Source organism: Rana temporaria, chromosome 4 (genome assembly GCF_905171775.1).
Source record: "Rana temporaria chromosome 4, aRanTem1.1, whole genome shotgun sequence".
Lineage (NCBI taxonomy): Eukaryota > Metazoa > Chordata > Amphibia > Anura > Ranidae > Rana > Rana temporaria.
The window spans coordinates 6,212,719-6,273,666 of NC_053492.1; the positions used below are offsets into that span (position 1 = coordinate 6,212,719).

The window sequence follows — 60,948 nt, forward strand, 5'->3', positions numbered from 1 at the left end:
AGTGAATTCTCCCTGAAGAAGGAGTTTCGCCTCCGTAACGCGTAGAAATCCTTCATTGTATGATGTGTATACTCATGTGTGTCTTCACATATTGCATATTCCATTGTTATATGGCTGCACGTTTTATATGATCCATCAATTTATTCTGTGTCTTATTTTGTACAAATAAATATTACATTTTTTTACCTTTTTGTGGTTATACAATCTGTGCCAACAAAGTCCAGCCCTTGAGGGGAAACTTTTTATCTACAGTTGGCCAGTATCGCAATGGAACGTTTTTTTGTAAACCATCTCCTTCTATTTTGATATATATCTTACAGATGATATTCCCTCTCATTTTCTTTGTTTAGAGTGGAGATCCAATTGATATAGAATTTGAGGTCAAATCAGAAGAAGAAGTGAGGGATGATCAGCAGTCTATGGAGGAGGATGGAATAATGGGGACATTTATAGAGGAGGACACTCCTACAGAGATCAGCACAGGTGGGTCATTAACCCTCAATACATTCCTCCACCCATACTGCTCACTGATTGGTCCAGAGTAGGGCGGGGACTGGGTGATATCAGCCTGTAATCCCCTGGTCACTTTCCTGAGCTGTGTTCCCCGTCCTGTATTCCTCTATTTCTCTCGGGTAATCTTCCTTCTCTGTGCTGCAGACACAATGTAGACTGGATTTATAGAGATTCTGGGATTCAAGTGGAAGAAATTAGGATTTTTACCATAGGTGTTACAACCTAGGCACCTGGGGTATGTACTTTGAGTCCTCTGTCCCATACCTGGGTCTAGGAAGATCTCTGACAGAACAATTCTCCAAAGATTACTTGTTGGCTGTGCAGGGTGGAGGGATATGTCCAGGGCTGCTGATAAGCCAATACAACTGGCCTTGTTGTACAGTGCCTGGGAAATCTGGACAGAGAATGAAAGAATGCAGAATAAAAAAAAAGAAAGAGAAATAATAACCCAATGATGGTGGTCTTCAGGATCACTCCAGTCTTCATCTTGGTTGATCTTCCCTCATCCTCACTCTCTGACCTCTGGTGGGGCTCAGCCCCGCTGTTATTCATGACTAAATAATGGACTAAATAAGGAAGTGCATGACTTCTTGTGTTGGGAAGATGGCAATGAGTGATAGAAGGGGTGGGGACACTCGTCCTATAATTCCCTCATCAATGTCACTCCTATAAAAGACAGCTCCCGTTGTTTCCTCACTCTCTGACTAAGGTCCATGAATAAAGAAATTAACTGGTAGGAGATCAGAGGAACCAATTACTAGTTACCTTGAGGGGGGAATTGTAAGATCCTCAGAGACAAAGCTGCCTGATGTGGGTGGAGTCCTGGTTTAGGGGGAACCAATCTGCTCATGTCTAGTAATAATCTTTGTATTTCTATTTTAGTAGATGGACGGGAGATGAGGAAAACCTCAGAGGATTGTCTCACTTTGTCTCCAGACTGTAAAGTAGAAGATGAGGACATCACACAGTATAGTCCAGGAGAAAACCCGACTACCTCAAATATCCATCCGGCACCACACAGTGTAGATTGTCCATCGTATTCCTCTTATCCTGAGGAACTTCAGACCATGAGTGACAGTGATAAGAGGTTTTCCTGTATTGAGTGCGGGAAATGTTTCCGTTCTAAATTCAATCTTAATGTGCACAAAAGATCTCACACAGGTGAGAAGCCATATTCCTGCCCTGAGTGCAAGAAATGTTTTTCAGTAAAGTCCCATCTTTACACTCATCAGAGATCTCACACGGGGGAGAAGCCGTATTCCTGTCCTGAGTGCGGGAAATGTTTTTCATCTAAGTCCAATCTTTACAGACATCAGACATCTCACACAGGGGAAAGGCCGTATTCTTGTCCTGAGTGTGGGAAACGTTTTTCACAGATGTCTAGTCTTTCCGCACATCAGAGATGTCACACAGGGGAGCAGCCATATTCCTGTCCTGAGTGTGGGAAATGTTTTTCAGAGAAGAACAATCTATACAAACATCAGAGATCTCACACAGGAGAGAAGCCATATTCCTGTACTGAGTGTGGGAAATGTTTTTCAGTGAAGTCCAGTCTTTACATACATCAGAGATCTCACACAGGAGAGAAGCCGTATTCCTGTCCTGAGTGCGGGAAATGTTTTTCAGTAAAGTCCCATCTTTCCACACATCAGAGATCTCACACAGGGAAGAAGCCGTATTCCTGTTCTGAGTGCAGAAAATGTTTTTCACAGAAGTCTCATCTTTCCAGACATCGGAGATCTCACATGGGGAAAGAAGACACTTTCCTGTCCTGAGTGAGGGAATTGTTCCTCCCGAAAGTCCTGTCTTCCTGTACACACAGCCCTTGAGGTGTATCAGTGCCTTGAGTGTGGGAAATATCTTCTATATGAATGAAAAGGAGTGTGGGTAATGAGAAACAGAAGTGGGCACCACATCCCAAGGAAAGAAGGATTTTAAAGATAGCAAAAAAAGGGACTTTTTAGGTGCCAAATAACTAAACAGTTGGCTTAAAAAAATTATACATTTTATTGAATAGCAATATATTTAAAATGACAAAAAGTAGTCAAATACATAAATTTCATACACTATTGCAGTCACTTGTGCTCAACATGTTTCGCTCAAGAGAGCTTCTTCAGTAGACTTATAGTGTTGCATGAAGTTGATACCGAAAAAAGAATGTGTAATTGAAAATATTAAACAATATTAACAATAAATTATTTTTCAACAATGAAGTTATAATGAGTATATATTTGCATTATACATTTCACAAAATTGCATGTAATTGTTATCAGGCTGAGAGCGAAGAGACCTACTGAATGCTTCAAAGGGGTTGTAAACCTTCATGTTTTTTCACCTTAATGCATCCTATGCATTAAGGTGAAAAAATATTTGCTACTTACTGCCCCCCCCCAGCCCCCTGTTTACTTGAGCCCTTGAAAGTCCCATGTTCAGAATGTGATTGCTTCTCGGCCTGGTCTTCATTGGATTGATAGCAGCGCAATCAACTCCAATGACGCAAGGGTCGGGGGGTGGGGCAAGTCCTGTAGTCGGCGGCTATGGATGCCGGACACAAGCCTCAGGAGTGCACCTGCAAGCTAACCCCCTCAGGAATGAGTTTCCCAGAGGGGGTTAGCTTTAGCGGGGAGAAGCTGAGACAGCCTCCGTCGGACCCCAGAACAGCTGGATCAGGGCCACTCTGTGCAAAACTAACTGCACAGTGGAGGTAAGTATAACATGTTTGTTATTTAAAAAACAAAAACCATACAATCACTTTAAGGTCAAATCTCCAATCAATTGATTCTGACAATTCTAGATCCTGGGTCAAGGCGACATGTTGCAATCATAGGGGGAAGAAATTTTTCTAAAACTGTATAAGAAAGGTACTTTAATATGATTAAATAGGACAATATTGGTGTCTAGTAGAGAAAATTCTAGTTTAACAAAGGTTAAGGAAATTACCTTATTCACATAGATGTCTAAGTCTGACCGTTTAATTCCTGAGATTTAGTAAGGCCAAACCAGCAGATTAGTTTTCCTGATAAACGGGGGGCTCACAAAAAAGAGCATACAGCAGTGGAAATCCCCACTGCTATATAAAATCATCCAGAAAAGGTCCTAAAGAGGGGAAGAAAAAATATGTATAATATATAATGTATGATGCCTCATAAATAATTACCATTGCATGGGACGAGACAAGGCTACAGAGTCAACCAAAATGAAGAGCCAAACAATCAACCCTCCATAGGAGTAATCAAAACTTGTCTAGTGATGGTAAATTAACCTCTCCATAGAAAGTATGGTGACCTGTTGAGCCCACGTCTCATCCCTGATTAAAAGCAACAAATTGTTTAAAAAAGTATACTCACAAACAACAGAGTAGGTACAGAGGAGTATTTAGATGCCGTGAAGAGGGAGGGGAGAGGCACAAAACCTCTCTCTCACAGATCCTCCATCAGAAATGGTGGCCGAGCGCCACAATTTTAACTTCTCCCTGTCCTGGTGGCATCTGACATCACCGGCGAGGCGTGGACGTAAAAACGACGGGAAAAAATCACGCATGTTCAGAAGCAAGTTATGATGGGAGCGCTCGTTCTGGTAAAACTAGCGTTCGTAATGGATCGTTCAATGCAGCGCATTCTTTTCTTCTTTATAATGCTACAATAATTAAATGGGTTATGACAAACTTGTTTCTTTATTATTAATCATGATCTCGTGAATAATCTTTATTTTTTGTAAGCCAGATCTCCCTAAAAAAAAATTATTAATTTTTACAATCTTTTAATGAAGATCTTTTTTGGTTATTAATTGGATACAATTTTAGAATGAGTTCCATTTTTTTTTTTTAGTGTGTCAAGTTACCACAACAACAACATTATTATTTAGTATTATTTACCCTCAAGGACGTTAGTGTCCCTTGTTTTGATTTTTTTTTTTGAAAAGTCCCTGCCTACTCACTAGCAAACTCTCTATTTTGAATAAAAACACATGGTCAAGTTTTGACTGTAAACCAAAAAACATTAATGGTGAAGGCAAACCAAAAACACAGGTAATAAAAACAAAGAAGCCAGGAAGGCAGCACTGGAGACCCTGCTTGAATTTGTGCAGACACAGATCCCAACAGCAAACAACCAAGGATTTGAATAACAACATTGAGACCATGAGAAGCACATATCTGTAGGACCACAATTATTTTCTTGTCTTCTTTGTAGCCTTCCCTGCAGCCTTTGTTAACCGTGTCTTCTGAGGCTGTATCCCTGGAGGAGAGCTTTTAGCAGGAGGAGCGACCTCCACAAGATCCGCGTAATCAGTAAGCTTCCCCATCAAGCCCATGTTGACCACCTTCAAAATGAGGGCTTCGCTTCTGAGATGCTGGCACATGTCCATTCTGGGAAGTTTTTCACCAATAATGGCAGCAAATCCCTCTGCAGTGGTGGGGGGCTCTCCGCGGGCCGCAGTAGCCTCCCTAATTAGGGCATGTGTTTCCTCCTCCATCTGTCGAAGCCTCCTGGCCCTTTTTTGGGGGAATGCGGATAGGAGGTATCTGGGAACTGGTGTTGGGCCTACCTCCTCCTGTGTCCCACTGGGGCCTGCCTCCTCCTGGCTCACATTTTCTCCCCCCTCATCCTGGCTGTGCTCTGCCTGTGTTAAATTTTGGTCTTCATCTATCACACACATTTTTCACCTCATGACAGTTGCAAATTCAATGCTAATAAATATTATAGACAATCATTCTGAACCCTGCATTTTTCATTGTTGTCTCCATCATTTTGGCCACTACGGTCTATTGATATATAGATAAAGAAATTATAGAGCGAGCACCTAAAAATAGTGGATATATAGCACCTACATCCCTATAAAAAAAAATTGTATAGAAACCCCCAAAAAATAGGTAGATGCTTAGGAATTTAGCGGTGCTTATTAATATTGCTTTATGCAGTTATACAAGACAAAATTGAAATAAATTGTATAACATTTTTAAAAGTTTATTCATGAATTACAAAGCATTAAAAAAGGAAGAGGGGGAAAGAGAATACAACACTACCCACTCTCTCCTTAATGGTCACCACATTGCTGTCCTACATGTTTCGCCTGGTTAAGGCTTCTTCAGGGAAGAGTGGGGACTTTCAATGATCTTGTCAGAACCATTGACGTATCACGGCATAGTGCCTACATATACTGTCAGAATGTTTATACTGAAATATAAAATATTATTGTATTTATGGAAATATCTAAATCTGTGTTTTGGGAGAGTTACAATTTTCCTACAATATCAAAACAAGAAATCCAAAGTTCTTTTATCCGTGCTATTTTGAAGACAAGTAACACAAATGAATATTTAAAATATATATATTTATTAACTAAAGATATAGTGAAAAATTTAAATCGGGTACAATTCTTGATAAAACAAATAATTGATATACTTCTACAATCAGAGATACATGATGGTTAAATGTTCAGTTAATATTTACATTCATTATATGAGAAGGTATATTCACAGTTCTTACTTATCGTCCTGGCATCTTTAAAACCTGGTAACTTGTAAAATAACCTTCTGTGACTATACGGCTTAGTAAATAGCTTTTGTTTACATTGACACTATGTTATCTCTTCTCAACACAAACAGATCTCCTCTTTTACTTTGTATATGTGTAACGATCAAAGGATATTTTGTACACAAGCTTGACAAAACAGACAAGCTTATTTTAAATTTAGAGAGAATTTATTTTTACAAACATCACCCTAAAACCATTGTACAACTGTTGGCATTTAGGTTTTTAAAGGGGTTTTCCACCTTTTTTTTAAGTTTATTAAAAGTCAGCAGCTACAAAAAGTGTAGCTGCTGGCTTTTAATAAACAGACACTTACCTGCTCCAGCGACGCGCCGGCCGGGGCTCCGCTCCTCTCCCCCCCTCGCCGGCCGGCGTCTTTATTCTTAGTGTGGGCACCCGGCAGTGACAGCTTTCGGCTTCACGGCTGGGCACCCACTGCACGAGCGGCGCGGCGCCGTCCAATTGGACAGGCGCTCGCCTACAGGGAGGGGCTGTGAAAAGGCGATTAAGCTAATCGCCTTTCCAGCCCCTCGGCGGAAGGAGGAAGTGGGACAGGAAGTCCCCTTCTCCTGAAGCCCCCACTCCCCCCCCCAAAAAATTACATGCCAAATGTGGCATGTAAGGGGGCAAGGAGTGGGTTAAGCGGAAGTTCCATTTTTAGGTGGAACTCCGCTTTAAAGACAAACATAATTTGTGTATGTCTCCTAATATTTGGAATATAATTATTTCATACTGCAGTTAAAAATAATATACCTCCCAAATTATTTTTGTCAAATATATTTAAATGGTTTTAGTTATGTGTATGTAAAAACATTCCATTACCAAATGGTAAATAAACAAAATTATACATTACCAGTATTTAAAGCGGAGCTCCACCCTATAGTGGAACTCACGCTGATCGGCACCCGCCCCCCCTCCGGTGTCACATTTGACACCTTTCAGGGGGGAGGGGGGTGCAGATACCTGTCTAAAGACAGGTATTTACACCCACTTCCGGCCACACGCTATGGGTAAAAGACGGGTTTTTCTGACTTCCCGTCTGTCGCCCGTTGTGTGCTGGGAACACTCGGCTCCCAGCACACAGCGTGTGAGCCAATCGGCAGGCGCAGCGCGACTCGCGCATGCGCCGTAGGGAACCGGGTAGTGAAGCCGGAGCGCTTCACTTCCTGGTTCCCTCACTGAGGATGGCGGGGGGAGCAGCAGAGAGACGAGCGATCGCTCGTCCCCTGCTGCTGACGGCGCTGGACTCCAGGACAGGTAAGTGTCCTAATATTAAAAGTCAGCAGCTGCAGTATTTGTAGCTGCTGGCTTTTAATATTTTTTTATACTGGCACATCCGCTTTAAGAGTTATTTCTGTTTGAGAAGCGAAGTCCCATGAGGGACATCTTTCACCCCCCTACATCTTTGTGTTCAAGATCTCCTTCCAGCTTCCTACAGAGATCCTTTCAGAGAGACAGAGTTCCCCAGACATCTTTTCAGAGTCAGCTTCCTTCCAGAGATAGAGAGATAGCCTTCAGAGATAGAGTGAGAGCTCTCCCATCAGCGACCCTCAAAGATTCACCAGAGATAGAGTCAGATATCCCTCTTGTGTCCTCTGCAACTGTTTTTAACACCCCCAAGAAGTGGGTGTGTATCTCAAACTACTACGTCATTGATGATGTCAAATGATGCTATGTTAGGTAGGCTGCCATAGCAACCAAGGATGCGGCCATTTTGAGTAATGCCACTTTTAACCTGTAGGGGCTGTGGTGTATAAGGAATAATTCCTAATGCTAGGGTCATCCAGGGTTAATCATAATTTAATTTCAAAATGTTTATTTGGTTTTCAAAAGACATGACAGAGAAACTAAGATAAACAATGTAGTTAAACATTAAAATTACACAATGAATGATAGTAACAAAATGTAGAGGGCCAACAGCCCACCCAAAGCGGGTTAATCATAATTTATGACCCCCTTTGACCTAAGCTTTGAAAAACACAATAGATAGTCTGATGGTGCCAACAATTGTCAAGTTTCAGAAGACAACCCGGCTATTTCTCAATTTATGATTGAGATACATTTTATGATCAACACTAATGGTTTGGGAAGTTCCTTTTAACTAATACCGGAATTTAAGTTAAGCAGTCATTAATACTTTTAAGCCATTATAAGATCTTATACTTGGGACCCTAGTAATGTCTATGTATTAAACAAGTTTATATATGGATATATAATTAGTACATAGATATACTATGAAGATATTTAAAAGGAACATTATTTAAAATAGACAATACCACAGGAATTGAATCCTCCCCATGGCATCATTATACAAAGACAATACTATGTTTTGTGTTTGTCTGTACCAGTCCTCATCTTATTTATCTTACCAAGTGTCTAAAACCTTTGAGTTATAACCTGATAGATGGTACAGCCAGACATCCATAGTCTCTTGTAAAGACATAAAATCCTTGTCTATTCATGAGATCATAAACTCATGAACTTTAGAGACACAATGGTCTCTCATTTGTTCATAATATACATGAATAGAAACAAATGCAAAATATACAATATGCGACTTGATATGTATTCTTTTAACCCCAAATGTTCCGACAATCTAAAGAGAAGTATAAATAATTTATAAATACATATATTGCACAAAAAAGATTTTTTAGAAACAATAATATTCATACATTTTAACAGTCATATATTTCAAAAATAGTGTAAACCAATACCTCTGGACTCATTGGGGTCCTCCAAGTAAAAAGTGTACCCCAGTGATATATCAAATTAACTGGTAACACTTTAAAGAACAAAAAGGCATCCATATTGACACGTATCCAGATCCGATCCTGCCTGCATGGAGCAACAAAAGAATCCAAGCGGGAATACCAAAACAAGCACCATAGCTAGTGTAGCCTTAACCACTTCCGGACCGCCGCATGTACATTTACGTTTACATTTACATTCGGCAGAATGGCACGGACAGGCACATTGGCGTACCTGTACGTCCCTGCCTAGACGTGGGTCGGGGGTCCGATCGGGACCCCCCCCCCCCCGTACATGCGGCGGTTCCCGTGGCTTCAGAGCTGAAGAACGGGGAGAGCCGTATGTAAACACGGCTTCCCCGTGCTTCACTGTGGCGGCTGCATCGATCGAGTGATCCCTTTTATAGGGAGACTCGATCGATGACGTCAGACCTACAGCCACACCCCCCTACAGTTGTAAACACACACTAGGTGAACCCTAACTCCTACAGTGCCCCCTGTGGTTAACTCCCAAACTGCAACTGTCATTTTCACAATAAACAATGCAATTTAAATGCATTTTTTGCTGTGAAAATGACAATGGTCCCAAAAATGTGTCAAAATTGTCCGAAGTGTCCGCCATAATGTCGCAGTCACGAAAAAAAAATCGCTGATCGCCGCCATTAGTAGTAAAAAATAAAAATAAAATAAAACTATCCCCTATTTTGTAAACGCTATAAATTTTGCGCAAACCAATTGATAAACGCTTATTGCAATTTTTTTTTACCAATAATAGGTAGACGAATACATATCGGCCTAAACTGAGGAAAAAAAAAATGTATATATGTTTTTGGGGGATATTTATTATAGCAAAAAGTAAAAAATATTGCATTTTTTTCAAAATTGTCGCTCTATTTTTGTTTATAGCGCAAAAAAATAAAAACCGCAGAGGTGATCAAATACCACCAAAAGAACGCTCTATTTGTGGGGATAAAAGGACGCCAATTTTGTTTGGGAGCCACGTCGCACAACCGCGCAATTGTCTGTTAAAGCGACACAGTGCCGAATTGTAAAAACCCCTTGGGTCATTTAGCGGCATATTGGTCCGGTCCTTAAGTGGTTGATAAGAAAAACAAAAATTATTTTACACTGTTGAAAACGGTCAACAAAAAAAAATAAGCAAAGCTGATAATGCTCTCAAGTGATATATAATATGTAAATATATGGGCTTACATGATGATAAAGCAATAGCTGCGTGGTCTGGGAGCCTTGGAGCCTTGGAGTCACACACCAGCAAGCACTTAATGCATAGGGAAACCGTTAATATGCTCTATATCTGTCAATGAGAAGGAAAGGATACATTGTTTGTGAATGAAAATGTTGCTGGGTCTAACAAGAATATGGAAATCCCCCGCAACCCATTCTAACAGACATATACCTTGAAACAAAGTAGAAAGCCTTTAAATGCTCATGGTTGAAGTGAACTGAAAGGCTCATATAAAGCTATCCGGCCAGTGCAATCTATATGAACAGAAAGGTACCATCAGTTATAAAGGTAATATAAGCAGAGAGACAGATCAAGTCTTCAGGCTTGGAGCTGTTGTAATGGCATATACCTGTTTGCTGGGTGTGAGTAGCATGGATTCCCGAGCGGACCCAATGATGGCTGCATCGCCGTCAACGGTCCTATTTATATCCCCATTGTGTGATGTATAGGCCGTGACGCGTGTGACGTCACTGCGTCAGCAGCACACCTACGGGCGCATGGTGCCGACGTACATGGTGAAGTGATCACCAAGGGAGAGAGAGGGGATATGCGCAGTGGCTACCAAGATGGAATCAGACGCACAAGCGTCACAGGGTGAGCAGTGTGTGCACCGCTGCTGGTTACCCTGTGCGCATGACCATATGTTCAAGCATAGCATCCGTGCCTCCGCTCGGGTTCAGTAGCCATAAATGCTATTCTGATGGTTGCCCCCTAGCGCCCGTAGTGGATCTAAAGATGGACTACAGGCTGGTGGAAGGGATCATGTGTATACGGATGGCTTTTTGTAAGAAAGGAGACATATATATATTCAGAGACCAACCTAAATTAAGGCGGAATATATATAAGTGAGTAATAGGAGTAAGGATATTAGTTGACCAGAATATACCTATTGGCCCATGATATACATGGACCAAACATGGTACAGAGGAAGATCGAAACAGATATTACTTCAATGCCTCACTGTAATTAATACAATGAGGTTGTTTGATGTTATAGCCCCTCAAAATGCGGGGGCATATATGGAGGAAACCACACAGAGATTCCAGAGGCATCACCTACAATTCTCAAAAAATACAATAATCATCTGCACATAATAAAATATAACACAAAGAGGGAGTATATATAATCCCTATTCCTTTAGCATATATTTTTTCAGACTTGGTACACATATTGGTTACAGCAAAATTTCTGTTGTATAATCTGAGGGCAGATGGGACCACGATAACAAGAGAAAATTGTGAATCCCTTGTGGCAGATAGCACTCCCGTAGAGGGACTCATGAGAGTCCTTTTGGAGGGCAAGCCATATTGAGCTTAAAAATAAGCCCACGAGCATGTCCAGCAATGATTGAAATCAGGAGAGGCAAAAAAGGGGAATGTGGAGATATCGTCAAGAAGTGCAGATCCAGAACATTGCATAATGATCGCATAGTTGTTATAGAAAAGGCTTATAACTTATACCTTTGTTCAAGCCTGGGTATTTAGTAGCCTGGAGACGATAGATCCATTTGTCTTCAATTTGAAACAAACGTCGATCTATGTCCCCTCCTCTCTCATTCGTAGAAATGTGTTCCAAAGCGAAAAAGCCAGTCATTTTGAGATTGTGATTATGGAACTTCCCCTTTATAGTGCCATCATACGTGTTGTACGTTACTGCGCTTTGCTCGAGCATTTTTTTTTCATGATCGTGTGTATGCAAGGCAGGCTTGAGAGGAATCACGTTGAGAAAAACATTTGCCCGGATTCACAAAGCACTTGCGCCGACGTAAATCACTTTACGCCGACGTAGTGCAAATGTGCGTCCAGCGTATCTGTGCGCCGTACCCACAAACTAAGATACGCCTAAAAACAGGCTTAATCCCGCCAACGTAACTTGCCTATGCTGGCGTAGGGTGGGTGCACATTTACGCTGGCGGCATGGTGCCGCTGCCATTGATTAGCCATTCAAATTTGCAAATGAGGAAAATTCGGCGATTCACGAACCTGCGAGTGCCCTACGCAGGCTACGAGAGGTGCATGTAAGTTGTACGTCTGGCGTAAAGTTAAGCCCCATAAAGGAGGTGTAACTCAGCAGCAGACATGTAAAGGTCTGCATCAGGGAACACAAGCCGGCCAATTTTACGTTGGACGTGTGTTTGGATGGGCGTAGATTACGTTCATGGCATAGGCAGTGATCCGGCGTATCTTAGGCAGTTGTTCTGACGTGGTTGTGAGCATGCACACGGGGATGCGTCCACGATACGACGCATGCGCAGTTCGTTCAACGTACTTGTCTGGCTCTCAAACCATCATTTGCATGGGGTCACGCCTCATTTGCATGGCTTTGCATGGGGCAAGCCCACTTCCACCTACGCCGGCCTGCGCCTTCGAAATCTACGCCACGCCGACGCAGCTTTGGGAGCACTGGCTTCCTGAATTCCATGCTTGCCTATCTGCGCTGCGTCGGCATAGCGTACATTGATATGCGCTACGGCGGCATAATGTGCGCCTGCTCTCTGTGAATCCAGGCCATTGATTTTTCCATGACATGAATAATGGTTGTGTGTACTAAGTCTAATGCCGCGTACACACGATCATTTTTTGGCTTGAAAAAAAACTAAGTTTTTAAAAAAGTCATTTAAAATGATCGTGTGTGGGCTTCACATCGTTTTTTGGCTTCTGAAAAACTACCAAAAAAAATTTGAGCATGCTGCATTTTTTAACGTCGTTTTTAAAAATGTCGTTTTTCGGGTTATAAAAAATGATCGTGTGTGGGCAAAAACAACGTTTTAAACCGGCGCATGCTCAGAAGCAAGTTATGAGACGGGAGCGCTCGTTCTGGTAAAACTACCGTTCATAATGGAGTAAGCACATTCATCACGCTGTAACAGACAGAAAAGCGCAAATCGTCTTTTACTAACACGGAATCAGCTAAAGCAGCCCAAAGGCGAATAGAACTTCCCCTTTAGAGTGCCGTCGTACGTGTTGTACGTCATCACGCTTTTTTTCATAATTTTTTAAAAACGATGGTGTGTGGGCAACGTTGTTTTTAATGATGAAGTTGGAAAAGTGTTGTTTTTTGGACATTTTTAAAAATGAAGTTTTTTTCCATGCCGAAAAATGAACGTGTGTACGCGGCATAAGTCTAACCTCCTCCTTTGACCTGATGCAATGGATACAGGCTTCTACTCACTCTAATGGCAACACACTTGACCTTATATGCTCCATGCAACCTCTCCAACAGTCTTTTTCCTCTCTCTCTGAGAACCACCTTATTAGATTCTCTCATTTCCACTTCAACACTTCTCTATTTTGCCACTGACCACCTCTATGACAAATTCTCACCCCTGTCCTTCCCCAATCTAGCCACTTCTGTCTACAATAGATCCCTGTCTTCCACTCTGGAAGGGCTTACCCCTGGCAAACAGATGACACCAGAAGTCTCACAAAAGTTGCCACACTCTTTTTTTTTCATTGAACAAAGGTTTTTATTGAGTAAAAAAATGCATACAAAGTCAACATGACATTCACATATACATGGGTCACAAAAGTAGGTATCTGTAAATCAGGTAATACTTTTACAGTGGTCACAGCATACAATGGATAATCCCGCAAGCTTGAGCAAGTCCGTGAGAATACAAATTGGAGATCAGACAGAGGTATATTGCTCAAAAGGTCTTCACCCTAGTAACTCAGGACCTATCTACCGTTAACTACAGGTCTCTGCTTCCCACAACCAGCGGTCCCAAATTTTATTATACTTGGCTGGGCAGCCCCTATTTGTGTATAGGGGGTACAGACCTCATCCATCTCCTGGCAATAACTTTTCTAGCTGAGAAGAGAGTTTTGTGTAAGAATATCTTAGTATATTTGTCCGTACCTTTAGGAAATATCCATACATTGTTTTGGGTCAAGTGCAATAGGGGAGCCCATGACATCATGGAGAAAAGTTACAATTTGTCTCCAAAGGTCTTGAATTTTCAAACAAGCCCAAAGAAGATGAAAGAACGTGCCTGTCTCCTGGCTACACAACAAACACAGGGTAGATTGGTCGCGTTTGTATCTAGCCACACGGATAGGGGTGAGATATGCCCTGTGAGTTATATAGATCTGGGACAGTCTATCTGAAAGTCTGGGGGATACTGCCTTGCAAGTCTCCAGCGCCTCCTCCCACTCCTCATTCTCCAGGGGTCCCACCTCCCTCTCCCAGCGAGGTTTCAAGTTAAACACTAGTTTGGTGGAAGCAGGGGTAGAGAGCATGCAATAGAACTTGGATATCAATCCACGCGGATCTATACTTGGTTATTGCCATGATGGGGTGTGAGGTGGGTTGTTGTAGGGTATGTGGGAACTGTGCCTGGGCCGTGTAACTTACTTGCAAAAACCTGAAGAACATATGATTGTGCAGTGAGAATTCCTATTTAAGTATTTGGTAGGTTTTAAGATTTCCATCTGAGAATAAGTGATATAGGTAATAGACACGTGTGGCCCAGAGCTCAGGGCCCTGAACATAGAGGACATAGGAACATAGAGGAATTCAGGCAAATCTTTATTATGCCATAATGGCGTGTAATCCGTGGTCTGGGGTATTCCCAATCTAATAGAGTCAAGGTCCCAAATGCATCTATAATGATACAACAAGGACTTTCGTATCTACACCCGACTCAGCACTCCTGGAGCTCACCCATATAGCATAGAGCGGATGAGCTCCCTGAGGGCAAAGCAGGAGTCGAAAATGTGTGCCGTCTGTTTTGTCAATGTGAAAGATTTGGGATAGTTGGGATGCGATGTAATAGAGGTTAAAGTCTGGTAATGCTGTACCACCCAGATCAGTTGGATATTTGAGTGCTTGCCAGGCGAGTTTATGCCTGCTGGTGCCCCAGACAAAGGGCTTGAGAAGGGCTTCCAGTGACTTAAAGTACTTTAGGGGTAAGTATATCGGGGTGTGCCATAAAACATATAAGATCTTGGGGAAAAAGACCATTTTGACCAGGTTGATGCGACCCCACACCCCAAGGGGGAGACGTGCCCAAACCCGTATTTTGGCTCTAACCAATGAAAACAATGGTTCTATATTAAGGGCAATATAATCAGCTGGGCTCCTAGATGTGTATTCCTAAGTACCGAATAATATGAACTCTTTGAAGGGGCAGCTTAGGGACCAGGACCTCGCTATAGTGTGAGTAAAATTCTATTGGAAGGCCGTCAGAGTGCTGTTCAACCGTGTTGTTAGCTTAAGTTCCTGTCTGCAGTGTTCTACGATTACCTTCCTGTGTACCGTTTTTGGCTTGTCCCTGACTTCTCCTGTTTGCCTGTGACCCTGACCTTTTGCCTGTCCCTCGGTTACCCTTGTCTGCCTGTTGCCCCAACCTCGGCTTACCCATCACTATCGCTTGCAAAAGCTGATCTTAGGAGTAGGACGTGTGGCTCCTAGCGCCAGACAGGCAGGGCCCCCGCCCCCCCCCGCATCGGACCAGGTAAGTGCCCTTTTTTTACCCCTTTGGCCTCCCCCTTTCCTCCCGCAGGCATCATCAAGGTAAGGTCCATCCACCTCACCTGGGACAGGTCTGTGGCCGTCCTTTTCAGGATAAGCCGCGGCCCAACATAGTGGAGAAACGCCCAGGGGTCAGGAAGGAATTTATTTTCCCCTGGCAGATTGGCATTGCATGGCTAGCGGTATTTTCGCCTTCCTCTGGATCAAACGGGGAGGGTCGGTTTAGCGAGCAAGAGACTTGAAAATCTTCCTTCCCAGCATCATCAAATACCTTCCCCGAACGAAATCACTTTCCCCAGCGTTTTCTGCGATTATGGCTAATCTGAAATACTGTGCAGAAACCATCTGGGGTTTAAAGCCATTCGCCTCCATACTACCAGCCACCACCAAAAAAGCTCTAAGGAATGAGGAACTGTTAAGAATCGATCGACAGTTAAAAACTACACGCTTTTACGCCAGCCTAAGCGCATATCATGCGCTTTGGTCAACACAAGATCGGCAGTAAAACACCGACAAGAAATCCATGATTTCATCCTTCAACACGACTTAGACTGCCTCTTTATCACAAAAAGCTGGCTTACAGCCGACTGCAACACCATTCTAGGAGAACTGGTGCCAGCAAATTACCGCATTCAAATGCAAAATAGAGTGGGGCAAAGAGGGGGGGGCCTGGCGGTGATCCACAAGATTCACCTCTCGATCACCAAACCAGTCCTCCAAAACTCGCTTCAATTCATGGAAACCCTCACTCTGCAACTGCAAACAAATCCCCAAGACACTGTCCATATTCTACTTTGCTATAGACCACCAGGCCCAAAAACACACTTTCTTACGTCATTGACGGAGTTCATCTCCACCTATACCCTAAACATCAAACACCTTTTTGTGCTTGGGAATTTCAACCTCTGGGCCAACTCCTCGCTGGACCCAGTCGCCGACACCTGCATTGACCATCTGGAAGGACTAGGTCTGCAGCAACTAGTACACGGGCCCACCCATGCCTCAGGTCATACGCTCGATCTCGCAACCATGGACTGATCACCATGCCATTAAATTCACAATTACCAAAAACGCCCCTCCAAATAAAACGATAAAACCGGTGACAACTCACTGGACTAGATCGCAGAAGAAGCTCCACTCGGAACTCTTCAAAACAACACTAGGGAACAAAATAAAAAACAACTCAACAACAACAAACAGCCACAGAAACACTTTACGCCATCAACAAGGCGCTACTACAGTCAGCTGACATAGTAGCACCAAAACTTGCAGCCGGAAAAACAACTCCAGCTGGTTCAATGACCAGCTGGTGTTGCTAAAGCAAGAGCGTAGAAGAGCAGAAGCTGCTTGGAAAAGGAGCTCTACAGAGGAAAACCACACCATTTATAAGATAATAACCAAGAAATACCACAAATAAATATTTATGGCCAAAAAAATAATTTTTCCAACATCTTGGCAAATGCCCTAAACCTCCCCCGCAAACTCTTCAAGCTGGTTACTCAGACTATGAATCCTGCTTGTTTAGAAGCCCCCAATTCTGATTCACAAGAATTTTCAGATTATTTCATTAATAAAATTGAAAAAATCTGTGAAAGCATTCAGCAAAATAGAATCGTGACTAACCCATCCCCAAATCACAAACCTAATACCCACATAAAACCAAAATTCACTCTAAAACCCATTTCCATCGATGCCACAAAAAACATCATCGGGACGCTGCGAAACAGCACAGCGCCCAAATGACATCATCCCCACTAAACTGCTGAAAGAATGTGCCGATATATTGGCACCAGCTATCACGCAGCTCATAAACCAATCATTCAAGGAGGGCACGGTGCCCACCTTGCTGAAACAAGGTATAATAAAACCAATCCTAAAAAAAACTACCCTCGACCCCAAAGATCCAAACAACCGTAGACCTATAACAGGCCTAAATGTCTTCTCCAAGGTAATGGAGAAAGAAGTTGTACAACAGCTGCAACAGCATTTAGACACCCATAAATTACTCGATCTGTTTCAATTAGGTTTCCGTCCTGGTCACGGAACAGAAACAGCGCTGCTCAAAATATGGGATGACGCTCTAGAGGCCGCAGACGAAGGAGAATCTTGTCTCCTAATACTGTTGGACCTTAGCACGGCTTTTGACACTGTAGATCATGGACTACTACTGACTCGGTTAGCTGAAGTAGCCAGAGTCGCAGAAGGTGATTTACCCTGGTTCTCCTCCTTCTTGGAAAACCGATCACAAACAGTGAAACTGGGGTCTTTCATTTCTGAAAAACACACAGTATCATGCGGAGTCCCTCAGGGATCCCCCTTGTCGCCCGTACTGTTCAATATCTATCTCCGCCCTCTCTTTGAAATCATCAGCAACCAGAAATTACTTTACCACTCTTATGCAGATGACATACAACTGTATTTCCGCATCTGCAACACAAAGGATCATTCTCTTGGACTAGAGAAATGCCTTACTTTGATAGATAACTGGATGACAAACAGCTATCTTAAACCCAATGCTTCGAAAACAGAACTTCTCCTGTTTCATGCCAACCAAAAAAATCACCCATCGACAACATGGACACCCCTACCCATTCTGGGTAAAACTATCACCCCTAGCACCAAAGTCAAAAGTCTCTGAGTCACTTTCGACACCAACATGACAATGGATGCATAAATAGGGTCAGTAGTCAGCGGATCACACCATCTGCTGCGCCTACTACGCAGACTCACCCCCTTAATCCCGAAAGAGGACATTGCAGTTGTGGTGGGAACAATCATCAATTCCAGACTTGACTACGCAAATGCCCTCTATCTAGGACTCCCCAAATACCAAATTACTCGTCTGCAGGTCGTTCAAAATACGGCCGCTCGATTAGTGACTGGCAAAAAAACATGGGAATCCATCTCACCTTCACTGAGATCCCTTCATTGGTTGCCAGTAAAAGACAGAATCACTTTCAAGGCACTCTGCCTAATACATAAGTGCCCCCCAATATCTATGCGAAAAAATAAAAGCCCATAACCCCAATCGCATTCTGCGATCCACCAATCAAAACCTACTCCAGATACCCAAAGCCAGATACAAGTCCAAAGGAGATCGAAGATTCGCAGTCCAGGGACCTCGGCTGTGGAACGCTCGCCAACCACCATCCGATTGGAGTTGGACCACTTGGCCTTCAGGAGAAGGATTAAAACCCATCTCTTCTGAGGTCAAGGGGTTTCACTCACGGGACGGATACAGCGCCCAGAGGCAATTCAGTTCGCATGTGTTGCGCTATATAAGTTTTTCACTCACTCACTCAGAGCCTGGGAACTTGGATCTGGCAAACACGGCAACAGCATCTGCTATTTCCTCTGTGGTGAGAGGAGCCTCCAAAAGTTCGACTTGGTCATCGTTTAAATGAGGAAACACAAGGTCCTCCAGAAAATAATCCATTGGGCTCACATCTGGCGGGCTCGTGGACGAATACAGCTCAGCAAAAAAGTCCCTTAACATGGAGGACACCCTAAGCGGATCTGTAATTTGTAGGCCATCAGGGCCACATAGAGAAATGACCACCGGAGGTCGGTCTTCACTATGGACCAAGTAGGCCAAAACTTTACCAGCCTTCTCCTCATACTTGAACAGTTTATGCAGAGCAAAAAATTATTTCTGCCTGGCTTTTTCATATTGAAGTTGGGTGACCACTCTAGTTTGAGATTTAAGGGCGTTAGCTTTTGCTGGGGTGGGATCATCCGCGAACCCCTGTTCTGTGCAGGACAGCTCTACCATCGCCCTGTCGAAGGCGCTCGCCGAGTCCACTTTTATCCGATTTATGCGGGTAGTGTTCTTTTCTACAGTGGCTCCATGTGATAGAACTGTTTTCCCTAGTGCCAAGTGGGGGAAAGTCTCTCTGCACTTTGCAATTTGGTAGGTAGGCCTACTGAAAACCTGAGGCTCCAGCCTCTGTTACAACATATTGGTCACAGAAGACCCAGGAAAATTATAAAAAGAAAAAGAAGAGGGGGGGGGGGAACAAAAATGTGTCAGTAAACATACTCACGATGGTGTCAGTCTGCATTCTCGGTTATAGCACTCCGTTCTAGCCAAGTGATCACCTCTTCAGGATCCACAAAAAAGAATGCACGTCCCTCTTGTTCCACCCTAAGGCGTGCGGGGAATAGCATGGCGTACTTGAGTTGTTGGATGCGCAGCCTGCGCTTGGCCTCCATGAACCCCTGTCGATAGTGCTGGACCTCGGAAAGATGGCGACTTTAACGTTTCCAAACAGTATGTTGCCCTTTTCTCTAGCCAGCCTCAGGGCTGCGTCCCGATCTTTAAAAATTGAGGAGCCTGGCTATGAAGGTGCGAGGGGGTTTTGAAGACATGCGGTGGGCTCTCTCCACTGTCAGCAAGGGGGAAAAGGCCTCTTTGCCATAGGTATTGAGAAGCAGCTGCTCAAGGAACGTAGTGGGGTCCTTGCCCTTTGGGCAATGTTGCCATACTCTTGAGTGACTATGGCATAAGGCTAAGTCTCTCAAAGACTTCAACCAATATAAATCTGCCCTCCACACTGCCAAGCAGACTTATTTTATTACTCTCATTAACACCTTCTCATCCAGCCCCCATTAACTCTTCTCTACTTTTAACTCTCTTCTTCGTCCTCCACCCACTGCCCAGGAGATCACCAATCACTTGAAACATAAGATTGATGCAATTTGTGAGGAAATATCTGCTGTACAGATACTTTCTCCACTTAACACCCCATGTCCACGAGTAAAATCATTACTTCTCTCATTCAATCCCACCACTATAGACAAGGTTGCTAAACTTCTTGCTAACGTCCTGCTAACTACCTGTCCCCTGGACCCATGTTCTCTTGCAAATGCCATGGTCACCCTCTGACCCTATTCTACACTCTCTAACTCACACCTTCAATCCCTCCCTCTTTTCTGGCATCTTCCTCAACTCTCTAAAACATGCTCACCCCCATATTTAAAAAGCCCCCACTACACCCCACCATTCTTAACAACCTATGTCCCATATTTCTGCTCCCCTTTTTATCCAAATTCCTTGAAGATCTGGTCTACAACCAACTGAGCGACCACCTCGCCGAGAATAACCTTCTTGATCCCCTTCAGTCTGGATTTCGCCCTCAACACTCCACACCCTCCTAAAATTAACAAGCAATCTACTAACGGCCAAAACCAATGGACGCTATTCTGTACTTCTACTTCTGGAGTTTTCTGCTCCCTTTGATACGGCTGAACACCCCTCCTCCTCAAAAAACTCCATGCCTTTGGTCTCTGTGATTGTACTCTTCACTGGTTCTCTTCCTACTTATCTAACCGAACCTTTAGTGTTACTTACAATTCTACTTCCTCCTCTCCTCTTCCATTCTCTGTTGGGGTTGCCCCAAGGTTCTGTTCTTAGATCTCTCCTATTCTCGATCTACACCTCCTCCTTGAGGCAGCTGATAGTCTTCCATAGCTTTCAATATAATTTTTATGCTGATGACACCCAAATGTATCCCTATACCCCTCAGTTCATTAGTCACCTCGTGTATCACTAATAGACATATCAGCCGTAAGGTCACACAACTTCCTCAAACTCAATCTATCCAAAACCAAGCTGATAATATTTCATCCCCTGTGTGCTCCTTCCCCTGACGTCTCCATCAAAATCACTGGCTCAGCTATCAACCCATCCCTATATTTTTTTATTACAATTTTTTATTATAATTTTAACAAGAGTGTAGAAAAAAAATGAATAAAATATTAAAATGTAGAAATCCAATTGTTCAGGAAAATGATTTGTCTGGAATTTGGAGTAGTTATTGTGATGCATTTGCCTATATGTCTCAGTTTAATTCTCCCTGCTTGCCATGTGTGATTCAGTCCTCGGCTAACAGGTTATTGACGTGCTAATGTCCCCTCACTATTTCTAAAGGTTAATTGATCTATTGTGTTGTGTGAAGGAGATCTGTGTTTAAGTGGCTTGTGTTAATTATTCTGATTGCTCCATTGTGGTAATTATCTCTCTATATGCGGGGTCGAGCTGTCTAGTTAATGTATTCAGTACAACTAGTAATCAGCGTCACTGATCGGCTCCGTCGTGTCTGCCTAATCATCTGTATGGAAGCCCCAGTGTGAGGGGGCGGAGATTTGTCATTGTAACAGTTTTGGAAATTACATATAAGCTCTGTGTTATAACATTAAAGTCTGTCTTGTTCTAGCAGTAAGCCTGGACTCATGTGTGGCTTATTGGGCGATCCCAGGAATATTCCTCCTAGTGGAATATTGGGGTGATGTTCTTATGGAAGAAGGGAATCTTTGACGGGGATATCATACCAATACCGTCACAGTTATTAAAGGGGTTGTAAAGGCACAAGTTTTTTCACCTTAATGCATCCTATGCATTAAGGTGAAAAAACATCCAACAATACCAGCTGACCGTTTTACTTACCTGAGCCCTGGAAAGTGCTGTGCTCGCCCCCGAAATCCTCTCTGCCGCTCAGCCTGGCCGTTGATAGGCTACAGTGGATGGATTGAAAGCAGCGCAGCCATTGGCTTGCGCTGCTGTCAATCACATACAATGACGGAGTGCATCGGGGGCGGGGCCGAGTGATATGGGAGTGTGCCCGCAAGAACTCGTCACCATGCTCGCATGAAGGTGTAGAGTTCTCGAGGGGGGGGGTTGGGGCTTTGGGAAGCCGAGACAGCCGCCGAGGGACCCCAGAAGGAAGAACAGGTTTGGGGCCACTCTGTGCAAAACGAGCTGCACAGTGGAGGTAAGTAGAACATGTTTGTTATTTAAAAAAAATGTATCTTTAGTGATCCTTTAATTTGTGTACAATACAATACACAACTTGTTACATTATTATAACAAAGTATTGTAGAAAAGATCACACCATAGAAAATGGGGGAAAGGAGAAAATAAACCCGGATATGAAGGTGACATTTGTGTACGAGGAACACCTTAACAATTACCACCATTTTATTCTCCAGGGCCTCTGCTTTCAGAAAATATATGTTTGGGGGGTTTTATCTAATCTTCAGGCCCAAAATCTGCATTTTACCATGTGTGCAAAAATAATGGAAAACCAGCTCTGGCAGTGAAAGGGTTAATGTGAGCTAGATGGGATCACTCTGCTGTGGTCACACTCTAATCATTAGAGCTCCCCCTAGCTGCAGCCTGGTAATAACATTGCTAGGGCCCCATACACACGAGAGGATCCATCCGCTGGAATTGATCCGCGGACCGGCTCCATCGGATAGATCCCCTGGTGTGTACAACCCAGCGGATCTGTTTCCGCGGATTTTTATCCCCTGGGATGGATTTCAAGCGGATAAAAATTTGCATTTAAAATCAGACATGCTTTAAAATCTATCCGCTTGAATCCATCCCAACGGATTGATCCGCTGGTCTGTACAGACTCACCAGATCAATCCGTCCGAATGGATCCCCCGCATGCGTCGTAATGATTCGACGCATGCATGGAATTTATTATATGACAGCGTCGCGCACGTCATCATAGCGGCGACGGCGCGACACGTCAACGCGATGGAATTTCGGCGCGGATTTCGATCCTATGGTGAGTACACTCCATCGGATCCAAATCCGCGGATAAATCCTCTCGTGTGTACTAGGCCTAGGAGGTCTATTCATTTATCTGCTCCATACTTCCCATCTTTATATAAACTCTCCTGACATTTAGGGGTAAATATTAGAACATTTGCATAACAATTCGCTCAGTGACAATGCATGTACATTCCTTCTGTGTGAATGGGTAAACATTGAATGTTATTAGGCTGTTTTCTAAAGTGGTTGAATAGTTTTCATTGATTTAAAATAAAAAAGTTGCATTTAGACACTAGATGGTGCTAATTGCTATGCTACTTAGCGCCATCTAAATGGCCAAATTAGGTATTTTTGGTTTTAAATCAATGGTTGTTTTAAGCCTGTGGTTTAATGTCCTTCAAAGTCTACAGTACTCATAAATGTATTATCTCAGTTATTTGTATGCACCCCCCCCCCCCGACATAGTAAAGGGTCTATGCAATAAATATGCTGGGTGAGGGTAACAATCATGTGTCCAGCCATGAGAAATTCTGGTCGTATTTTAAGAAACACAGTGATTTCCGATAATCATCAGTGCCAACTAGTGGCCATAATGAGGTATTAGTTCCAAAATACCTCAATCAGGAAAAATAGTTCCATACCAAATTATGGCCACTAGATGGACCCAATGATCATAGGAAATCACTGCATAAGACCAACATGTGACATGGATCAACGAATGTTTGTCATATTTGTTCATCTATTATTTAACCACCACAATACAGGGCACCTAAATCCCCGTCCTGCCAGGCCGATTTTCAGCTTTCAGCGCGGTCACTTTGAATGACAATTGCTCGGTCATGCTACACTGTAACCATGTGAAATGTTTATCATTTTCTTCAAACAAATCGAGCTTTCTTTTGGTGGTATTTAATCACTCCTAGGTTTTTTTTCTCCCCCCCAAAAAAAGACCAAACATTTTGAAAAAAAAAGTTAGTTTCTGTCAGTAAATTTAGCAAATAAGTAATTTTTGTCCTTCACTGATGGGCGCTGATGAGGCGGCACAAATGGGCACTGATATGTGGCACTGATGAGCACTGATAGGTAGCACTGATATGTGGTACTAATAGGCGGCACTGGGCACAAATGGGCAGCACTGGTGGGCACAGAAAGGTGGCATGAATGGGCAGCACTAATAGCCAGCATTACTTGTGAGCACTGGTTGCTGGCACTTTTGGGCACAGATTGGTGGCATTTATGGGCACTGGTTGGCACCGATTGTTGGCAGTGGTGGGCAATCATTGCTGGCACTGGTGGGCACTTAATTGTAATCAGGGCACTGATGATCATACCTAGCTGTCCCCTGTGAGGAGATGCCACTGATCGTCTCTCATCTCCTCACACTCTGTCAGTGTGAGGCGAGGAGAGCCGATTACCGGCATCTCCATGTTTACCCGCTCTGATTGGTCACAGCTGATCACATGGTTAAAGAGCCACGGCCACAAATCTTTACACAGATCGGGGTCACACCGTGTCCTAGCAACACAGCATGGCCACGATCGCCAAAGGAGCGTGAGAGCCGTTGTTCTGGGCGGCCATCATATGATGTCCACCAGAATGAGAGCCGCACTGCCTAGCCGTCATTTGACGGTGGGTGGGCATCAAGTGGTTAAAGAATAAACCTGTAGGTGAAGTGGTATTGAGCTAATCACTTTATCAAACCACACATAATACCTCACTTCAAAGTGAAAGCAGAAATTATCTACACAAAATCAAACAGTATAAATATTTCCCAATCAATAACCTCTCCCCAGACAAGAAATGTAGAAATATAAAGACAATCAGTGTTCCCTCTCGTGTCGCACTCCACCCCAACCCACACAGGAGCAAAGGAAAGAAGTTCTCACCTAGTTTATCTCCGAGTTCTCCTTCCCTCCTGATGGGGGATGGGAGAAGGATGGACTGAAGACAGAGAGACAAACTTCGGGGTCAGCACTGGTAAGTAGAGCCTCGAAATGAAGGAAATCAACTTCAGAATTTCTGTCTTGTCTGTAAAGTTTACCGATAAATAAATATCAGATCTCACAGCTTCTAGTTCTGTAACCCAATAGATCATTATCAGTAAACGTCACACAGACAAGACAGACATTCTGAAGGTAATTCCCTTCATTTCAAGGATCTACTTACCTCTCCACACCCCAAAATGTACTCCGCCAATAAAGAGCCAACACGGTACAACACTTCATCCATGTCTTTGGTGATCTCTGATCTCCTTATGAAATGTTTCTTACATGATGAAGATCAGCCATGGAGTATATCTGAGGTGTATATCAGGGTGTGCTTCTTCCCCACATGAGAGCTGTGATGTCCAGCAACATTCATATAGAAGACATTTCCCACACTCAAGGCCCTAATACACCTCGAGGGTTGTGTGGGATCCCTGATGTACAGGAAGACAGGACTTTAGTGAGGAACATTTCCCTCACTCAGGACAGGAATACGGCTTCTTCACCGTGTGAGATCTCTGATGTCTGTAAAAACTGGATGTCTGTGAAAAACATTTCCCACACTCTGGACAGGAATACGGATTCTCTTCTGTGTGAGATCTTTTATGCACAATAAGATGGGATTTAGACTGGAAACACTTCCCGCACTCAGGGCAGGAAAGCCTCTTCTCTGTTGGAAGGACGGCACCGTCCCTCACAGTCTGAGGTTCCTCAGGATAAGAGGAATACGATGGTCCGGCACTGTCCCTCACAGTCTGAGGTTCCTCAGGATAAGAGGAATACGATGGTCCGGCACCGTCCCTCACAGTCTGAGGTTCCTCAGGATAAGAGGAATACGATGGTCCGGCACCGTCCCTCACAGTCTGAGGTTCCTCAGGATAAGAGGAATACGATGGTCCGGCACCGTCCCTCACAGTCTGAGGTTCCTCAGGATAAGAGGAATACGATGGTCCATCTACACTGTGTGGTGCTGGATGGACATTTGAGGTAGTCGGGTTTTCTCCTTGACTATACTGTGTGATGTCCTCATCTTCTACTTTACAGTCTGGAGACAAAGTGAGACAATCCTCTGAGGTTTTCCTTGTCTCCCGTCCATCTACTAAAATAGAAATAAAAATATTATTACTAGACATGAGCAGATTGGTTCCAATAAACCAGGACTCCGCCCACATCAGGCAGCTTTGTCTCTGAGGATCTTACAATTCCCCCCTCAAAGTAACTAGTAAATGGGTCCTCTGATCTCCTACCAGATCATTTCTTTATTCATGGACCTTAGTCAGAGAGCGAGGAAACAACGAGAACTGTCTTTTTTTTTTCAAATATCTATTTTATTTTCAATAAAAAAAGGCAGTTCCATGTCAAACCAACAAAACAACGAGAACTGTCTTTTATAGGAGTGACAGTGATGAGGGGATTATAGGATGAGTGTCCCCACCCCCTCTATCACCCATTGCCATCTTCCCAACACAAGAAGTCCTACACTTCCTTATTTAGTCCATGATTTAGTCATGAATAACAGCGGGGCTGATCCCCACCAGAGGTCAGAGAGTAAGGCCCCATACACACCATAGAATCTATCCGCAGATAAATCCCATCAAATGGGTTTCTGCGGATAGATCCTATGGTGTGTACACTCCGTCGGATATTTATCCGCAGATAAATCTCCCCTGGGATGGATTTCCAGCAGATGGATATTTGCTGACATGCTCAACAAATCCATCTGCTGGAATCCATTCCAACGGATGGATCCGCTCGTCTGTACAGACTTACCGGATCCATCCGCCCAAAGGGATTCCCCGCACGCGTCGTAATGATTTGACGCATGCGTGGAATTCCTTATATGACAGCGTCGCGCCCGTCGCCGCGTCATAATAGCGGCGACGGCGCGACACGTCATCGGCAGAGGATTTCAGCGCGGATTTCAATGCGATGGTGTGTACACGCCATCGCATAGAAATCTTCTGAAATCCTCGAGAGGATTTATCCGCGGATACGGTCCGCTGGACCGTATCTGTGGATAAATCCTCTCGTGTGTATGGGGCCTGAGGATGGGGGGAGAACAACCAAGATGAAGACTGGACTGATCCTGAAGACCACCATCATTGGGTTATTGACTCCTCCCTCATTATCACTTTCTGTTTAAGGTTCCAAAGTTTGAGGATGTTATCACATTATTATCACCATGTAAAAGTCTGTGCTCCAATCAAATCATCAGATATAAAATATCCAGCTGGCAGGAAATGGGTGTAAGAAAAGAGAATACATATTATGTGTATATATAGCAGTGGGTAGAGGGGAGAGAGGAGAAGTCAGGACTATGTAATGTACAACATATTGTATAAGATACAACAGATAGGACTATATAGTATCAGAATGGTGTAATGTACAACATAGAGTATACAGTGCAGGGGTCAGGAGTTTATAATGTACAATATAAATTATATAGCGTAATACTGTGTACACACGGTCGGAATTTCCGACACAAAAAGTTTGATGTAAGCTTTTGCTCAGAAATTCCGAGCAAAGGCTGGAGCTGGTTCTCAAATTATCCGACGGGAAAAGTTTTTGTTGGAAATTCTGATCGTCTGTATGAAATTTTGACTGAAGCATTGAACTTTTTTTCGGCTCGTCGTAGTGTTGTACGTCAACGCGTTCTTGAAGGTCGGAATTTGGTGTGACCGTGTGTATGCAAGACAAGTTTGAGCCCAATTTCCATCTGAAAAAAATCCACGGTTTTCATGTCGGAAGTTCCAATCGTGTGTACGCGGCATAAGGGTCAGGACTCATAATATTGGTATTCAGTGGAAAATGTATGTTTTACATGAGACAAGTTGCAGAGATCCCACACCGCTGCCTCCCATCTCCTGAGACTGCACTCAGTGACTTGGGTCTGAGACTATACAGACATATCCCTCCACCCGACACAGCCAGCAGACAGCAGAACAAGTAATCCTTGGAGAATTGTTCTGTCAGAGATCTTGCTAGACCCGGACATGGGGAAGAAGACCCAAAACACATACTCCAGGTGCCTAGGTCAAATAACGTCTATGGTGAAAATGAAAATTTTTCTGTCAGCTGAACCCCAGAATCTCCATAAATCCAGTCTAGATACATAAATTGTGTCTGCAGCACAGAGAAGGAAGATTATCCGAGAGAAATACAGGAATACAGGACGGGGAACACAGCTCAGGAAAGTGACCAGGGGATTACAGGCTGATATCACCCAGTCCCCGCCCTACTCTGGACCAATCAGTGAGCAGTATGGGTGAAGGAATGTATTTAGTGTTAATGACCCACCTGTGCTGATCTCTGTAGGAGTGTCCTCCTCTATAAATGTCCCCGTTATTCCATCCTCCTCCATAGACTGCTGATCATCCCTCACATACGTCTCTTCTTCTTCTGATTTCACCTCAAATTCTATATCGATTGGATCTCCACTCTAAATCAAGAAAATAAGAGACAATATCATCTGTAAAAGATTTATAAAAGATTATATAAGACTTTTGATATATTTAATATTGCGACATCGCACTAACAATCCACACATTGGGGGTTATTTTCGAAAGGCTAATCCACCTAAAATGAAAGTGCACTTGGAAGTGCAGTCACTGTAAATCCGCGGTGGACATGCAAGGAAAATAAAAACCAGCATTTTAGCTTGCACATGACTGGATAATAAAATCAGCAGAGATTCCCCTCATTTCAGATCTACCCCAGATTTACAGCGACTGCACTTCCAAGTGCACTTTGCACTTGTAGTGCAAAGTGGATTTGCCTTTTGGAAATAACCCTATTGTCTCCATGAGTCTGTGTTTTATAAGCTCAATCCCACTAACCTTGTAACAGTGGGGGATGGTGTGACCTTCCTGTGTGGAATCCCGGGAATACAGATGACGGGGACATCTCTCTGGGGGGTTCCTGGTATTAGGTGGCTCCATCATATCCTTGTGTCCTTCTGAAAACTCCTCCATCACTCCATACTCCTCATCCTCCTCTTTATACTCTTCTTTAACAACAATATTATAATCCCCGAGATTTCCACTCTGAATATAGAATAAAACATTCATTGTAACAAACATGCTGTGTATAAATCATAACCACCAATAATTGTCACTCATCTACCTGATGATGGTGGGGGATGGTGTGACCTTCCTGTGTGGAATCCCGGGAATACAGAGGACGGGGACATCTCTCTGGTGGGTTTCTGGTTTCTTGTTCAGAAAGCGAATACAAATGATCCAAAATCACTAAATGTTGGTTTGCTATTTTAACATAACTTTCCTCAGACTCTGCTGAGGGGAAGTCAAAGTGTTCAGTTTGTGTACCAACCTCGGCATGTTGGACACTTTTAGGTTTTGTGGATTGGTGACATTGGCAGTTGCACATTATATTGCTGATTGAATCTGATTGTGACATTACCGCTCTCATGAATTCAGTTCTTGCTCTTTTGGCCAGCCTTCTTTCCCAGTTCTCTTCTGAAGATTTGTTTGTTGTAGTTTGTGGAAATAGCGTTGGTATCGCATCCGGTTTCAGTTTTCTTTTTGTACCTTGCATAACAAAGCACTCATTATTGAAGTGCGCCGAACACATTCGGAATCTATCTCCACGTTGATCTTCAAGTACAAGTTTTGTGAACTTATCAATCATTTTTGGGACCATTCCTGATTTTTCTAACCAAACTTTAATTAGAGTGTAATCTTTAGGAAACCTGAAAAAGGAAATCTCAGTACTTTTTTTACCGCTGTGTTGGGCACAATTTTGTGCAATGCATTTCGGCATTTTTCTGTAAAAAAAAAAACATATATTATTAATCTAAGATAAAATATCTTCTCTTTGTATGACATCATTTTATGAACAAAAAATATTTAAAATTATTAGATCATTATATGTATATATATATATATATATATATAGATTTTTATATATAGATTTTTTTTTATTAATAAAGGAATTTTTTCTACGGTGTCTGTGTGTTTTTTTTTTAACTATTTACACTTCCTTCGTGAAATGGTAGAGGTACAGTGTACCCCATTACCAATTCACATGGGGGGGGGGCAGGATCTGGGGGTCCCCTTTGTTAAAGAGGTCTTCCAGATTCTGATAAGCCCCCCGCCCGCAGACCCCCACAACCACCGGGCAAGGGTTGTGGGGATGAGGCCCTTGTCCCCATCAACATGGGGACATCCTCCCCATGTTGAGGGCATGTGGCTTGGTGCGGTTCAGGAGAGGGGGGGGGCCGCACTCTGTCCCCCCCTCTTTTCTGCGGCCGGCCAGGTTAACATGCTCGGATAAGGGGTCTGGTGTGGATTTTTGGGGGAACTCCACGCCATTTTTTTTTTAAATTTGAGGTGGAGTTCCCCTTAAAATACACACCAGACCTGAAGGGTCTGGTATGGATATTTGGGGGGAACCCCACGTCATTTTTTTTTAAATTGACGGCGGGGTTCCCCTTAATATCCATATCAGACCTGAAGGGCCTGTTAATTGAATTTGGGGGCACCCCCACGCTTTTTATTTTTATTTGTTATAAATTAATCATCTCTGAATTGCCAGAGCCGACAATTCATTAGAGCCGCAAAGCCGGTTTTAAATGCTTTTTTTTCTTTCAGAAATTACACTTTGTGCAGGGACAGTTCTATGTACGGGAAACATGCGCTTTTTCACATGCTGACTTTACACCCCCCCCCCAGGTACGAAATTTAAAGTAATATTACACTTTTATTGTTTTACTTTTAGCATTATTAAATTCACTGCTCCTGAAAAAACGGCCGTTTTTAAAACTTTGTTTTGCATTGATACATGTTTCCTGGGACAGGACCCAGGTCCCCAAACACTATTTAGGACAATAAATTGCATATTAGCCTTTAAAATTAACACTTTAGATTTCTCCCATAGACTTTAACAGGGTGTTCCGCGGCTTTTCGAATTTGCCGCGAACACCCCTAATTGTTCGTTGTTCGCCGAACAGACAATGTTCGACTCGAACTCGAAGCTCATCCCTATTCCTGGGACGCATGGCCTGCCAGAAGAGCTCTGTATGTATGCGTGTGTGTTCCACAGAGCTCTGGCCTACATTTTGCTGAACAAACCAGCGACTCTTGGAGGAGGTAACTGAGAACTCCCGGTCGTCCGTGAAACGGTACAGCGTGACAGTGTGTTCGCAGCAAACAGACTGAGATCCTGTGGAGCAGAGGCATCCATATGCCTGGACATCGTGTGGTGAGAGGGCTGATGCCCAGAACCTTGTACTGCTTTTCACACAGCTAGACTGAGTGCATAGTGTTGCTGGGACCGGTAGTTCCACGGAACAATTCAGTTAAATAGAGTCACATGTGCATAGGCCTCAAGCCTGAATTGATTGTTTGGTGACTGCCGCTGGAGGTGCGCTTTTAGGAAGGAGTGCACAGATACTTTTCACAATCTAAACTACAGTTCTATGTTGTTCTACATTGCTTATTGATCAGAGAGCCTTTTGGATTACAATCTTTGTTTCACAATAGCTAGCAGAAGAAAGAAGACCAGAGACTATACTGTATTCTTATCACAAGGCCTTGCAGTGCTGTTACCACTTACTAGAGACTGTAAGGGGGGGGGGGATATTGAGTTAATTATACTGTGATACAACATTCTTGCCAAATACTGTGTGCCGCATAGTGGGATTTCATAGTGCCTACATGGTGTGCTGGAAGTGGGAAGGTGCTCAGTGCTGAGGTTGGTGCCTGAACATTAGTCCCACTTGGAGACACTCCTGCTGGAGCAATACAGGAGGCTCTCGGGCAATTGCCACTTATAGCCTCTTGTCTCATTGTTGTCTACCAATTGTGATTCCATGTTAACGTTAAAACCTGTTCTAGTAAAGTTACCTTTTGCTTTAACATAATCTGTTGTGAGGCTTGTTAATTCTCCAAGCAGGTGTAACAGTGTATGCCTGGGTGACACCCAGTGGCGGCCCGTCCATAGGGGGCGCCCAGGCGCCGCCCCCCCTCCCCCAGTCAGAAAAAACATTATTATTTAAACCTGTGCCTTTAAGAAAAAAAAAATCCAAAAAAGGTCCTTATGTGCACTGTGTCCGCGCGCCGGGCACAGTGCACAAGGAGTAGCGCCACGTCTGTGCAATCACGGGATTGCAGACGTGTCGCTACATTGGCAAAAATATGCCTTTGTGGCACTGCCCATCACGCCACATGCTTCCGGCGCGATGGACAGTAGTATTGTCATGGCCGAGCGGGTGCATGCACTTTCCATGTGCACCCGTCCGTCTCTGTGCTAGTTCCGACGTCACTGGACAAACAGGAAGTGACGTCGGCACTATTGAGCTCAGTGTGCCCGGCCGTGGAACAGGTAAGCTGAGCAATGCCTGCCATGTCTTCCCCTCACCCCAGTTTGTACTACTATTCTGTGCTTCGGCGGCAGCAGCAACAGCATCGGCACACCTCCCCACCCGCTTATTGAAACTTCAAAATGCCGTCAGGAAGCACCATCCCTCCCGCTGATTGAAAAAGTTTTTTAAATGTCTGCCGTCAGGAAGCACCCCCTACCCCCGTTATTGTTTTTTTTAAATGCACATTCACTGCCTGATCCCCACCCATCCACCTCAGAGCCTTTTATTGTATTTAGACTGCTGGGACTTGTAGTTCTTCATCTTCTCCTGGGGCTCAAGGAGAAGATGGAGATTGGAGAACTACAAGTCCCAGCAGGTTATACATACAATAAGGCTCTGAGGTGGATGGGTGTGGATTGCATGCACCTGAGCCCAGGAGAAGATGGGGAACTACAAGTCCCAGCAGGTTATAATATAAGGCTCCTAGGTGGATGGGTGTCTTATATTATAACCTGCTGGGACTTGTAGTTCCCCATCTTCTCCTGGGCTCAGGTGCATGCCATCCACACCCATTCACCTCAGAGCCTTATTGTATGTAAAACCTGCTGGGACTTGTAGTTCATCTTCTCCTGGGGCTCAGGTGCATGCAATCCACCATCTATGGACTACAAGTCCCAGCAGTGAGAGAAAAACTGGACAAAGATGGTGGATTGCATGCACCTGAGCCCCAGGAGACGATGTAGAACTACAAGTCCCAGCAGGTTATAATATAAAGCTCCGAGGTGGATGGATGACTGGACAGTGACACAGTGGGGACAATTGGCACTGCGGCATGAATGGGCACAGTGGCGACAATTAAAGGGCACAGTGGTGACAATTGGCACAGTGGCTGTGTTTGATGGCATGGCACAGTGGCTGCGTTTGATGGCATGGCACAGTGGTGACAATTGATGGCACAGTGGCTGCATTTGATGGCATGGTACAGTGGTGACAATTGATGGCACAGTGGCTGCGTTTGATGGCATGACACAGTGGTGCCATATGATGGCACAGTGACTGCGTTTGATGGCATGGCACAGTGGTGACAATTGATGGCACAGTGACCACAATTGATGGCCTGGCACAGTGGCTGCATTTGATGGCATGGCACAGTGGCTGCATTTGATGGCATGGCACAGTGGTGACAATTGATGGCACAGTGACCACAATTGATGGCATGGCACAGTGGCTGCATTTGATGGCATGGCACAGTGGCTGCGTTTGATGGCATGGCACAGTGGCTGCATTTGATGGCATGGTACAGTGGTGACAATTGATGGCACAGTGGCTGCGTTTGATGGCATGGTACAGTGGTGACAATTGATGGCACAGTGGCTGCGTTTGATGGAAAGGCACAGTGACTGCGTTTGATGGCATGACACAGAGGTGACAATTGAAGGAACAGTGGCTGCATTTGATGGGCACAGTGAGGCTGCGATTTTTTTTTCTTTGTTTGCGCCCCCCCAAAAATTTTGAGCACCAGCCGACACCACAGGTAAATTGAATATAATCTGTGTCTATTTACCTGTCATTTATTATTGAGCTTCATATCAGCACTGCACCACAGCTGTGTCAAGGGCAGTGAGACCAAATTGTTGGGGGGGTGTTAAAGCAGAGTACAGGCCCAATCAATTACCAGCGGCTCCTTCTGGGGTAGCGCTACATAGAAAATAAGATCTTATTACCTCCTCTGCTGCCACTTCCAGCAATGTCGTCTCTCTACTTCCTCCCGACTCACCTCTCACCCGCAACTTCCTGTGTGTAGCTGACATCACTTCCTGTCTGTATTCCATAGAGACGTCCTGTCTGGGTAGAGGTGAGATCACCACCTTGTGGCTCTCAGAGGAACTGCAGCCCAGAGAAACGTCTCGTAGTGTGAACACGGCCTTGTGCTGTGTGTGTATGTACTGTATATCCTTATAGATGGGTCATCTCCACTCCCAAGGGGGATAGAAATATATTACTGCTTGGGGTATTCCTAGATGGGGAACCCATCTCATCACCAAAATGCAGTCCTCCTGGTCAGGGGTCTCCTTTAACTGGAGGGAGGTTCCTGTATTCTCAGATGGGGAACCCATTTCATCACCAACATGCAGTCCTCCTGGTCAGGGGTCTCCTTTAGCTAGAGGGAGAGAGGTTTCTGTATTCACCGATGGGTGATTCCCTGTATATGTCTGTATTCCTGGATGGGTGGAAGGGTTCCCCTTCTAATCACCCCCATGCACTCTTCCTGTTATAGGGTCTCCTTCTCATTTCCAGGGGTCAGTACACCTGGAAGTGTGTGTGTGTGTGTGTGTGGGGGGGGGGGGGGTCCCTGACTGCTTTGACACTATTTTAGTGCATGCCATAACCACCCTATATATTTCAGCTTGGCACTACATGCACTTATATTAGCCCCGCCTACTACTCCCCCTGGGGGGTGCATTTTGACATATTTTTCTGTGGGCACCGGCTGACTTTGTCCCAGCACTGGCTGCAAGGAAGCTAAAAGTAAATTCCCCACCATTGCTATGACCCCCACCCCTGTACAGCTCCTCCCATCCTTACACATTCTCCAAACACTGCTGGCTTTTTTTCCCCTCCACCTGGCTGCAGCTAATGCTGGGGCAGGAGATCAGAGCTGTGTTCAGATGGAGAGCGGGGGGATGGTAGACATGTCAGTCCCTTCCTAAATGAATACAATAAGCAATCACTCCTGTGTTCATTCATCACTGAAGCATTATACTGAGCTACAGACTGACCTATGGGGGATGTACTGAGATACAGACTGATTTGGAGGGATTGTACTGCAGGACAAACTGACTTGGGGGAGGGATATACTGGGGTACAGACTGACTTGGGGGATATACTGGGGTACAGATTGACCTGGGGGATTATACTGGGGTACAGATTGACCTGGGGGGGATTATACTGGAGGACAGACTGACCTGGGGGATTATACTAGGGTACAGATTGACCTGGGGGGGATTATACTGGAGGACAGACTGATCTGGGGGGGATTATACTGGAGGACAGATTGACCTGGGGGGATTATACTGGGGTAAAGATTGACCTGGGGGATATACTGGAGTACAGACTGACCTGGGGGATTATACTGGGGTACAGATTGACCTGGGGGGGATTATACTGGAGGACAGACTGATCTGGGGGATTATACTGGAGGACAGATTGACCTGGGGGGATTATACTGGGGTACAGATTGACCTGGGGGATATACTGGAGTACAGACTGACCTGGGGGATATACTGGGGTACAGACTGACCTGGGGGATATACTGGGGTACAGACTGACCTGGGGGATATACTGGAGTACAGACTGACCTGGGGGATATACTGGGGTACAGACTGACCTGGGGGATATACTGGGGTACAGACTGACCTGGGGGATATACTGGAGTACAGACTGACCTGGGGGATATACTGGGGTACAGATTGACCTGGGGGGAATATACTGGAGGACAGACTGACCTGGGGGATTATACTGCAGGACAGACTGACCTTTGGGATATATTGGGAATACAGACTGACCTGGGGGATTATACTGGAGGACAGACTGACCTGGGGAATTACACTGGATGACAGATTGACCTGGGGGGATATACTGGGGTACAGACTGACCTGGGGGATTATACTGGGGTACAGATTGACCTGGGGGATATACTGGGGTACAGACTGACCTGGAGATATACTGGGGTACAGATTGACCTGGGGGATTATACTGGGGGACTGACTGACCTTGGGGATACACTGTGGGACAGATTGACCTGGGGGACAGATTGACCTGTGGGGGGATTATACTGGGGCAGATGGACCTGGGGATATACTGGGGGACAGATTGACCTGGGGGGGGGGGGATTATACTGGGGGACAGATTGACCTGGGTGATTATACTGGGGGCAGACTGACCTGTGGAATATACTGGGAAACAGACTGGCCTGGGGGGTGTACTGGGGGGGGGATTATACTGGGGGCAGACTGACCTGGAGAATATACTGGGAAACAGACTGGCCTGGGGGGTGTACTGGGGGGGGGGATTATACTGGGGGACAGACTGACCTGGGGGATATACTGGGAAACAGACTGGCCTGGGGGGTGTACTGGGGGGGGGGATTATACTGGGGGACAGACTGACCTGGGGGATATACTGGGAAACAGACTGGCTTGGGGGTGTACTGGGGAAATTATACTGGGGGACAGACTGACCTGGGGGATAATACTGGGAAACAGACTGACCTGGGGGATGTACAGTGGGACAGACTGACCTTTCAGCCACATCCACTGTTCATCACAGTGCCGCATTACTACTTTTCTTAAGGGCACCCAAAATGGTGTCCTAGGTCTTTTACAATTCTATAATGTATACTGCAAAAAAAAATTGTAGTGTGCCGCTAAAGTGTTTGGGTTTGGCTTGATGAAAAGGTGGCAACCCTAGTGAGGAATCAGGTAACTATCACCACTGACCACCAATGCTGGGCTGGGGTTACACTTTATTCTCACTGACACCAACAATGGGGCTTATTTGATATCACTGACACCAACAATGGGGCTTATGTTATCTCACTGACACCAACAATGGGGCTTATTTTATCTCACTGACACCAACAATGGGGCTTATTTTATCTCACTGACACCAACAATGGGGCTTATTTTATCTCACTGACACCAACAGCTAAATAATAAAAAAACTCCATTACATGCCAGTGATTGGCCATAAAAACGATCCACGTTTTACGGTCATTTCTTCCTATTTTTCGGGTCTGTTGAACGGCGTGATTGATGGTGGATTACATCGCGGGACACTTTTTTTAATTTGATATTTTTTAACTAGTTACTGACCGCCCGCCGCAGTTGTACTGCATCAAGTTGGCTCCCCTGCGTGAATTGCCGTCATTGTAAGTTGGGCGCATACACGCCCATTCACGCGTGGAGGAGCCAACCAGCGGGTCTGGCTTGATCAGGAACAGTGATCTCTCTTCTCCTCCAGTCAGCCCATCCCCCATACAGTTAGCAACACTTCCCAGGGAACACACTTAACCCCTTTGATCGCCCCCTAGTGTTAATTCTTTCCCTGCTAGTGACATTTATACAGTAATCAGTGGCTAGTTTTAGCATTGATAGCTGTATAAATGTCAATGATACCAAAAAAGTGTCCGATCTGTCCGCCGCAAAGTCGCAGTCCCGCTAAACATCGCAGATCACTGCCATTACTAGTAAAACAAAAAATGTCATAAATCTATTCCCTATTTTGTAGACGCTATGGGCCAGATCCTCAAAAGGGATACGCCGTCGTATCCCTGTTTCTATCTTTGGAACTGATCCACAGAATCAGTTTCCCAAAGATAGGCAGAAGATCCGGCATGTGTAAGGGACTTACACTGCTGGATCTTAGGATGCAGTACCGCATACGCCGCTGGGGGCATTTCAAGTCGAAATGCCGCTTTGCGTATGCAAATGAGCACTTACGGAGATCCACAAAGCGGTTTAGCTTCGTGAAATCTCCGTAAATACTTACGTTGCAATCGTAAAATTAGGGCTGCTTTTACAAAGTGTAAACCGTTTACACCTTGTAAAAGTAGACCCTTCTTTGCAGCGACGCTGATTTATTTATTTTTTTTAATTTTTTTTTTCACGCCGTATCTCTTTTTTCCCCGACGCAACTTTTTTTACCCGTCGCGATTCACAAAACATGGCGTAACGTAATTTCGCGCTATGCCCGTCGGGAAAATGACGTCACGAGCATGCGCAGTACGTCCGGCGCGGGAGCGCGCCTAATTTAAATGGGACTCGCCCCATTTGAATTGGGAACGCCTTGCGCCGGCCGGATTTAAGTTACACAGCCGAAAATTTCTAGGTAAGTGCTTTGTGGATCGGGCACTTAGGTAGAAATTTTGCGGCAGTGTAACTTAAATCAGAATAGTTAAGTTACGGCGCCTCTTTGTGGATCTGGCCCTATTACTTTTGCACAAACCAATCAATATATGCTTATTGCAATTACTTTTACCAAACATATGTAGCAGAATACATATCGGCCTAAACTGAGGGAAAAATTTGCTTTTTTTTTTTAAATAATTGGGATAAAGTACAAAATATTGTGTTCTTTCTAAATTGTCACTCTTTTTTTGTTTATAGTGCAAAAAATAAAAAAATGGCAGAGATGATAAAATACCACCAAAAGAAATTTCTATTTGTGGGGAAAAAAATACATAAATGTTGTTTGGGTACAATGTTGCACAACCGCGCAATTGTCAGTTAAAGCGACAGTGCCGAATCGCAAAAAAATGGCCTGGTCATTGAGCAGCAAAATCTTCTGGGGCTGAAGTGGTTAAAATTACTCCACCTTTAAAAACTTTTTCGCATTGATACATTCCCCTCAAGGGCAGTACCCGGGTCCACATACACTTTTTATGGCAATAACTCACATATAAGCTTTTAAAATTATTTTTCATGTTCGTGTCCCATAGACTTTAATATTGTTTGCTTGTTCGCTAGAACATTTTGCCTGTTTGAGGTGTTCTGGTGCAAACCGGGGTATGTTCGGCCCATCCCTAAGGCCATAATATAACACAGTGATTTCCTATGATCACCAACTCCATCTAGTCACCACAATGGGTATTCTTCCTAAGATAACTCTATTAGTAAAAATAGCACAATACTGCATTATATCCAGTACATGGAGCCAAAGAAATCAGAGCATGAAATAAAATACATCTGTAACGGAACCCCGAATGGGACAGGGGTTAACGCCGTTTAAGATATTCCATTCCCGAACCCAAGACAGCTATTGACACACAGTCAGGCAAACGAACCCCAATAACGAGACACACAGCTCTGTTTGAGCTTCAAGATGAATAGACCCTTTATTGAGAAAATCAGGCTCTTATATACAGTTAGTAACCAAAATTAACAATGACCCAACTCCACCCACAACATTACACAAGGAGCCCCAATACACATCTTTCTCTTCCGTTCATGGCAGCATTGACCTTAGGGTTATATACCTTTCTTTCTAGGAGAGACTAGGCAGAAAAAAACAGCACTTTAAGTGTTAAAAACACTTCTCTTAGTACAGCACCTCCCAGGGGGCGTGTCCCCCGGGTACATCCCACTCTCTGGAAGCATCTAGCCTCAGTTTAAATCTGCCTAGCGTCAGGAGAGCTTGGCCTTTCTGGAGCCCATGCGCTCTGGAGATTTTTTCGCCTTTATTTGTTTTTTTTGTTTCTGCATTTTTGGATCCTGGGATCTCTATCAACTGCCGACTGGGTGACAGGCTGGATCTTGATCCTTGTAGTCCCCCCATGTTCGGCCATCGAGCGTGTGCCAGTCTTTAGCTAGGCCGTCCATGACATGCCCCCGTTGCTCCAGGGGCGGCCGGTGAACTACATGTTACAGGGCACACATATGACCGGTCTCTATGGCTGTGTCACAGTGTGCCGGGCCGACAGCCATGCCACAAGCGGACGTTGGTTCTGTCTGGAATGCATCCGGCCGGTGGTCGCAGGACGGGTAAGTAGTATACCCTTGCCACGGCTGGGTGTTTTCGGGTGGTGCATTCCTGGGGAGGTCGACTGAGGGTCCACCCTGCTTTTCTCTCCCTTCTTCCCCGTTTCTGGGTGGCGGCTGTGAGGTGGGGGGCCCACCTGGGGGGGGGCTCTGTTGCTGTGGGGTACTGTATTTTTTGCTGTACTGGTGTTGTATTTTTTTATTGTAAGGTGCTGTGTCCGTGTCTGCTTGTGTTTCACTGTGTGTATACACGTGTACGGTCGCCATTTTGCCGGAGCCGCTGCTCTATATGTCGGCGGCCATTTTCTTGTAGCCCGCATGCTGTTTTTCTGCATGTCGGCGGCCATTTTAGAAATGTTTGGGCCTCTAGTGTCTGGAATAACGGCGCCAACAGCGCAGTTTTTTCTTCCTGAGGAAACGACACCGCACAGGCAGCACTCTCAGCTCTGCACAGCGATACAGCCTGGTTCTGGGTGGTGAGTCCCCGGGGGTCCCCTGCTCTTTGTCTCAGCCGGGTGGGTGACCGGTGGGTCCCGTTTTTGGGTCTGCAGTACTAAGGTGGCATTTTTTAGGTGGACAGCATGGAGTTTGAACCACCAGGGCCCTCATGTGAGGCTTCTTCCCCAACCATGCCAGAGTTAACATTTAGTGCCCCTGCTCCTGTGGCCTCGCTGGATGCTGTGACGGTAGTCCTGGAGGCATTTTTTGCCAGGATTGAAGCGGCAAGTGGCCAGAAGGGCGTTAAAAAGCGCCCCCTCCCTGAGCCTGCTTCTGGGGATGTCCCTGATGCAGATTTAGGTGCTGCTTCTGCATTTGACCATGGTTCTGTCATGTCAGATGATGCAGACTTAACCCACGCGGACAGTGAGGATGATTCTGCTTCAGGGTCAAAGCAGGATAAGGAATTTGTTGGAGCTCTTATCACTGCGGTGCGGGATACTCTAAAACTTGAGGATTTGGCGGAGGCATCAGACATGCCGGTCCCTTTTGGGTTCCGCAAGCCACCCCGAACCGCAAAAGTGTTTCCTTGTGTTCCGTATCTGGAAGACTTGTTATACAAGGAATGGGATCGGCCGCAGAAAGCTTTTGCTGTTCCAAAATACTTTGCGGTCCGTTATCCGTTTGGGGAGGATTTCCAAAAAAAGTGGGTATCTCCTCAGTCAGTAGACCCCCCTGTGTCCAGGCTGAACAAGGCTACCACGTTGCCTGTGGAAGGGGCTCCCGTATTTAAGGACCCTGCAGATAGGAGAGCTGAGGCTGTGGCCTGCTTCTTATTCACAGTGGTGGGGTCGGCGGTGATACCGGTTTTGGCTGGGGCTCTGGTGTCGCAGACACTTACCGAACGGGCTAAGTCCCTGGTGCAGGAGCTGGAGGCGCAGAATGCTTCCCAGACCTGCGTTGACCTAGCTACCCAGTTGGTGCAAGGTCTAAAGTTTGTCTGTGAGTCAGCCCTGGATACGCTTCCCTTGCTCTCCAGGGCCACCGTCTTGTGTGGCTAAAGTGTTGGTCTGCGGACCAGTCCTCTAAGAAGTCCCTGGTGGACTTACCCTTTAAGGGTGAACGGCTTTTTGGGACGTCCCTGGATGACATCATAAAGGATGCCACAGGCGGTAAGAGCACTCTGCTCCCGCAAACTGGGAAGGGTAAGGAGCCTCGCCGTAGGCAAGGGCCCTCATTTACTACCCCCAAGCGTTTTTCTCGCCCGCCAAGTGCGGCAGGAAAATATTTCCAGGGTGCTAAGGCGTCCACTGAAGGACAAAAGCGCACCTGGTACCGCAAGCCCAACAAGCCTGCGGACAAGCCTGCCTCCGCATGAAGGTCTGCCCCCGCCCGCATCTCGGGTGGGGGGCCGGCTTCGCGAATTCGCGGCTCGGTGGAGGTCTCTTCTTTCCGACCGTTGGGTTTGCAAAGTAGTTTCCTCGGGGTACAAGATAGAATTCCTCTCTTGTCCACCAAACAGATTTTTTTCCTCCAACCTCCGGCTTTCTCCGGGTCGCCTGAAGGATCTGTCAGAGGCTGTCCAGGATCTTCTGGTCAGGGGAGCAATTGTGCCAGTTCCCTCACCGGAACGGTTTCAGGGGTTTTACTCCGATCTGTTTGTAGTCCCCAAGAAGGATGGGGTCCATCCAGTCCTGGACCTCAAGGCCCTTAATTGCTTTGTCAAAGTGCAAAAGTTTAGGATGGAGTCGATACGCTCAGTAATAGCAGCGCTCCATCAGGTGGATTTCCTAGCATCCTTGGATATCAAGGACGCGTACCTGCATATCCCCATATGTGCAAAACACCAGAGATTTCTGCGTTTTTGCGATCGGAGAGGACCACTATCAATTTGTGGCCCCCCCCCCCCGTTCGGCCTGGCCTCGGCACCACGGGTTTTTACCAAGGTGCTCGCCCCGATTCTGGCCCTGCTGCGGCAGCGCGGGATCGCTATAGTGGGATACCTGGACGACCTTCTTCTGAGAGCTTCCTCAAGCTCAGAGTTAGAAGAGGACGTGTCTATCACCTGTCAGACCCTCCGAGAATTTGGTTGGATGCTGAATATCCAGAAGTCAGTACTGGTACCGTCTCAGCGGCTGGAGTATCTGGTCTTGGTCCTGGATTCCTCGGAGGCTAGAGTTTTTCTCCCAGTGGAAAAACTGCAGATTCTGCAATTGGCGGTGCAGCGGTTGGCGACCCAGAAGTGGTCGTCGCTTCGCTTTTGCATGAGAGTGCTGGGTCTGATGGTGGCCTCTTTCGAGGCAGTTCCGTATGCCCAATTCCACATTTGAGTGTTACAGAAGGAGATTCTGTCACGTTGGAACAAGCTTCCTTTGTCCCTGGATTACCAGATTCGGGTGAGTCGACTGACCAAGTCCTCACTAGTGTGGTGGCTGACCTCTCCGGTACTCCGGACCAGGAAGTCGTTTCTGCCATGTCACTGGACAGTGATCACGATGGAAGCCAGCCTCTCCGGCTGGGGGGGGGGGGGGGTGTCTGGGGTGTCCAGTCAGCCCAGGGGCGCTGGACTCAGGAGGAGTCCTGCCTTCCAATCAATGTACTGGAGCTCCGAGCGATCAAGTTGTGTCTCTCCAAGTGGTCTCTGGGCCTGCAAGGCCGACCGGTCAGAATCCAGTCCGACAACGCCACAGCCGTGGCATATGTCAATCGTCAGGGGGCACGCGAAGCTCGGCTGCAGCGACGGAAGTCGCGCACATCCTCCGGTGGGCCGAAAGCTACGTTCCAGTTCTGTCGGCGGTGTACAATCCGGGGGTGCTGAATTGGCAAGCCGACTATCTCAGTCGCCAAAGGCTGGACCAAGGAGAATGGTCGCTACACTCGGAGGTGTTTCAGACTCTGTGCCAAAAATGGGGCACTCCGGACGTGGACCTTCTAGCGTCCCGTCTCAACCGGAAGGTGTCACGATTTGTGACCAGATCGAGGGACCCGTGGGCGGACGCTTCAGAAGCGCTGGTGGCGCCTTGGGGTCACGATCGCCTAATATACGCCTTCCCTCCTCTGCAGCTTCTTCCTCGCTTGCTACGCAGGGTGGAAGCCGAGGGGATACCGACAATCCTGATCGCCCCGGATTGGCCGTGCCGTCCCTGGTACGCCTGGTGGCAGACGTTCCCTGGCGTCTACCCCTGAGAGAAGACCTTCTGTCGCAAGGTCCTATCTTTCACCCTGCTTTACAGTCGCTGGCTTTGATGGCGTGGCTGTTGAGAGCCAGGTGTTGAAGGACCGAGGCCTGCCTTTCTACCATGCTACGAGCACGGAAGTCCACTTCAAGAAAGATTTACCATCGTACGTGGAAGGCCTACATCTCTATGTGTGAAGAGATGAAGTGGCACCCCCGTACATACGCGGTGTCCCGGATTCTGCTGTTTTTACAGTGTGGAGTGGATCAGGCCCTCGCCTTAAGTACGGTTAAGAGTCAGATCTCGGCTCTGTCTACTTTCAGCGACCCTTGGCGGCGCACTCCTTGGTGCGTACGTTTGTGCAGGGGGTCTGGCATGTGGCCCCTCCTGTGCGTCCTCTACAACCTCTATGGGACTTGAATTTAGTTCTTTTGGCGCTTTAAGAAGCTCCGTTTGAGGACATTCGAAAGATTCCCTTGTTGACTCTGTCTCAGAAGGTGGTCTTTCTGGTGGCAATTACTTCGGTCAGACGAGTATCTGAACTGGCGGCCTTGTCTTGCAAGGCTCCCTACTTAGTAATCTATAAGGATAAGGTGGTGCAGCCATCATTCCTTCCAAAGGTTGTTTCGGCTTTTCACATTAATGAGGACATTGTTCTTCCATCCTTATGTCCTTGGCCGAAAAACCCAAAGGAGGCCACTTTGCATTCCTTGGACGTGGTTCGGGCCCTACGGGTGTACTTGTCTGCTACGGCTCAGTTTCGGAGGTCAGACTCACTGTTCGTGTCGGTGACTGGTCCTAAAAAAGGTCTGGCAGTCTCGTCGGCCACCATTTCTAGGTGGATCAGACAGGTCGTGCTCCAGGCCTATGCCCTAAAGGGGCGGGCGCCTCCTTTTCGGGTCACGGCGCATTCGACCAGGGCGATTGGTGCCTCTTGGGCTTTCCGTCATCAAGCGTCTGTCTTATAGGTATGTAAGGCGGCGACCTGGTCGTCAATCCACACCTTTTCAAAATTTTACAAGGTGGATGTGAGTGCATCTTCGGATGCCTCCTTTGGCCGCAAGGTTTTACAGGCGGCAGTTTAAGGTTGAAGTTTCTCCGTTGAGGAACTCTGGTTTGTTTGGGGTGAAGCTTGGTTTGCTGTGTTTTCCCCACCCCTCAAAATTTTTGACACTGCTTGGGGACGTCCCTAAGGTCAATGCTGCTGTGTCCGTCCATGAACGGAAGAGAAAATCGGATTTTTGTACTCACCGTAAAATCCATTTCTCCGAGTTCATGGACGGACACAGCACCCACCCCTCCTTTGTACTGCTTGTCTACGAACTGAGGCTGGATGCTTCCAGAGAGTGGGATGTACCAGGGGGACACGCCCCCTGGGAGGTGCTGTACTGAGAGAAGTGTTTTTAACACTTAAAGTGCTGTTTTTTTCTGCCTAGTCTCTCCTAGAAGGAAAGGTATATAACCCTAAGGTCAAAGCTGCTGTGTCCGTCCATGAACTCAGAGAAATGGATTTTACGGTGAGTACAAAAATCCTATTTTTTGGTAGACATCATGACTCCAGCTCTGACATACTTTACATGAGCTAATTATCTACAGCTGATAATTGAGACATCTGACCTTTTTGGCAGTCTGCTAACTCACAATACACATTTATCAATAGACCTTCACATAATACAGGGTCAATTAGCACAACACAATGAAAGATCCTTAGAAGCCATCCTAGATTCATTTACATCACAGTAGCAGACTTAATTACCAGAGAAAGTTTATAAACTTTATAGTACACAACAGCCAACACACAATATATATACCGCATTAAATCTGACTAGCACAGACCATAGTGGGGTTCTCATTCACCCTGTGTCCCTATTAGAGACACAGGGTGATCTACACATAAGAGGCATCGGGGAGCCCGCAGGCCCTGCCGTTACAACATCCAATATTCATCGCAGCTGGGTGAATGCCGCTCACATTCATTCAACAATTTTTTTTTAATAAGACCTCTAAGTGTTTATGAAATCTTACACCACAGAATGTACTCAGCCAATGAGAGGTAATGACTCCATTTTTATTTTTATCCTGCTATCAATGGCCAACACGGTGCACCACTTCATCCATGTCTTTGGTGATCTCTGATCTCCTTATGATCTCCGGGAAGAACAATTCCTATCACCTGACACCCGGGACATACAGTTCTGAGGGCCGAACCAGTGCTGCATATTAGTGCTTCCTCATCAGTGAAAGAGAAAACTTACTTATTTACCAAATTTTATAACAGAAACAAAGAGTTTTTTTTTCAAAATGTTGTCTTTTTTTATTTGTAGCACAAAAAATAAAAACCTCAGTGGTGATCAAATACCACCAAAAAAATCTCTATTTGTGGGGAAAAAGATAAAAATGTCATTTGGGTACAGAGTTACATGACCGCACAATTCTCAAAGTGCGAGAGCGCTGAAAGATGAAAATTGGCCTGAGGGGGTGAAAGTTGTTAAACATCTGGGCAAAAAACAACAAAATCATCTCTGGCAGTGAAAGGGTTAAAGGATAAAGTCTGATTCAGGAAGATATTACATGTTCCTGTTCCTGCAGTGGCTCAGCGATCCGAGTCCTCTGTGTGACAGCAGTGCGGTGAGAAGTTCCCCGTACAGGCTGTCACTTTATGAAAAGAGCGCGGCCGTGCCATTAATTCACAGAGTTCTGTCCTTTGCCGATGTCGGCTTGTAGTTTTCAATGAACTCCCACACCGCTGCTGAGCTCTCTGGTAGATGAGGAACAAGCAGATTGTCATAAGGGACAAGGAGATTGGGACCCCGATTTATTCCCTTGGACAAGTTGTTTTTTTCAAAAAATGTCCACACTTCTGTAACTGTTTGTTACATGATGACGATCAGCCATGGAGTATATCTGAGGTGTATATCAAGGTGTGCTTCTTCCCCACATGAGAGCTGTGATGTCCAGCAACATTCAAATAGAAGACATTTCCCGCACTCAAGGCACTAATACACCTCGAGGGTTGTGTGGGATCCCTGATGTACAGGAAGACAGGAATTCAGTGAGGAACAATTCCCTCACTCAGGACACGGCTTCTCCCCCGTGTGAGATCTCTGATGTTTGTAAAGACTGGACTTGTCTGCAAAACATTTCCCGCACTCAGGACAGGAAAATGGTTTCTCCCCTGTGTGAGATCTCTGATGTCTGTAAAGTTGAGACGTCACTGCAAAACATTTCCCGCACTCAGGACAGGGAAATGGTTTTTCCCCTGTGTGAGATCTCTGATGTGTGGAAAGATGGGACTTCTCTGAAAAATATTTCCCACACTCAGGACAGGAATACGGCTTCTCCCCTGTGTGAGATCTCTGATGTGAGTAAAGATGAGACTTCACTGAAAAACATTTCCCGCACTCAGGACAGGAATACGGCTTCTCCCCCGTGTGAGATCTCTGATGTGTGTAAAGACTGGACTTCTCTGAAAAACATTTTTCACACTCAGGACAGGAATACGGCTTCTCCCTAGTGTGAGATCTCTGATGTCTGTAAAAACTGGACTTCACTGAAAAACATTTCCCACACTCAGGACAGGAATACAGCTTCTCATCTGTGTGAGATCTTTTATGATTAATAAGACTGGATTCAGAATGGAAACACTTCTCGCAATCAGTACAGGAATACGGCTTCTCCCCTGTGTGAGATCTCTGATGCGAGTCAAGATTGGACTTCTCTGAAAAACATTTCCCGCACTCAGGACAGGAAAATGGTTTCTCCCCTTTGTGCGATCTTTTATGCTTAGTAAGATTGGAATTAGAATGGAAACACTTACCGCACTCAGTACAGGAATACGGCTTCTCCCCTGTGTGAGATCTCTGATGTATGTAAAGATTGGACTTCACTGAAAAACATTTCCCGCACTCAGGACAGGAAAATGGTTTCTCCCCTGTGTGGGACCTTTTATGCTTATTAAGAGTGGCTGTACAAGGGAAACACTTATTGCACTCAGTACAGGAATACGGCTTCTCCCCTGTGTGAGTTCTCTGATGTCTGTTAAGATTGGACTTCTGTGAAAAACATTTCCCACACTCAGGACAGGAATACGGCTTCTCACCTGTGTGATATCTTTTATGACTATTAAGTTTTGATTTTGAAGGGAAACACTTCCCGCACTCAGGACAGGAAAGCCTCTTATCTGCTGGAAGGACGGCACCGTCCCTCACAGTCTGAGGTTCCTCAGGATAAGAGGAATACGATGGTCCGGCACCGTCCCGCACAGTCTGAGGTTCCTCAGGATAAGAGGAATACGATGGTCCGGCACCGTCCCGCACAGTCTGAGGTTCCTCAGGATAAGAGGAATACGATGGTCCATCTACACTGTGTGGTGCCGGATGGACATTTGATGTAGTCGGGTTTTCTCCTGGACTATACTGTGTGATGTCCTCATCTTCTACTTTACAGTCTGGAGACAAAGTGAGACAATCCTCTGAGGTTTTCCTCATCTCCCGTCCCTCTACTAAAATAGAAATACAAAGATTATTACTAGACATGAGCAGATTGGTTCCCCTAAACCAGGACTCCGCCCACATCAGGCAGCTTCGTCTCTGAGGATCTTACAATTCCTCCCTCAAGGTAACTAGTAAATGGCTCCTCTGTAGGGAGGCAACTAATGATTATTTTCAGAATTGATTAGTTGGCCGATTATTGTTTCGATTAATTGGATAAAACTCTGAAAAAAAGTTTGTTGTATAAATGAGTTAATATTCTTGTATATACATCGGTAAATATAAATCTCCAGATATAAGGTTGGATATTTAATCCACTCTGAGAATAACAGACAGATAGATGTATTATTAGAGGGTGAATCTGCTACATATCACAATCAGAGATCAACATTAATAAAATATAAAAAAGAGGTAAAACGCTGTTTTGCAGATGATCAGACAGGAGTGTAATATAATATGATGGGTGACAGACTCCCTTGTCATAGACAGGTAGGTGGGTACAAGCTCCCTGCACCTGATGTCACTTATGCTGGCCGTACACAAACTCATTTTTCTTTCACAAAAACATTCATCCAATTTTCTAACCATTAGTGGGTCAAATCGGCGTTCATTTTCCACCACAGTGACGGGAAAATTGGAAGGAGCAGAACAGAAAACTTTTCTCCATAGAACAAATTCTCACATGGTGGGTGTGGTTTTTACTCAGAAGTTACATTCATTTTATAATTGAATGGTAAAAGAAAGTGGAATTTTATATCTACACTCGTCCATTCATCGAATGTACAAATCATTTTCATACAAATATATGTGTGACTATTCTCATCCAATAATAGATCCGTGTATGACCAGCATAGAACATTTATAGCAGCAGCATGATTTTATTTCATCATCTGTTATGATGGGGAAAAAAATATTCCTTTATAGTAGAAAAACATCCGATAATCACTACTATAAGAGATTCATTTATACTGTGAAATAATGAAAGTAATATATCTTATATCATATATATAATAATAAATATACCCAGAAGTAGGATATATGGGGATTTTACCTGGGAGTCACACATGGAGATTATAATAAAGTAGTATGGAAAGCTGAGACTTTTTTCATGGATATAAGAATTTAAAATATAATGCACAAGAGGGGGCGTGTCCTAGCAATAGAGGAGTGAGGATGTGTATCTCCACAGCTCTGTACCATCGCCACACATCACCAACGTTACAAGGCAGATTTCTACCTCAGACGCCTCCTACCATGTCCCAGAGGAACCGTGCGTCCTCACAGCCACCATGGACCGACCGCACAAGACAGGGACAGCTAGATTTCTTCTTCCCCAGGACTCACAGGCAGAGCCGCGAGGCTGCCAAGACGGTGCCGGCCCTGAAGGCCCAGAATGCAGCCAAAGCCTCCCAGACCGCCACCGCTTGGCTCCAGCAGCCTGCAACTTCCCTGATTCCCTCCCCAGGGTCGGTGAGTGGATATTAGAGCTGCACAATTCTGGCCAAAATGAGAATCACAATTTTTTTGTTTAGAATGAAGATCACGATTCTCTCACGATTCTCACGGCGTAAAATCTTTTACATTTATACAAAAAAAAAAATGGGCTAACTTTTTTTTAAATTCATTAAAGTAATTTTTTCCAAAAAAATTGCATTTAAAAAGACTTCTGCTCAAATACAGTGCAACAACCGCCATTTTATTCTCTAGGGTCTCTACTAAAAAAATATATAATGTTTGGGGGTTCTAAGTAATTGTCTAGCAAAAAAAAATAATGATTTTTAACTTGAAAAGAGCTGTCAGAAAAAGGTTTAGGGCCAAATCCTCAAAAAAGCTGCCTAACTTAACTTTCAGCAGTTAAAGCGGGAGTTCACCCATTTAAAAAAAAAAAAAAAATCTCCCCTTAGCTTCCTGCTCGTTCGGTCTAGGGGAATCGGCTATTTATATTAAAATATGTGCAGTACTTACCCGTTTTCGAGCTGCATCTTCTTCCGTCGCTTCCGGGTATGGGTCTTCGGGAGCGGGCGTTCCTTCTTGATTGACATTCTTCCGAGAGGCTTCCGACGGTCGCATCCATCGCGTCACTCGTAGCCGAAAGAAGCCGAACGTCGGTGCGGCTCTATACTGCGCCTGCGCACCGACGTTCGGCTTCTTTCGGAAAATCGTGACGCGATGGATGCGACCGTCGGAAGCCTCTCGGAAACCTGTCAATCAAGAAGGAACGCCCATTCCCGAAGCCCATACCCGGAAGCGACGGAGAGGATGCGTCTCGTAAACGGGTAAGTACTGCACATATTTTAAAATAAATAGCCGATTCCCCTAGTAATAACGAGCAGGAATCTAAGGGGGAAAAGTGCCCTCTAAGGGTGAACCCCCGCTTTAAGTTACACAGGCATTAAATTTCTACCTAAGTGCCCGATCCACAAAGCACTTACCTAGAAATTACACGCCGTGTAACTTAAGTGCCTCCGTCGCAAGGCGGTCGTCTGATCGAGGGGGCGAATTCCTATTCAAATGAGGCGCGCTCCCGCGCCGGACGTTCGGCGCATGCGTGTGATGTTATTTTTCCCGACGTGCATCGCGCAAACGTACTTTACGCCGGGCTTTGTGGATCGCGACGGGACAATAAAGTTGCGTCGGGTAAAAAAAAAAATACGCGCCGGGAAAAAAAATTCGAAATTTTAAAAGAAACGCGGCGATCGAAAAAAAGGTTTGTTTTTACAAGGTCTAAACAGTTTAGGCCTTGTAAAAGCATCCCTAATTTTACGCATGCAAAACGTAACTTACGCAGAAAACACAAAGCTAAAAAGCTTTGTGGATCTGCCTAAGTACTCATTTGCATACGCAAAGCGGCATTTCGACTCGAAATGCCCCCAGCGGCGGATGCGGTACTGCATCCTAAGATCCGACAGTGTAAGTCTATTACAGATGTCGGATCTTCTGACTATCTTTGGAAAAATCCTTCTGAGGATCGTTTCCAAAGATAGCCACAGGGATACGCAGGCTGAACAGCAGTTCCGCCTGCGTATCTCCTTTGAAGATTTGGCCCAGAGTGTTTAAGTGGTTAAACGTTCCCTAATTTACATACAGAAGTTTATTCCTTTGATGTGATACAATGTTTAGACTTAACTTTCCACTGATAAAGAATGTTTTTAATACTTGGCAGGCTGCCCAGACTTGGCAGATTGCCCAGACTTTGACTTTTGGCTGAGAGCAGAGAGGAAATTCTTTGAATACCAAAGTGCAGAGAGAAAATTATTTTCATGTCAAAGATCGCAAAACCCTGTGTCAAGAATCGCAACGGGAAAAAGATCGCGATAACGATTCTTGACGATCATGCAGCTCTAGTGGATATGTCCCCCGCTACCTCCCCAACATCCCCAGACGGGGGCTCTGAAGCCCTAGACCCCTGGGAGATGAGGACATCAGACACCATTTTTGGTCACTCCTTACCAGGGAAGACCTGGAACGCTTTGCTGACAGAGTGGAGAAGGCTCTCAAAGAGGACATTGCACAGCTAAAAGCTGACACCTCACACCTGGGTGGCAGTATGGAGTCCCTAGAGCAGAGATTTGAGGAAACCCTCCCTGTCATTTCTATGCTGCAGGACAAATGTATCACACCAGACCAGCAGATTAAAACCATGCTTTGCCAGTTGGAAAACCGCAGTCAATATTAGAATTAGGGGCCTGCCAGAAGCAGGTCCAGTGTGTCAGGATCGGGATCTGAACTCACAACCTGTCAGAAGCAATCAGTTCACTCCCAGTTCAGCGGTGCAGCAGACGCACTCACCTTAGTCTGCCCACCCCAGGGCAGTGAGAGCAGGATGCTCTCAAACGAGTCGGCTCTCCCCAGGGACTAGTTTAGCCAGGCAGGGTCCTCCCAGCCTCTCTGCTGCAACACCTCCAGGACGAGTATTGTGAGTTTCCCTGCTCCCCTTGCCGCCACCTCATCCCGCAGGCCCCCCTGCTCGGCAGCCTCACAGGTAAGGCTGTTTTCGTCCCACCTCCATCCACTGCCTTTTGGGACAGTCCGCGGCCGTCCTTGTCAGGATAAGCCACGGCTGTTGCCCAACAAGGACAGAGGAACGGCCTGCTGACCGGCACTCCCCACACCCCCAGCCCGCCCGGAGCACCTCCACACCTCCCCTCGCCTCCGCTCTCACCAACCGTAAACCCCCAGCCTGGACAACTCCGGCAACCAGGTTCGCCGCGGCTAGGAAAGTCCCCGGCTTCCCCGGGGCCTAGCCGCGCATATACCATCTTAACCCCCCCTAAACACCAGTAAACCTACCAACCCCCCACAAAGACCTCCACCTTTCCCCCACTGCCCCAGGTGGATCTCCACCACCTCTTCTCGCCCCCTTAGAACCTTAGCCACCGGCTCGGGCCTAGTTCCCGGTCGGCGGCCATTTTGGTACACCCAAACATAGTGTTCACCCATTCAAATCACCCCCATCCATCCTCCTCAGTCCCATTGCTGGGTTGTTGTATACCCCAAGCCCCCCCTCGCCCATTAGCTCTCTCAGCTATTGAATCTAGGGACGCCCGCAACGTTCACTACTTGATCCAGGCTTTGCTCGACTGCCCCTGAAGGGTCAGGAAGGAATTTTTGCCCGAACCGCTGCAGATTGGTACGGCACGGCCAGGGTTATTTGCCTTCCTCTGGATCAACGGGGAGGGAAGGTTTAGCGAGTGGAGGCCCACTTGGAAATCTTCCTCCCATAAAATCATTCAAATACCCCCGATCAATATTTATTTTCCTGGCGTTCTGCGACTATGGCTAAACTGAAATATACCGCAGAAACCATCCGGGATCTAAAACCATTTGCCTCAATATTACCAGAGGTCACCATAAAAGCCCTAAGGAGTATGCAACTGTTAAGAATCGATTCACGATCGACAATCAAACATTATATCCATTTACCCCAGCCTAAGCGCATATCATGTGTTTTGGTCAACACAAGATCGGCAGTAAAACACAGACAAGAAATCCATGATTTCATCCTACAACACAACTTAGACTGCTTCTTTATCACAGAAAGCTGGCTTACAGCGGACTGTAACACCATTCTAGGAGAACTGGTGCCAGCAAATTACTGCATTCAAATGCAAAACAGAGTGGGACAAAGAGGGGGAGGCCTGGCGGTGATCCACAAGACTCACCTCTCGATCACCAAACCAGTCCTTCAAAACTTGCTTCCATTCATGGAAACCCTCACTCTGCAACTGCAAACAAATCCCCAAGACACTGTCCACATCCTACTCTGCTATAAACCACCAGGTCCAAAAACACACTTCCTCTCGTCATTAACGGAGTTCATCTCCACTTATACCATAAACATCAAACATTTATTGATGCTTGGGGACTTCAACCTGTGGGCAAACTCCTCATTGGACCCCGTCGCCTACGCCTGCATCGACCATCTGGAAGGATTAGGTCTGCAGCAACTAATACTTGGGCCCACTCATACCTCAGGTCATACGCTCGATCTCATTTTCAAACAAGATGTGGAAATAGACGTCTTGGAAAATGAGCCGCAACCATGGACAGATCACCATGCGATTAAATTCATAATTACAAAAAACGCCCCCTCAAAAAATATGATAAAACCAGTGACAACTCACTGGACCAGATCTCAGAAGAAGCTCCATTTGGAACTCTTCAAAACACTAGGGAACAAAATAAAAACAATCCAACAAAAAAAACAGCCACAGAAACGCGCTACGCCATCAACAAAGCTCTACTACAGTCAGCCGACTTAGTAGCACCAAAACGCAAAACTTGCATCCGGAAAAACAACGCCAGCTGGTTTAATGACAAGAGCGTAGAAGAGCAGAAGCTGCTTGGAAAAGAAGCTCTTCGGAGGCAAACCACTCCACTTATAAGAGAATCACCAAGAAATATCACAAAGAAATCTTTATGGCCAAAAAAAAATTATATCTCCAACATCATCACAAATGCCCAAAACCGCCCCCGCGAACTCTTCAAGCTGGTCACTCAGACCATGAACCCAGCTTGTTTAGAGGCCCCCGATTCCAACTCCCAAGAATTTTGCAATGAATTATCGGATTATTTCATTAATAAAATTGAAGGAATCTGTGTAAGCATTCAGCAAAATAGACCCCTCATCAACCCATCCCCAAAGCTCAAACACCCACTCAAAACCACCACAATCAACGAAATTCTCTCTAAAACCCATTTCCATCGAGGCCACTAAAAATATCATCGGTACTCTATGAAATAGCACAGTGCCCAATGATATCATCCCCACTAAACTGCTGAAAGAATGTGCCGATATTTTGGCACCAGCTATCTCGCAGCTCTTAAACCAATCATTCAAGGAGGGCAAGGTGCCCACCTTGCTGAAACAAGGTATAATAAAACCGATTCTAAAAAAAAACACCCTCGACCCCAAAGAACCTAACAACCGTCGACCCATAACAGGCCTAAATGTCTTCTCCAAGGTAATGGAGAAAGAAGTTGTACAACAGCTACAACATCATTTAGACACCCATAAATTACTCGACACGTTTCAATCGGGTTTTCGTCCGGGTCACGGAACAGAAACAGCGCTACTCAAAATATGGGATGACGCTCTAGAGGCCGCAGATGAAGGAGAATCTTGTCTCCTGGTACTGTTGGACCTAAGCACTGCCTTCGACACTGTAGACCATGGACTACTTCTGACTCGGCTAGCTGAAGTAGCCGGAGTCACGGAAGGTGATTTAGCTTGGTTCTCCTCCTTCTTGGAAAACCGATCACAAATAATGAAATTGGGGCCTTTCACTTCTGAAAAACGGACGGTATAATGTGGAGTCCCTCAGGGATCCCCTTTGTCGCGGGTTCTGTTCAATATTTATCTCCGCCCTCTTTTTGAAATCATTAGTAACCAGAAGTTACTTTATCACTCTTATGCAGATGATACACAATTGTATTTTCGCAGATGCAACAAAAAGGATCATTCTCTTGGGCTAGAGAAATGCCTTTCTTTAATAGAAAACTGGATGACAAAGAGTTATCTTAAACTCAACGGTTCAAAAACAGAACTTCTTCTGTTTCACGCCAACCGCAAAAATCATCCCACAACAATACTGTATGAACACCTTCGCCCATTCTGGGAAAAACTATCGCCCCTAGCACCAAAGTCAAAAGTCTTTACGTCATCTTTGACACAAACATGACAATGGATGCACAAATAGGGTCAGTAGTCAGCGGATCCCATCATCTGCTGCGCCTACTACGCAGACTCACTCCCTTTATTCCGAAAGAAGACGTTGCAGTCGTGGTGGGAACAATGATCAACTCCAGACTGGACTATGCAAATGCCCTCTATCTCGGACTCCCAAAATACCAAATCACTCGTCTGCAAGTCGTTCAAAATACGGCCGCTCGACTAGTGACTGGCAAAAAAACATGGGAATCAATCTCACCTTCACTGAGATCCCTTCATTGGTTGCCAGTAAAATATAGGATCACTTTCAAGGCACTCTGTCTAATGCATAAGTGCATTCATGGAAATGCCCCCCAATACCTATGCGAAAAAATAAAATCTCACAACCCCAATCGTATTTTACGATCCACCAATCAAAACCTTGTCCAGATACCCAAAGCCAGATACAAGTCCAAGGGAGATCGAAGGTTTGCAGTCCAGGGACCACGACTGTGGAACGCTCTGCCTACCACCACGCGAATGGAGTCGGACCACTTGGCCTTCAGAAGAAAGATTAAAACCCATCTCTTCTGAGGCCAAGGGGTTTCACTCACAGAATGGATACAGCGCCCAGAGGCGATTCAGTTCACATGTGTTGCGCTATGTCAGTTTTTCACTGAACGGCCTCTAAAGACATTATACCCACCTTAGTGGGCATATTTAAGGAAATATTGGAACTGCCACGGCCACGATAGAGATAGATTGCGCCCATAGGGCTCTCAGGCCCCCTTCTCAGGAAAATCCAAGAGATATCATATGTAAATTACATAAATACACGCTTAAAGACCGAATTAAAGGGGTTGTAAAGGTACACTTTTTTTTTCCCAATTAGCTTCATTTACCTTAGTGCAGTCCTCCTTCACTTACCTCATCCTTCCATTTCGCTTTTAAATGTCCTTATTTCTTTTGAGAAATCCTCACTTCCTGTTCTTCTGTCTGTAACTCACCACCGTAATGCAAGGCTTTCTCCCTGGTGTGGAGTGTTGTGCTCGCCCCCTGCCTTGGACTACAGGAGAGTCAGGATGCCCATTAACACACAGCTCCTTTCTCTATCTGCAGCGTAAAGAGCATCCTGACTCTCCTGTAGTGCAAGGGAGGAGGCGAGCATGACACTCCACGCCGGGGAGAAAGCCTCACATTACTGTGTGGAGTTACAGACAGAAGAACAGGAAGTGAGGATTTCTCAGAAGAAATAAGGACATTTAAAAGCAAAATGGAAGGATGAGGTAAGTGAAGGAGGACTGCAGGTAAAGGAAGCTATTTAGGAAAAAAAAAATTACCTTTACAACCCCTTTAAGAAAAAAATGCGTGGTAAGCCCTACTTTGATTTTGATAGCGCACATTTATTCTTCTATCAAGATATCTCCAGGTGCACTCTCATGCAGCGCAGGGCACTTCGCCCCCTCCCTCATCCAAGATGCAGGCCTGCCATAACAATGGGGCTTCCCCTTTTTTCTCCAAGTGACCAAAGAAGGCAAACCTGTGGCCCTATGCACTAAACTCCAACTGTGGGTATGGAGTTGGATGTATGGGATTGTATTGTGTTTTTTATTTTGTTTGTTTATTTTTATTTTTTTTTGTGGTTGAACTGGATGGACTTGTGTCTTTTTTCAACCTGACTAACTATGTAAGATGACCTGCCAAAATGTCCTATCCTCTCTTGGACTGGACCCTGAGGACTTTCCGGATTGGAGGGGGATCAACAGATTTTCCACCCACCCGACCACCTCAATCATGGCTATCTGCCAAACGCAAAAGTCGCAGAAGGGACCGAAAACGCCACCCTTCTGACTCCTCACCAGGCCCAGCTACTTCTAGAGACCGATAGAGAAAGCCTTCCTATTCTCTGTGTTGAAACAAAAAACAAAAAATTCCGCGCTGTCTACATATGGTGAGCAGCTACAAAACCAATAGACAAATGGAAAAAGTATACAAAATATATAAATGTAGCGCTGAAGTGCAATCAGTAAAGAGTACACCAAACTAAATTAAATGTACATATATAGGTGAATATACTGTATATAACCAAAAGTATATATAAATACAGTCTCTGTGAGAAAGTGATAGTCCAAATAATAAGTGAGAATGTTCCCTTGATCCAATCGTAAAAAAACAAGATAAAGAAGAAGCCGTCACCAACTGAAGAGAGGCTTACCGAACAGATTGAACCCTGAGTAACATACGTTCGTAAGGGTCAATCTGGCATATGCAAATCTGATGGAACCAATCAAATGCTGCAACTCTCAAACGACCTCCAAGGACTCCAAATGGTGGTAACCAAAAGTAGATGGAAAATGGGTATGTAGAATGACTCAGCAAAGGTCAAAAAACAAGGCCAATCGGAAAATAACCAGAAGAGAAAAAAAAACAAAAAACACACATAGCGTAAAACTGTATTACGAATGTATTTAATGCAGGTTGGAATATGTAGTGTAATAGTAAGAGTCCCTGTCACTATAAAAAGGGAGCAGAAATGGACACAGAGGGCTAGATTCAGAAAGCCCTCCGTAAGTTTGTGCGGGCGTAGCGTATCTGAGATACGCTACGCCGCCGTAACTTAGTGAGGCTGGGGCTGGATTCACAAAGAACCAGCGCCCTAAGTTACGGCGGCGTAGCGTAAATGTGTCGGCGTAAGCGCGCCAAATTCAAATTGAGAAGAGGTGGGCGTGTTTTATGTAAATAAAACATGACCCCACGTAAATGACGTCTCTAACAAATGGCGCATGCGCCGTCCGTGAACGTATCCCAGTGCGCATGCTCCTAATCACGTCGCAAATAGTCTTCGGCCGTTTTGTGGTTGGAGCTCCAGGGGCGCTCCCTAGAGGGGGGGGCTATGTAAAGCGGTTCTCCACCCTAAAGTGGAGTCCCGCTGATCAGAACCCTCCCCCCCTCTGGTGTCACATTTGACACCTTTCAGGGGGGAGCGGGGTGCAGATACCTGTCTAAAGACAGGTATTTGCACCCACTTCCGGCCCGGCATTCACGGGCAAAAGATGGGCATTTCGTCACATTCCGGTCGCCCCCCCGTTGTGTGCTGGGAACACTCGGCTCCCAGCACACAGCGGGAGCCAATCGGCGGGCGCGGCGCGACTTACGCATGCGCCATAGGGAACCTGGCAGTGAAGCCGCAGCGCTTCACTTCCTGGTTCCCTCAGCGTGGATGGCGGGGGGAGCAGCAGAGAGACGAGCGATCGCTCGTCCTCTGCTGCGATCGGTGCTGGACTCCAGGACAGGTAAGTGTCCTTATATTAAAAGTCAGCAGCTGCAGTATTTGTAGCTGCTGGCTTTTAATATTTTTTTCCCATGGCACATCCGCTTAACATCTCACGAACAATTTTGCACTAAATACAATTGTACTTCTTTCTCAGTTAACTCTCATCCGTTACTTCCTTCCCAAACCTTCTTCCTGAAAAGTCTCTCACTCAAAGTTCAACTATAGTTACTTCCTTCTTTCTAATTAGCCTGTGACTTCTTGTTAAGCTGCCGGGCGGCCTATTTAAGCTCCTAGCACTAACCAGGAAGTGTTCCTTTATTTTGGCTGACACAACGCCTCTGTCGGTTGGGTATCCAGACACACCTGCTCTGAACTTCAGCTTCCTGACCTGGACCAGGAGTCTCCACTGCCTGCTTCACCAGCCTTACCCGTCTGGACCCTTGGAGCCTGACCTTATGCCTGCATCATTCACTTCAGTATCGCAAGTACCCTGATGTTGTTATGTATTACTATCCTGTGAACTGCCCTGCCTGCTAATTATGTATGCTAACTATACCAGGAATTGCTGCAGCCATAGTCTCTCTATGTTTGGTACTTCTAATAAGGATCCTGCCATGATTTCTACATTCTAAGTCACCAAGTATAAACGGAAGTCTTTCATGCCTAAGTACCTCCTTCTCAAATGTTATTGTGTGCACATATACTACCTATTACTTGAGGACTTTGCCGTTAAGGTTATTTACATGCCACGCATGCTCGGCTACTTCTGCATTTAACTAGTATCAGTTCTACCTGGACTTTATACTTATTTGTTTGAGTTTTCACTGGCGCCTATGAAGGAATATGCGCCGAAACTGAGTAGTCTCCGCAGTTGAGATCCTAACTCTCAAATAATATCCGGCGTAACGTTACACTCGCTGATTTACGCTTTCTAGGCGTAAATCAGCTTATACGCCCCTAGCGGCCGGCCTAAATAGACAGCTAAGATACGACGGCGCCGGCGGTCGTATCTTAGCTAGATGTAAGGGTATCTCAATTTGAGAATACACTTAAATTTACGACGGCGCAGATTCAGAGTTACGACGGCGTATCTACTGATACGCCGGCGTAACACTCTCTGAATTCGGCTATTGGACACAATTTATATACCTATATTCCTAAGTAAGCATAAACAGGGGACCAAAGTCAGCTGGAGTCTCAAGAAAATCAAATAAACACCTCCCCGGCATATTTATTTTTTGGGAGGGGGGAAGTCGCTTATACAGTGGTCCGCACTGATGGATTGGTCAGATAATAATAGTATTACGAGACCAGCCCCAACCGCTATAGAAGTCTATTACCGTTCATGCAAAAGAGGGGGAAGAGTGGGGTAAGTGGGTTTGGCTCAGGTGATCAGTCCACACCAACGCCTACCCTACCCGCTATATGTCAGAGAGACAGGGCATCCAACAGGACCCACGTCAGGAGGTGAGGAGAAGCACGGGAGGTGACAGGGGGTCCTTGATACGGGAGATACTGCCTGAAGTATCAGCATTGGCGCAGGCGATTTCTCTCCCGCAGCAGCAGCAATTATGGTGTGGAGTAGTAAGGGCAGCAAGAGAAGTGCGAGATACCATGGATGAAGATCAGGTACGGCAAAACCTCCCAAAGACCCAAAAGACTGTGGATCATGATTTACAGCTACGCCAGATAAATGAGTCAGATGACCAGCAAACCGTGCAAAATGAACAAGACGGAGAATTAGATATCAGAAAACTGTTTCAGCTCATTCAGGCATTACCTACCAGGAATGATATACAAGAGATTATGGTCAATTTAACAAGCTCATTACGGGGGGGAATTGAGGAGGTCCAAACTCAGGTAGGACGGGTGGAGGAAAGGTTGAGCAAAGTGGAAAGTGAGCAAAGTACAACAGAGATGCGTCTTAGGATGCTGGAGGACAAGGTTTATACACAAACACAGCAGTTAACAATGCTACAGCTCCAAGCTGAAGAAAGCGAAAATAGGAGTAGGAGAAACAATATCCTCCTTAAAGGGGTCCCGGAGAATTTAGATGGTCCAGAATTGAGAACAGCGGTGATAGATATTCTGTACCAATTATTAGAAAAAAAAACAGAGACTCATATTGAAATAGATCGAGTACATAAAGTGCCCACAACAGTGAACCGGACTCCGAGTAACCCTTGAGATGTTCTATGTGGGAAACACTTTTTTTGGGTAAAAGGAGACATTCTAAGAGCAGCGTGGCAGGTGGGAACATTGGTATATGGGGGGGGGGGGCGGATACAGATATTCCCAGATCTGTGCAGACAAACAAAATTGAGGAGACTCATGTTGAAACCGATTCTGGACTACACATTAGGGAATGGCGGTACATACAGATGGGGCCATCCATTGGCGGTGCTTGTAAAAAAGGAATGGTGGAGCTTTAATCTACGGGAACCAGAGCAGCTTCCTGATCTCTTTAAATTTCTGGAGGGGGGAGCCCCTCAAAGTACCTAACTGG

At 45.4% G+C, this 60,948-nt stretch overlaps 1 protein-coding gene across 1 annotated transcript; it reads right to left on the bottom strand.

The window, feature by feature from the left end:
• Window positions 1-18,804: 18,804 nt before the first annotated feature.
• On the bottom strand, window positions 18,805-48,606 carry LOC120935240 (zinc finger protein OZF-like). Its single transcript, XM_040347406.1, has 3 exons — window positions 48,533-48,606; window positions 46,615-47,743; window positions 18,805-19,128 (listed from the first exon to the last, which is right to left on the bottom strand). The coding sequence occupies exons 1-3, from the start codon at window positions 48,604-48,606 to the stop codon at window positions 18,805-18,807; spliced, it is 1,527 nt and encodes a 508-aa protein (XP_040203340.1).
• Between the last annotated feature and the right edge of the window lie 12,342 nt (window positions 48,607-60,948).

Bases quoted from the DNA above. Each gene is read 5' to 3' on its own strand.
- LOC120935240 (XM_040347406.1), bottom strand. From the start codon at position 48,606: ATGGTTAGAAAATTGGATGAATGTTTTTGTGAAAGAAAAATGAGTTTG. The intron at 47,744-48,532 runs GTGCAGGGAGCT...TCCTGAGGAACC, and splicing joins GCCAGCATAAGTGACATCAG to TCAGACTGTGAGGGACGGTG. The intron at 19,129-46,614 runs AAGCCGTGTCCT...AAACTGTTCAAG, and splicing joins AGAGATCTCACACGGGGGAG to TATGAGGAGAAGGCTGGTAA.